The sequence below is a fragment of the Eptesicus fuscus genome, chromosome 1 (assembly GCF_027574615.1).
Source record: "Eptesicus fuscus isolate TK198812 chromosome 1, DD_ASM_mEF_20220401, whole genome shotgun sequence".
In the NCBI taxonomy this organism is placed as follows: domain Eukaryota; kingdom Metazoa; phylum Chordata; class Mammalia; order Chiroptera; family Vespertilionidae; genus Eptesicus; species Eptesicus fuscus.
The window spans coordinates 107,097,588-107,169,676 of NC_072473.1; the positions used below are offsets into that span (position 1 = coordinate 107,097,588).

The 72,089-nt window shown below is 40.6% G+C and overlaps 2 protein-coding genes across 4 annotated transcripts; both read right to left on the reverse strand.

Annotated features, from left to right (window-relative positions):
• Positions 1 to 1,874: 1,874 nt before the first annotated feature.
• Positions 1,875 to 19,486, reverse strand: HTATSF1 (HIV-1 Tat specific factor 1). 3 transcript variants are annotated; one of them, XM_028135990.2, is made up of 10 exons: positions 19,337 to 19,486; positions 18,924 to 19,165; positions 15,333 to 15,513; positions 12,891 to 12,938; positions 12,316 to 12,470; positions 10,778 to 10,941; positions 8,974 to 9,073; positions 6,087 to 6,176; positions 4,805 to 4,942; positions 1,875 to 4,008 (listed from the first exon to the last, which is right to left on the reverse strand). In XM_028135990.2, the coding sequence occupies exons 2-10, from the start codon at positions 19,107 to 19,109 to the stop codon at positions 2,887 to 2,889; spliced, it is 2,184 nt and encodes a 727-aa protein (XP_027991791.2). In that variant the 5' UTR covers positions 19,110 to 19,165; positions 19,337 to 19,486; the 3' UTR covers positions 1,875 to 2,886. The 3 variants fall into 3 exon arrangements, with proteins under 3 accessions (XP_027991791.2, XP_054584143.1, XP_027991793.2); XM_054728168.1 differs by lacking the exon at positions 12,891 to 12,938; XM_028135992.2 differs by lacking the exon at positions 19,337 to 19,486 and having other exon boundaries at positions 18,924 to 19,204.
• Positions 19,487 to 24,752: 5,266 nt separating this feature from the next.
• BRS3 (bombesin receptor subtype 3) lies at positions 24,753 to 30,237 on the reverse strand. Its single transcript, XM_008159140.3, has 3 exons — positions 29,804 to 30,237; positions 27,872 to 28,223; positions 24,753 to 25,166 (listed from the first exon to the last, which is right to left on the reverse strand). The coding sequence occupies exons 1-3, from the start codon at positions 30,235 to 30,237 to the stop codon at positions 24,753 to 24,755; spliced, it is 1,200 nt and encodes a 399-aa protein (XP_008157362.1).
• Between the last annotated feature and the right edge of the window lie 41,852 nt (positions 30,238 to 72,089).

The following is a 72,089-nucleotide window of genomic DNA, read 5'->3' on the forward strand; positions in this document are numbered from 1 at the left end:
TACAACATGATCCCCCCAATATTTCCAATATCCACCTGGCACCATAGTTATTACAATATTATTGACTATATTCCGTATGCTATACTTTACATCTCCGTGACTGTTTTAAAATTTATTTGTTGATTTTTAGAGAGAGAGAAACATAGATTTGTTGTTCCATTTATTTATGCATTCATTGGTTGCTTCTTGTATGTGCTGACTGGGGATCAAACCTGAAACCTTGGCATATTGGGATGAAACCATAATACCATGAACTACTCAGCCAGGGCCTCTGTGACTGTTTTTATAAGGGGCAATTCGTACTTCTTAATCCCTTTATCTTTTTCACCCAGTAACTTTTTTCTTACATCAGGTTAGTATTTTACATAGAGATATAAAGCCAGTCATGTAAATGACGTGTGATAAGAGGAAAATTAATTTGAGCAAACTGATTTTAAATGAAGTGACTGGAAAACAACAACCACTAGAAAGGCATGCAGTTTATATCTGAAAGAGGCCCAAAAAGGACAAAACAATGTATGGACAAATATTTACAAAGGGCAAGTTGATAAGCCTTCTACTGTTCTCCAAGCCATGGTTTTGTTCAAACAATTTAAGAGCGCTTCTGGGCATTACACTGAAAGGTTGGTTTACTTAATGGACACAGACAACAGGGGGGTGAGGGCATGAGGGGGGAATAGGGAGGGTAATGGGCGAATAAGGACACCTATATAACACCGTAATTAATAAAGAAATTTTAAAAAATTAGATTCATGTTATTTCAGAAAGGCGTATGCAGAAAATTAGCTAAATCCTCCCTTTTCCAAGCCTCAGAAACACCAGATAATTTACATCAGGAAAAGAGGTTCCACTCCAAAAAGGAAGAGGCAGTGTGGCCCAAATGGATCAGATTTGGCAACTCAGGGCTTCAGGATGAGTCCAGGGCTATCATTACTTGAGAAGGAAAACAGAGATCCTTGGAATAAATTAGTCTAATTTTGCCATCAGATTCTTTTGTAGAAAGCAGTAATGATTTCAAATATTTCATTACTACTGGCAAGACCAATATTTTTATCTTCTAAAATCAAGTTTCAAGTTTGTTTCTATGAAGGTACTTTTTAGACTCAGCAGGGCATAAAAGCCTTTCAAAGGCATCCCTGAAGACACTTTTGGTTCACACATTCAGAGCTGAATACATTATTTGATATTTATATAGTTTATATATACTCTTAAGGAGCTTTACATTTAGAAAATGCTGGGTTAATTGTTGAACATTGCTGTGTTTAATATCCAACCCTCTATTTTTCTTTTCTTTTGATAAGAGGATGTATTGTTGCCTCACAATAAACTTTATTTTCAGGAAAAAGAAAACCTGATTACTTAGACAACAGGTGACTGTGTGTGCTTCTTGACACTTAATTTATCATTAACACCTCATAAATTATTAACCAATTTACAGGTGTTTGCAACTTTAATTTCCAGGTGTCTATGTGAAAAGAGCATGAGTATTTTGATACCAACCAAATTAGTGAGCAGGGAAGTCAGAATGAAAACAGCCCCTTTCTAATGGTCTTCAAGAGCTCATTTACAAGTTGTAGTTATATGTCCCACTAATTGTATACATGGAAGATAAAGCTTATTTTCCTTTCACTTAGAAAACCAATTTTCCAATAAATTGTGTTTTGGTGCTTCTGGCTTATCTTTAAAGGGAATCCTATTTTGGTTTGCAAACTTTCAATTTAACTCTTTACCTCTTTTACTGACTTACCCCCGGTGAAAATCCTGCAGATCTTAATAAATTCCAGACATCAACTAAAATCTTCTCTGAAAGCTGGCTTTAAGTACAAGAATTCTTTTCGATCTGAAGGGGGTAATGATTACACTTATAGGCAGTATAATGAAAAAGCATCAATGCAGTTTATTTCAATACTTCTAATTTATGAGAACAACTTTGTAATGCTACATCAGAAGTCAATTAATCAGTACTTAACTTGGAAAGCATAAGCAAGAAAGACCCAACATTTTATTGGGACTACACAATTTAGCACAGTACTAGGCACCATATTAGAACAAAAACACACACAAAATTGAAGTATGAATGATGACAGACATTCTTAAACTCCAGGGGAATCAATGAACCTCCCAAAACTGTATACAAAAAGTTGTGTAGTGCATGCACTTTTCTGGGGAGAGGTTCCACAACTCCAACTTCTAAAGGGGCCAAACAGTACAGAGCAGAATTCTAATGCCCTTCCCTATATTTTCAGTAAAGAAAGCTGTGGATGGACCTCAGGAAGTTCACTCTTGCACATCTAAGAGTCAATTTTCATGGAAAGAGGGTAGAAAAGAAAACAAATAAAAGTAACTTGCTAGGACTGGGTAGGAGAAAACTCCGAAGTGCTGTTTACATTATTAGTTTAGTAACATGTTCTGGTTTAGAGAGGAGAAATGGGGACCTAAGTGGTAATATAAGCTGGAAGCAAGGAGACTCCTATAGGATTTTTCAAATCCTTAAACAACTAAAACCTTAAGTATGAATAAAGCAATAGCAAGAACTTAATATGCAAATTTAATGTAAGTCAAATTTTCAGTTTCTGCATATTAACAACATATTTCTGAGTATCACAAACTTCAATCAGAATACTTTAAAAAATATTCTGCATGCATTTAACAAATGTGACAAAGGACGAGTAACCAGTTTAACTTATATTATACTATGAAGTTTTAACTGAATAGCCAATTAACATACATTTGAGATCATTAAGTACAGGTAACAATGCAAAAGTAAATGCATTAATCTGATGGCATCCTATCACTATGCAAAGTTTATGAACACTAGTAGTAATTACCCTGGAGAATAGGCAAAATGTAGATGGAGGAATTTCCCTCAAAAGCAAGTTTAAGGGATTAAATATCATCATCATCATCACCATCATCATCATCATCATCATCACCATCATCATCATCATCATCACTACTGAGGATAAAGCTGCTGCATGTGGACAGGGCCCTTTCTTCCCGAACATTCCCCATACGACACACAGTCCCTTTCTCATCAGAATCATCAGACTTCTCAGAGGAATCCTCATCATCTTCGAACATGTTTTCATCTATACCTTCTTCATCCTCCTTTGCATCTACTTCACCTTCTTTTTCATCTGAATATTCAAACATCTTCTCATCTGCATCTTCTTTGCTCTCTTTTCCATCAGACTCATCATCAAAAACTTTTTCATAAGTATCTTCTTCTCCGTTTTCATCTGATTCTTCATCGTCAAACTCTTTCTCAGAGCCTTCCTCATCAATAACTTTTTCAGAGCTGTCATCATCAAATTGTGATCTTTCAGAGTCATTTTCTTCTAATTCTTTTTCGAGAAAGCTTCCACTAAAATCATCAGAGCCATTCTCATCAAATTCTTTTCTGAGGCCATTTTCTTCAAATTCTTTTTCAGAGCCATCTTCAAACAGCTTTTCAGAGTAGTCTTCTTCAGCTTCTCTTTCTGACTCATCTTCTTCAGACTCCTTGTTGGGACCATCTTCTTTAGACTCCTTTTTAAGGCCATTCTCTTCAAAATCACTTTTGAGTAGCTTCTTTTTGGATTCTCTTCCGGGGCCATTCACTTTGGACTCATTTTTAGGACCACCCTCTTCAAACTCTTTTTGGGGGCAGCCTTCCTCAGACTTTCTTTCAAGGCAGCCTTCTTCATATTCTTTCTGGGGGTAGCGTTTCTCAGCCTCGTTTTTGAGGCTACTTTCTTCAGTATCTTCTTCAAATTCTCCCTCATCTTCTGACTTTTCAAAATTCTTTTCATCTACAGGCTCTTCAAATTCCATTTGAGTATCAGCTTCTTCATCATTCATTTTAGATGTGCTAGGGCACTCTGAAAAATGCCTTACTCTAGAAGGCCCTGCCCTTTCTGAAGCACAGATGGAATTTGAACGCCGAAGGCCTTTATTGGCCTCGGGAGACTCGAGGAAAGCCTCCCATCCTTTTAGCCTTTCCTCCCTTTCTCTTGTGGTCTCCTCCACCTGTGCATAAATGGAAATTGCCATTAAAATAAGTTTTAGGCTAAAAGTAACAACATCTCCAAGCATTACTAATATTGACAAAAGTATCCTGATTTTATAAGGCATTGCTTCTTAGGAAATCAAAGCAATTCCCTATCTTCAGTTTCAAAACTTTACATCTTGATTTACTAGAGTTGACCTTAAGATCATTTAAATAAATTCACAACACCACAGTACTGCAGAAATGTCTCATCAATTAAAAAGTTAATATATTAACTCTGCCTTTACAACACAGAAAGGAAGAGGAACGTTTTGATTAATATGTTCTTTTCTTATCATTATTCTGAGCAAGCCTCAAATTTCAGACTTGTAAAGTGAAAAGTTGAACATTTTTCTTTCTATGCTCTGAATACAAAATAGTATTTAAAAGTACTACTATTAGCCCTAGCCGGTTTGCCTCAGTGGATAGAGCATCAGCCTGAGGACCAAAGGGTTCCAGGTTCGATTCCCATCAAAGGCACATACTTTGGTTTCAGGCTCCTCCCCAGCCTGGGCCCTGTTCAGGGCTTGTACATGAGGCAACCAGTCGATGTGTCTCTCTCACATCAATATTCCTCTCTGTCTTTCCCTCTCTCTTCCACTCTCTCTAAAAATCAATGGAAAAATATCCTCAGATGAGGATTTAAAGTAAATGAATGAATGAATGAACTACTATTACAATACACAGATTAAACCAAATCCAAAACTTATCTGAAGGACTGCTAGTTCAGTGTTTGTTGGTAACAAATTATGTTCCCTTGATAGTTGCAGAATTTACCTGGTAATCTGTAGTTCCATCCCATACTTGGGCAGTGATTTGACGACCTCCAAACCACCGTCCATCCAGAGTTTGAATACAATAATCAGCTTCCTCTGGTTCCCTGAAGGACACAGAGGCCACACCATCTGGGTGTCTCTAGAAAAAATAAGGAAGAAAACAAGAGAGTAAGTGTGAAAATTCAAAATAAAACATACACATTTGACTAGGTAAGTGGGAGTTGTGTTTTTCTGATAAACTGAGTAAAAGATACTATGTATGAAGCCTTTCTTCCCTTTTACCCCAGCCAGTAACACACAGCTAGCTGCCTCTTCAGCTTAATCTTTTCTAGCAAGAACCAAGCATGATGTCATTGGAAATGTTTCTGCTAATAACATTGTCTAGGATAGGCGAGACAGTATAGTTGTTAAATGTGGACTCTGAAGTTGAATAGCCCTGGGATTCAATCCTGGCTCTGCCATTTAGCAGCTGAATGATCTTGGGAAAGGTGCTCAATCTCTAAACTTTCAACATCCTCATCTGTAAAATGGGTATACTAGCACCTACCTACCTCAAAGGATTGAAGATTAAATGAGATAACATGTAAAGTAGCTTGAAGTACGTAATCAATAAATAGCGACTATTTTATTATAAATGTGTCAAATAAATAGTGACTATTTTATTATAAATGTGTCAATTTTGGAAGTAAAAAATGGCTGAGAAGGGGAAACATATAAGAGAATATTTTCCTTGATTGTTTTTCTACAAATATAGAGGAGAATCATTCAAGAGGGGAAAATATGGGCAAATAGGGAATCATACATTTTTCTTGTACTTTCTTTACCTGATCATATACTCTAGAGCCATGGTTGGCAAACTGCGGCTCGCGAGCCACATGCGGCTCTTTGGCCCCTTGAGTGTGGCTCTTCCACAAAATACCACGGCCTGGGCGAGTCTATTTTGAAGAAGTGGCATTAGAAGAAGTTTAAGTTTAAAAAATTTGGCTCTCAAAAGAAATTTCAATCGTTGTACTGTTGATATTTGGCTCTGTTGACTAATGAGTTTGCCGACCACTGCTCTAGAGTGATGATAAAGGGAAATAATCACAGCATACCAAATCTATCAAAGCCTTGACTTATAATCCATGTTCATCTAATTATTGCTAACAGATGCCTACCACTAGATGGAAGACCTACTAGGTAAGAACATTAATGTAAAACTTAGGGCATACTGACAACTGGTAATAACTTTTAACTGGAAGAATGATTTTTTCAGAAATCATTTGTCCAAGCCATGAACTTACATCAAACAGAAGGAGCTTCCTAATTTGTCCAAACTTCGAACACTCTACTCGAAGATCTTCTCTGATCTCATTTAGCACCAATGGATCATCCTGCAAAAATACAAATTCCGATAATTACATGTCCTGCTTTGACATACCAACAAATAAAAAAGGCTTTAAGTTATTTATATTTGTCTGTAGTCTACAAAATTAAAAAAAAAAAAACCATGAGCCTAGATTCTACTATATTGGACAGGTCTATACTATATACTTTGAGGTTCAGGCCCACAGAGACACTGAACAAAAAACAAGATTGTCTGTAGTCCCTCTGACTGACAGGCTCTCATTAAGTTCAGCAGATCAAACCAGACCAAGGCAGGTGGGCAAACAAGGACAGCACCAAAGGTTTCTCTACAAGTCTACTATTGCCCTTCCAGCTAGGTGGCATAAGCATATGAAAAGAAAACTTTCCTTTATGTGCAAAGATGCTAAAGAGAAAATGTTTTTATCCATTCAGGAATGAAAAGATTGTCTTGTGATTAAAAGGGGTTTCATTCAATCATTCTTGTACGTTTTCTTCATATAAATACCAAGGACCTATTAATATATTGAGAGTCTATTGTGGTGCCAGGCACAATTCTAAACATGGGGAATATTAATAGCAAACAAACAAGGTAGACAGAGTCCTGGCTCTCATGGAGCACACATTGAAGCAGAGGAGATCCAATTATTTCCAATAATACGAAATGCAATGAAGGAAACAAAGGGTATAATATAAAGCTCTATAACTCTAAAGTAAAATTTACACTAAACCAATAAGGGTGTTGTTTTTTTTTTTTTTTTTTTTTTTTTAAATATATTTTATTGATTTTTTTACAGAGAGGAAGAGAGAGGGATAGAGAGTTAGAAACATCGATGATAGAGAGACATCGATCAGCTGCCTCTTGCACAACCCCTACTGGGGATGTGCCCGCAACCAAGGTACATGCCCCTGACCAGAATCGAACCTGGGACCCTTCAGTCCGCAGGCCGACGCTCTATCCACTGAGCCAAACTGGTTTCGGCAAGGTGTTGTTGTTTTTTAAAACAATCAAAAATTTATAAGCATGAAACTTCTATCCTTAAAAAATATCCACTGGAGGGAATTTCTAGGAGTCAAGGTAGAATAAATGTGGCTTTTGGAGGAAAGAATATTTAAGGTAGGAAAAGCTAAGTATGGCCAGGGTGATAGCTAGACTCAAATGAGGTGTCTCAATGAGCAAGACAGGAGGCAGAAGCAGGAACAAAAACAATGTAATTACACAACAGACTCCTTACTTGCAGACTTTCCAGATACTTTGAGTTAGGTTTGCATTCATATTCACATTCAAGTGTTAGGAGTATGCAATGTGTGTGAATGTATCATTAAACTGTAAAGCATAAAAAAAAAAAAGGACCTTAAGTCAGATACTAATAGGTCTCCTAATTTAAAAAATCAATTATTACCAGGGGGTAAAATGTGATTTACTGTAGTCAATTCTGGACTTGTACCCAGTAGACTAGATATCATGATCCATCTATGCATTCCTTTTAAAGCCCCACCTGACAAGGACTACATTTCAAAAAGCATTTAGTGTGCATGTGTACACGTGTACTTTTTAAACATACTTCATTATCACTGCAAGTCTAAAGCAGCTCTGCTATATTTCAAGATTCTTCAGAATTTCAGTCAGAAGAGACATAAAAAGTCTTAAATAGACCACATGTATCTTACCAATGATCTCAAAAGATACACAGACTCCATAGGTGCATAGTAAACCCTATCATATCACGATTCACCCAGATAGAGCTCAAAGACTAGTCTGGGGCCCTAGTATCTAAGGAGAATAAAACGGTATTTCCATTCTGACTCTGTTTAAATGCACAAAAGGAACAAGAGTGGGCTTTGGTTGCAACTGGATCATTCGTAAACCTGGAATTCTCATTATGAACATTTTCTCTTATGTGTAAGTTATCATTATTTCAGATCCCAGAAAGATAGTAAAGACTTGTTCTTCCACAAATAATTCCATTGGTCTCTGCCAAAAGACAGAGATAAGAACAAGAGGCAGAATGCAATATGAAGGTACCCTGATGGCAATTAACATTCCTTAAAACTCTAGGCCCTAGCTGATTTGGCTCAGTGGATAGAGCATCAGCCTGCGGGCTGAAGGGTCCTGGTTCAATTCGGGTCAAGGGCACATGCCCAGGTTGCAGGCTCGATACCCAGTAGGGGGTGTGCAGGAGGCAGTCAATCGATGATTCTCTCTCATCATTGATGTTTCTGTCTCTCTCTCCCTCACTTCCTCTCTAAAATCAGTAAAAATACATTAAAAAAAAAAAAACTCTCTAGTAGCCCTTCCTTTATTTTCTGTTCCTGGAATTTTACCTGGGCATTAATATTATAAAGTCCTCCTAACAGCCACCAAAGACTTGTGTAAAAATCAGGTCCTGAAAAACAACCTTCAATATTAAAACATCAGGGGTTTTATTTCATTAACCTAAGGAATTCTAAGACAAAACTTTTAATACTAAAATGAAGTTTTCACTTCAAGTGTGAAACTGGTCCTCCCCACCAAAATCAACCCGTACTTGCAGCTCCCATAAATCTTTTAATGATTATATTTTTTATAATTTCCCATACCAAGTAGCTGTCATTTGGGGCCACAGTATAGGTATTAAACAGTCTTACTTAAGATACAATTAAAGAAACACTGAGCTAAACATGGGAAAATCTGAAAAGTTTGACTGATTCTTGGCTACGTTTTCCTATCTTGAAGACTACATAAATGTGCAGGATGTGACATGAGAAAGATGCGGGGAGGCAAGCTTGGGCTCCCTTAAAAGAAGGCATATCAACGTTTTAATCAGTAAGAATATTGTACCCTACCTCAAAATCCATAGGATGAAACATATTTTTGATGATGACAACTCGTTCATGGCGCATTCGGATTGACCCATCCTTTCTCTCAGGTCTCCAATCCAACTGCCTAATGCCATAAAGTAGAAATAATCCTTTATTGATTATTTAAAAATGATGATTATTTGATTCCAAAACAACAATGTATATTTTAGTCACAGTTCTATTCAGAGAACTTTCTGGAATAAAAATAACAGGCAGGTGAAAGATGGACCCAATATCTGAAATCCCCAGAATATACAGGGTGGGGTAAAAGTAGATTTACAGTTGTTCATATGGAAAATACAATAATTAATAAATAATAATACAAAAATAAACTATGTTTTGAATACTCACAACTGGAAACCTATTTTTGCCCCACCCTGCTTTTTTTTCAGAGCTGCTGTCTGGTTACAAATATTCCAATGACATTCCTGAAAAACTGCTAATTATTCACTGTTTGATTATCTAGGAAGATATACTCAAGCCAAAAAATATGTTCAAATTGTACTGGTTTTTAGGCACTTTATGATTATGACAAACCATACTGAAATATGTAAAACTACTCATTCTTTGTTATAATCTTAAATTTTACTGTTTATAAAAATTGTAGGTATCTGTTTTAACTATTCCTGTAAAAAACTATAGGATATCACCTAAATGCTATCATAATCATATTATCAATAGTTTAAACAGTGTTAAAAATGTTATCAGAACTCTCTGTGATAAAGGTACTTATCACTTTGGCTAATTTCTTAAAACTAGCATACTTCAAAACACATATTAAACAAATGGGTTAACAGAAACTTGATAGCATTATGCATATACTACTAGTATATGTAATCCTATATAATAAAGAGGTAATATGCAAATTGACCCTCACACCCTCACACAAGATGGCCGCCCCATGTGGTCAAAGATGGCTGCCAGAAGAAGGCCACCAGGGGAGGGTAGTTGTGGGCCATCAGGGGATGGCAGTTAGGGGCAACCAGGCTGGCAGGGGAGGGCAGTTGGGGGCGACCAGGCTGGCAGGGGAGGGCAGTTGGGGGCGACCAGGCCAGCAGGGGAGGGCAGTTAGGGGTGACCGGGCCTGCAGGGGCGGGCAGTTGGGGGTGACCAGGCCTGCAGGGGAGGGCAGTTGGGGGCAATCGAGCTGGCAGGGGAGCAGTTAGGCGTCGATCAGGCTGGCAGGTAGGCAAACGGTTGGGAGCCAGGAGTCCCAGATTGTGAGAGGGATGTCCAACAGTCGGGGGAATCAGGCCTAAACTGGCAGTCGGACATCCCCCGAGGGGTCCCAGATTGGAGAGGGTGCAGGCTGGGCTGAGGGACAGGCCCCCACCAGTGCACCAATTTCATGCACCGGGCCTCTAGTACGTTATAAATAGAATGATAAAACCTATCATTTCAAATTTCTAATACAAACCTCTATGTAAAAATTTAGCTCCTGGTGTAGCTGATTTCAATGCACATTGAAAATGAACTCATGACTCTGATATACAAGCCTAAACTATCTTATTTAATCTGATGTTCAACAACTTCCGAAGAGATAGTTTTGTTATCTCATTTAAGTCCCTGTTGTATTACAAATGAACACCCCAGAAAATGAAAAACACCACTGCTGAAAAATCATCCTGTGGTACAGATTACTGAGGGTTCCAGATGACCTAAAGTTCTTTAAAAATAATTTGTAGGTATATTTATATGATGTCCTATATGAACAAAACTAGGTGGCTATTACCAAAAGCATACTCTAGGATATTTATAAAAACCTTTCAAAGAAGAAAAGAACACAAACTTTTGTTGCTGAGTCAGCTTTTTCTTGTAATCCTTGCACTTCTTCTTCTTCTTAGAGGCATCATATTCTCCCTTCAGTTGAAACTTTGCCACCTCGACATGTAATCTGTAGCCTCTAATTTCATCTTCATCCAAAAGTTTTAATGCAAGATCCACAGATTCCCTCTTTATTAAGGGAAAACAAGACAGTCAGAAGGTACACACTGAAATAAAACTTCACGAGGTGTTTTTTTTTAGATGAATGATGACTATATATGCAATAATAATTTAAGCATAAATACCCAGTTTGGGATAAAGAACTCTAGAATGCATATCAGGAAACCTGCATTCAAGATATAGCTACCTCCAACCAGCCATGTGAACTTGGGCAAGTTATTCAAGATTCCTGAACCCGTTTTTTTCATTTGTAAAATGGGAATAGTAATGCCTTCATCATAAGTTCTTGACAAAATTAAATGGAATACACATAAAAGCTAGTGATTGGCATATAGTTGCTCAATAAATTATCATTATTAAAGTAGTTTTGTTTCTTGGCATCTCCATTTCTCAACTAGAGAATAAGGCAAATGAACTTGTGTGATTTCTAAGGTGCATGCCAGTTTTAAAATTATAAGGTATTCCCAAAAAGCTGTCAGCTTAATCCTACCACCTTCTAATTTCATTGATATGCTGTATAATCACAACACACCCATGGTGTTGGTACTGTTGTTTTATCACTATGATTTTACTTTGTAATTATTTCCAGGTTTTATGACATATGAGTATGTCATCATCGTACCCATTTCTTTTATACCCTGCAATAACGGGTAGCACCTGCTAAGATGATAGGTGTTCTAGAAATGATGAATGTCTTTAACATGAAGTTTTCCCTGTGCAATTTATGACACCATGAATAGAGTTCTACCAATTTATGTTAATATCATACTCTCCCATTAAAAATATTTTGAAGTAGTAAGCATAAGCTATCATTCTCCTTTATGGTCTAACTCAGGGGTCAGAAAACTTATTTTGTAAAAAGCCAGTTAAAAAATATTTTAGACTTTGTGGGCCATGTGGTTTGTGCTGCAACCACTCGACTCTGCTGTTCAAATATGTAAGTAGACATACCAAATGTGTAAATGAATGAATGCAGCCATTTTAATAATAAAAAATTTATTAACAACATCAGGCAGTGGGCTGGAGTTTGCTGATCCTTGGTCTAATTCGTTCAAATAGGAAAATAAAATATTACTGGCTTTCTTTTCCTTGTGGATTTTGAAAATGTGTTCTGAATTGATTATATGCATACACTCTGAAAGAGCTCTTTGCAGTGAGAATTCTTTTTAAGACAAAAGCACTCTGGTCATATAACTTACATAATACTTTGACCTGACAAACAAGTAAATAATCTTACCAATTACCCACAGGCACAATCTGAAATTTCAGTCTTCTTCATGTCCTGTTTTGAATAGTTCTCCTCTTAGTAATCATCAATATAAAAATTATAGCCATTTCCTGATTTAAAAATGGAAGAGAAACTTATCTGACCACATAACTAACCTTCAAATAACAGCAAAGCCCATCTCCTTTGAGATTTCCTTGATTATCTTTGTAAAGTTTGACCTTAAATTCTTCTGTTTGAGGATCTCTCATAATAATGCCAAACTTGGACATGAGCTGTATAAATTCATCCAGTGTAATGTCTGGAGGCAAACCTATCAATAATAGGAAAATTTTATTAATTTATAAAGGCATCTAAATAAAGGTGAAGGTTATTTAGCATTCTACTAATTAGAAAGCTACAATTTAGATGAGCACAATTTTGAATTTCTAAATGTATGTAAAAATTTCACATATATAGAATTGAGGAAATTTCTTTTTTCAATGAAACTGAAGGGACAAACTGCCACAAGTAACCCAAAGCACACAAAAAGGATGGCATGCATGCAAAGTTACATACACTTAATTTTTCTTAGTTTTGTAATAAACAACAAACATATTCCTCACTAATGCAAACAACTGAACAAAAATGGCACAATAATAACAGGCTTCAGAGAAACTGAAAACTAAAAATGACTTTGTGAAAAATATAAAAATATTTTCTACTCTAAATCTGTTTAAAAAGGTATACATACCAGACACATATACATTTGTATTTCTGTCTTCTTCAACATGAAACCACCCTAAAAATCAAAATGAATAAATAAAACGCATGCAAGAAAAGGTAAAAGTCACATTATAAAATCTTGGCAGTGTGGCAGTCTCTCAACACTTCCAGGAACTTTTTCTTACCCTGAGAACAAGAAATATTCAAACTACTGTCCAACTTTCAATGTATTTGGTTCTTTTGACAGATAATCAGTTTCAGAACTCTGTCTAAAAAAAAAGAGAGCTATTTATATTTTTTAAAAATTGTATTGTATTGGAGTGACATCTATACTAATAAAAGGATAACATGCTAATTACACCGGGTTGACCGGCCATCTTCCGGATGTCCAACTTCCTTCTGGACAAAGCGTTGGTGGTGGGGGCCAAGGCAGAGGCAGTTAGGGGTGATCAGGTTGGCAGGGGAGGGCAGTTGGGGCAAGATCAGGCCGGCAGGGGAGGGCAGTTGGGGGCGAGACCTGGCTGGCAGGGGAGAACAGTTGGGGGTGAGATCAGGCCGGCAGGGGAGGGCAGTTGGGGCAACCAGGCCTGCAGGGGAGGGTAGGTGTGGGTGATTAGGCCAGCAGGGGAAGGCTGTTGGGGGCAAACTGGCCAGCAGGGGAGGGCAGTTGGGGAAACCAGGCCTGCAGGAGAGGGCTGTTGGGGGTTACCAGGCCGGCAGGGGAGGGCCATTAGGGGCGACCAGGTCGGCAGGCAGAAGTGGTTAGGGGCAATTAGGCAGGCAGGCAGAGGCAGTTAGGGGCGATCAGGCAGGCAGAGGTTAGGGGCAATCAGGCAGGCAGGCAGAGTGGTTAGGGGTGATCAGGCAGACAGGCAGGCAGGCAAGCAGTTAGGGGCGAGGTGAGTGGTTAGGGGCAATCAGGCAGGCAGGTGAATGGTTAGGGCAATCAGGCAGGCAGGCAGGTAGGTGAGTGGTTAGAAGCCAGTGGTCCCAGATTGCAAGAGGGATGTCCGACTGCTCAGACATTCCCCAAGGGGTTCCCGATTGGAAAGGGTGCAGGCTAGGCTGAGGGGAACCACCCCCCTCCCCAACGTGCAAATTTCATGCACTGCACCTCTAGTTGGTTAATAAAATTATATGGGTTTCAGGTGTACAATTCTATAATGCATCATCTCTATACTGTATTGTGTGTTCACCTCCCAAACTCAAGTCTCCTTCTGTCAACAATTATCTCTTTTACCTTCTTCTCTGTCCCCTCATCCCCCTTTCCCTCTGGTAATCACCTGTTGTCTGTGTCTATGAGGTATTTTTTAAAATTGATTTTAGAGAGAGAGGAAAGGAGAGGGAGAGAGAGAAAACACAATCAGTTGCCTCCAATATGCACCCTGACAGGGACCAAACCCACAACCTGGGCCTGCCCTGACTGGGAATTGAATCAGTGATCTTTTGGTGCAAGGGACAATACTCAATCAACTAAGCCACACCAGCCAGGTTTTTTTTCTAAATCCCTTCACTTTTTCACCCAGCCCCCAAATGCCCCTCCACTCTGGCAGCTGTCAATCTGTTCTCTGTATCTATGAGTCTGTTTCTATTTTGCTTTGCTGGTTAATTTTCTTTCACATATAATGAAATGATATGGTATTTGTCTTTCTCTGACTGGCTTATTTCACTCAGCATAATACTCTCTAGGTCCATCCATGCTGTCTCAAAAGATAAGATTTCCTTCATTTTTTTTTTTTTTACAGCGAGTAGTATTTCACTGTGTAAATGTACCACAGCTTTTATATCCACTCACCTACTAAAGGGCACTTGGGCTGCTTCCAAATCTTTGCTATGATTCTGATGCTTCCTTAACCTTTTGCACTCGGATGTCAAGTGTGACTTGACACGGTTAGCATCGGTAGCAGCTCTTTTTATACTCTTTGAATGTATCAATAATTTGAAATATAAAAAAATCCAAATAAATAAGTTTGCATGAAAAGAAACTCCAGTTTTTTATTCTACTGCCACGCTTTGTAAAATCTGGGGTATTTAAAAAATTAAATCCCAAGTAGAATAAAGGAATCGAGAAAAAAGCAAGCGAGTGCAAAGGGTTAAAAAAAATCATCCTGGCACTGACTTTAGACCTTCTCATTAAGTTGCTTCTGACTCCAATCTACTGTGTTAGACATGGCTAAGCTGAAGCAAAACTGGCTTAAGTTCCATTTAATTAAACTCAAAAACTGTAAAATATAACCTTACAAACAGAACTTTGATAATCCCTCAATAATAGCTCTATTTTTGCAAAGGAAGCAACTGAGGCATAGAATTGAAACAACCCACTCCATGCCCATAAGTTAGTGTGAGAACCAACATATGAACCCAAATAATTTTTAAATACCCATCTCAATGATTCCTTCAGAGCCATTATAATTCTCCAAAAACACACATTTTTTTCACACTCATGTTTTGCAAGCTAAATTCCACTTGCCTGATTCAGCCTTCCTCTTTTCTCCTCTCTTTTTGGGATCAGTGGGTTCAGGGTTTTTTCTTTGTGGAGGTTCTTCTGCAGGCCTAGCATTAACATCTTGTACATTTGCAGTAGAGCTAGACGCACCATCATTAGAAAAGCCATAATTGGCCTGATATGTAGCAATGAAATCTTCAGTGATCTGAACAAGAAATTCAACACACACACACACACACAGAAATTAAATTATTTTATCCTGTAAAAAGTTTACAGTGTTAAATTACAGCACATTCAGTTATACAACTTAACATAGAAGTGTTGTGGCAATAAAGTGTAAATGCAAGAACAGTCACCTTAGGGGTGGGGCAAATGTAGGTTTACAATTGCTTGTATGGAAAATAATACATCAATTAAATATCATTTTTAAAATATGTTTTTATTGATTCCAGAGAGAGGAAGAGGGAGAAACATCGACTGGCTGCCTCCTACACGGATCGAGCTAACAACCTGGGCATGTGCCCTGCTTGGGAATGGAACCAGCGACCTCCTGGTGCATGAAATGACGCTCAACCAACTGAGCCACACCAGCCAGGCGATAATACATTAATTAATAAATAATAATACAAGAATAAACTCTCTGTTGCATGCTCACAACTGTAAACCTGCTTTTGCCCCACCCTGTATATAGAAAACTGTGTATGATAAAAAATAAGACATGGGTACTTGGATTACCAACACAAAAGTCTGAGATATTACTGTTATTTTAAAAGATAGTGACACCTTTCTAGTTGTTTCATTTATAAATTACTACCGCTCCACAGTCTACTTGAGCAAGGCTATGAGAACATATAAAAAAGGAAGTACCAGATAACAATAAAATAGAATAAAAACCAATAGCCAACTAGTAATCTAACAACAGAATTCTTTAATGTTTTATTTATTTCAAAGAGAAGAAGGGAGAGGGAGAATTAGAAACATCAATGATCCGCTGCCTCCTGCATGCCCAGTGGGGGATCGAGCCTGAAACCTGGGCATGTTCCCTGAGTGGGAATCTAACCAGCAACCTCCTGGTTCATGATCGATGCTCAAACACTGAGCCACACTGGCCAGGCCAGAATTAATTTTTCTTTAACTATTAGATAGATGTACAAAGTATATGTACACTAAATATTTATATATGCAAAAAGAGCAGAACAGAATTTTTATTTGGTGTTTTTAAAAAAGGGCTAACAACAGTAAATCTAAATGCTTGTTTTAACTTTATAATGAATTAAATCACTTTATTATTTACTGTAAAAAAAAACTAAGAACTAATCCAACTTACATCTATCCTGGCTTTTAGGGGGAAAAAAGCACAATTTCACAATGCAAGAAATGTAGTTATGTCTTCATACCAATTGAGGTTAGGCACACATAGGAATGGGAAACAATTTAACTCAAAGTTTGAAGAGATATGGGCTTCTGTGGCATAAAATGACAGAGTAACAAGTTAATCTAATTATCAGACTATTGTAAAAAGAACTCAGAAGGCTGAAGAAACCAAATCTGCGCTAGGGCTAGCACTACCAGTACACAAGTGAAATATAGTTGACCCTTGAACACAGGAGTTAGGGACGTCAACACCTCACTCAGTCGAAAATCTGTATATAACGTTTGACTCCCCAAGAACTTTACAACTAATAGCTGACTGTAGATCAGAAGCCTTACTGATAGCATAAAGTCAATTTACACATACTTTGTATGTTATACATAGGATATCCCCAAAAAATGTATACACACTCTTTTTTTTTTTTTTTTTTACAGAGAGGAAGGGAGAGGGAGAGAGAGTTAGAAACATTGATGAGAGAGAAACATCAATTAGCTGCCTCCTGCACACCCCCTACTGGGGATGTGCCCGCAACCAAGGTACATGCCCTTGACCGGAATCGAACCTGGGACCCTTGAGTCCGCAGGCCGACACTCTATCCACTGAGCCAAACCGGTTAGGGCTGTATACACACTCTTAACAGCTGGTACCTTATTTACTTTTCACTCCTTTTCAGGTTTAACTAATTTGAAATAATGGGTGAAGCCAGACCAATCTTTGAATACAGAAAGTTTATCCTAAAGCGCCACTAGACTTTTATTAATATAAAAGATAATGCTTACAGTACAAAACTGGCATCAGTCAACGAATTGAGGGCATACAAATACCAAACGAAATGATTCTTGTTTGTAATTCCATTGCTTGGCATTATAAGCAGTGCCTGGACCAGAACAGTCATTAGTTTGAAAACAGGCATTGATGAAAAAATTATTCAGTTCTGTTGATTCTTTTAAAATTTAAAAATGAACTATATGTTAATAAACACTGACTTTATAAGCATTCAAAGTATGTATACATTTTTGGGACACCCTGTATATTGTATACTGTATTCTTTTTTTAAATTGATTTTTAGAGAGAGAGGAAGAGAGAGGGAGAAAGAGAAACATCGATTTGAGAGCGAGACATCGATTGGCTGCCCACGGCACATCCCCTACCCAGGATTAAGCCCACAACCTAGGCATGTGCCCTGACTGGGAATGGAATTGGCAACCCTTCAGTGCATGGGATAATGCCCAACCATCTGAGCCACACTGGCCAGGGTGTATGCTGTATTCTTAAAGCTACAGAAAAGGTGATTAAGAAAATCATAAGAAAGAGAAAATACATTTACAGTACTGAACTACATTTACTGATACCATATGTTTATGTGATCTGTTTACAAGATGAAAAAAAATTTGTGTTTAAGTGGATCCAGTTCAAACCCTGGTTGTTCAAGAATCAACTAGTACATTTAACAATTTGGAAGGATTGGAACATACACAAACACAAAATGGTAAAGAAAGAAGTTGAATAATTTTTAAAGTTATGCAATGGAGACATGGTTTATTTCAGGCTTCCAAGTCAATTAGTGTGCTATTGGTATCCTTTTTTTTCCCCAACCATATGAGATTCTGGTTAACAGGATACTTTTACAGAAAAGTTTATAGAACCAAGTCTAACAGCAGTTATTTTACTGAAATTAAGCTGAAGTAAAATGCTTAACCATTTCCAAATACTCTAAATAAATATACACATGTATTTCCCATTCATATTTTGTGCACCTCTAGTCATATTCCTGTGGTTATATGGTTCAAACATGTGTCTAGGGACAAAACTTAATAGGAAAATAGAGGTGCAAAATTCAATCAGTAATGCTATATAAATGGCTAAATTTTAAAAAATCAAGAAGCTGCATTTTGCACATAGTATATAAGCTAAACACCTGAATTCCCAGGATAAGTGAGGTTGGCTTCCTGAGAGTAGCAGCTACCAAGTTTGTTCTTGGTGTTTTTCCTCTTTGCAATAAAAAGCAGTCACCAATGTAAGACCCAACTATGACCTTCACAGATAAAATTAATAAGGCATAGAAAAAAGACGAGAATTAAATTACATTTACGACATCTCCCTAAAGATTTCCGTTCCTTTACACACGGGTTCTGCAACAACAGAACAAAAAGAAAAGCCACTACTAATGGGGGCTCTACCCCAAGACCTCGAAAAGAAAATGAGCGGCCTGCTCTGCAGGGGCACTGGCGACACACACTTACCTTGGGGAACCAAGCCTTCTTGTCCAGGTCCCACTCGTAGGGAGTGTCATCTAGCTGCTGCCCGAAAGAATTGTTTTCTCTACCGGGACCTTTCTGGGAGTCTCTGTCCTGGGTGTCTCCATACAATTTTTGCATTCGCAACTGCTCATCAAAGTCGTCTTTCCCATCCAAGTTGCTGCGGCTCATGTTGCCGACTTAGCCCAGGGGGAACAGTCCAGGGGAGCTCAAAAGCCGAGATGAGACTAGGGGGGAATAGAGAAAATGAGGTCTGCCAAGCTCGGCCCGGCCCGGCCCTCCCCTCCCGGCGCGCCTCCCCGCAGCCCCCAGGAGGTCTGGCCACGCAGCGGCCACCCCGCTCCTCCGCCCCCGCCCCCGCCCGTCCGCCGCGCGGGCCCGGCTGTGCAGCCGCCCACCTGGCTCGCTTCCCGGGGTCTCTGAGCAACTACTACCCGCAGGGCGCGGGCCACCGCCTACTGAGTCTGAGAAGATTGCAAATCCCCAGGCAATGTCGGGAATTAACTTGAGAACCGTGGCCCGCTCACACTGACGCAGTCGCCATTGTTGGCGCGTCGAGACGTTGCGGGTCGCGCCGACACGCCCACGTTGGCGTCACGGAGCGCGGACGCAGGCCTGGGGGCGGGGCCCAAGGGGCGGGACGCTAGGGGGCGTGCGCGGCTGCCACGCGCAGGTGCCCACGCGGACCGCCTTGGGAGGGCGAGGGGCACGGGGTTTTGGGTCCCGCGACAGGTAGAGCTGGGCCAGGCCGGGGCGGCAGCCTGAAAGCACTGGAATATTCGCACCCGGCGGACGGATGTCGGAGCGCCGCCATTTTGGGGGCGGTGCTTGGGACGGACTGAAATGGATTGTGTTGCTGAGAAACAGCCGCGCCTCATTCGCCCAAAGGCCCCTCCTCCGCGTGGGAAACGTCTTTTACTAGTTTCTTTCTGATTCCCTAGGATAGGCATTGGTTCTGATGCATCTTGGTAGCCTAAGCTCCTAGCATGGATTCTGATGTCTAATGCGTTGTGAATGAGGGAATGAACGAAGGAGCGACAGGTGGAAGCATCAACCTTCTCCAAGCCTCAGCCCCCTGCTTTATTTCTTTGGTACTTTCCTCAGGCTGACGTTAGACTCTGGGGAAAGGGAGGGCGGGCAGCTTGCCTCTTGCACTCCATGATTCAGAGGTGCGCAAACTCCAATCCTGAAACATAAACACCAGCTATACTGGCCAACTAACTTCATGGTTCTTGTCTTTGAGAAAGACACAGAATGTTTCTCCCCCGAACAACTTGTTTTTCCTAGAAATTACACATGTCGCTGAAAATGAAGTGTATAACTTTTAATTGGGCAGATATTTATTGAGTTCGTGCTAAGTGCCAGGCACTGCTCTGGTGACTCAACTGTCAACCACACAGGTACAGCTCAGGGGACACACATTCATGGTGATTGGGAAATGATAGGGTGGAAGTACTGGATGCTGGCCAACAGCAGTTCTCAAATTTTTAAATCTCAGAACCCCTTAACATGCAAAAATCATTGAAGACCTCTAAGAGTTTTTGTTTATGTGGATCATACTTATCAATATTTGTCACACCAAAATTAAAACAACCATTTAAAATTATTTATTAATTCCTTTAAATATAATGAACCCATTATGTGTAAACATAAAGTTGGAGGTGGGGAAAAGTGTCCCAAAAGAAATAATTTCTACTATTTCTTTGCTTCTAAACTTCCTGACTCCCCAGTTACTAGCTGTGTGAATATGGTTTCCACCATAACAAAAATTTTTAAATCGTATCTTGGGTTTTTGGTGTGTTGTTTCAATTGCATTTTTTAATGAAGTTCTTGTGTTAGGAACTATTGGAGAACTGAACTTGCATGCATTTTTATAATATAGATGACATGAGTTGTGTTAGGCTCATTTAAGCATCGCTAAATATTTGTTCCTGGATCCAAAAATAGTATACAGCTGTTTTCAGCAATGTGTTATGGAATACTTTTCATTCCTGGGTGAGTTGATAGCATAGGTGATAATATGCTACATAGCCCTACTGCATGTAACACTCTGAGTGCCTGCTGTATCCACAGGCTCCTCTGAGTAGGTGGTCACAAAGGTTCCTTATGCCTATGTCCCATGTGACCCAGCCACCCTAGCCCAAAGGCTATCCAGAGGCCTGTGAAGTGACTTGGCAGGGTAGCCCTGCATTCTAGACAATTTGATGAATTGAGCCAATAAGAGCCTCTCAATGAGAGGAATGAGTCTGGAACAGACAGGGACATGGTCCAAGTAGCACAGAAGCAGGGAGGCTCATATAGGAATTGTAATAAGCAGAACAGTGGCCTGCTGTGAAGTTTCCCAGAGATGAGAGGAGTAGCTGACACAGTGACAGAGGGTCACTGAGTCACTGTAATAGTGGAGTTGGAAGCTAAGCACACTTGTACCTAAATGGTATTCTATTTGACCATGAGACCTGACAGTTATTTTTTAAACAATGCTATTGTCTATATGAGGCCTGGCTTCTCTTTGTTCTTATTTCCCTATGTATTCATAGAATTAACTAGCTAGTAACCAAGGTAATCTGGAAGCATCTCTGTCTTGGTAACCTGTCTTTTTCAAGATTTTTTACAAGTCACAGAAATACTCAAGATAACAAGCAAAAAGGGGACTCATTATTATAAAGATAGAGAATAGCTCCTGAAACTCCAGGACCAGAATGTAGATGGGCCACATGAGTGGCTGCCGAACCCAGGAAGCTAAACCTATCTTGGAACCCAGACAGGTGGCTTATTTCTGAACATCTTCATTCTTCTTCTTTGACTTCTGTAAGTGGTGATCTGTGCTATACTCCCTGGTCTGACAGACCACAACCTTCTTGGTAGATAAAAATACATTAACCTACAAAAGCAGAAACTGCTTGGCCAGAGAAGTCACCTACCTGGCCTAGGGACTTTTTCTGGAGAATTACTGAACTACACCAAATGAGATTTATTTTAATGGCCTTTTCAAGCTAACTCTATTTGGAGATTTTTCTGTCCCCACTTCCTATAATCTCAAAACTTAGTGAAAATAAGTAACTCTTTTTGACAAATGATTGATGGATTCCCTGACCTAAAGTGGTTATAACTATGGAAATTCTTAAACCCAAATTTGCTATTTTCAGTAGATATACCATGTTTAATGTTTTGTGGCACTTTCAACTTCATTGACAATTACTCACTGAACATTTTGGTTATACCTAAGTCTGTGCCTTTGTTTTCCTGCATTAGAGCATATTCTTATGGTCCATTATTCTTAGTCGTGGTCAGGGCAGACCCTGAGCAAAACTGAGAAGTATATAAAATTTGTTTTTCTTTTTTAAAAAATATATTTTATTGATACTTTTACAGAGAGGAAGGGAGAGGGATAGAGAGTTAGAAACATCGATGAGAGAGAAACATTGATCAGCTGCCTCCTGCACACTCCCTACTGGACATGTGCCTACAGCCAAGGTACATGCCCTTGACCAGAATCGAACCTGGGACCCTTGAGTCCGCAGGTCGACGCTCTATCCACTGAGCCAAACTGGTTAGGGCTAAAATTTGTTTTTCATGTGTCCCATCTCTCCCTCCATTTAGGACCCTCTCCAAAGAAATGAAATCTTCCATCATAACACTTATAGCACCACAATAGACAATGACAATGTGAAAGACAATGTAGATATTGGAGCCTACTTGTAAGGTTAGCCCTGACAAGAATAATATGTTTTTAAAAAAAGATCACCCCCTAAAAAACAAACAAACAAACAAACAAACAAAAAACACACCACAAAGCCACAAAGTTTAATCCCAATTCTTTAACTCTGGAAGGGAGACTGATGCCCTATTAAACGAGGGAATTATTTTATATCAGATCCATAAGTCACCTTGGGATTACTTAGAATGAAGAAAACGAAAGTTCTTTGAGCTCTAGTTTTATCAACTGCTAAAAGGCACTCTCTCAGCTTTTATAATCTGGTACCTATATCAAGTTATTTCTAAAATGTTGTACTTAGGAGAGTAAAGATGTAATTTTTACCCAAAATGAGGAAAACAGTAAAATATTTGGGAGCTTTGTGACTTTAAAAAACTTAAATTTGGGGATTAAAGTGTGTTCCCAGTTATATTCTGTCAGAAGTATTGTTTTAGAACATAAAGTTACACAAAGTTATTTGAAACTTTAATATTTATTTTTTTTGCCCCACTTATTACAATGTCCAACTTAAAACAATACTAATACAATATTGGCACCCTCACTTAAGTAAACCAATTTTACAGAAATGAAAAGTCTAGTGGTAATATATATCCACTTTTGAACCACATTATCCAAAACTTTACAATACACAGCCATTTAAAGAAAGCTCAAAAGCACACCAGAAAATCAAGTTTTTGAAAATGCAAATGTAGCTATTCTCTAGTGTCAAACATATGCTTTAAATTACTCCAAGAAAACATTCTCTGAAATCACAAATCTAAATCTGATGTCTACTGACAACAGTTGTTTGAAATAAAAATGATTAACAAGTTTATAGCGATAGCAAGTAGGAGCAGAGGGTAGGAAACCAGAACCTTACATGTGACTTCCAAGGGCAGAGATTAAGTAGGTCATACTCTTACAGGACTTAAGCACCCCATCAGCTTTAATGAAATCAAGCAGGAATATGATCTGATAGATAACAACTGCACACCCCGGTGTTAGGGATTTCATGTGTACTTCTGCATTTTTTAGAAAGAGGGCACTGCTTATCAGAAAGAAATGAATTTCCTTAAAGGAAGCTTTCAGACAGGCAGGCTGGCAGATTTTTTAACAGGGGTTTGTCCTTCTCTGGGGCTCTCAAATGACACCATAAATGTGTCCACTTATTCTGCCTGTAAAGGCAAGTTCTTCAGTATTTGTGAAAGAAAACGCTGCCCAATTATCAACCAATGGTAGTTTTAAATAGAACTACATTAGGTCAGTAAGTGTTGACCCAGTAAGGCAAGCTCCTTGTCCCAGATCCTTACTCATTACCTTATACTCACTGACCCCAAAACATTTTCATTGCAAATGCTCAGGTTTAGTTACATTGGACTAGAGATTAATAGAAAAGGGCAGTCAAAAAAACCTGTTAAGGTTTATTTTTTAGGACTTTTTAAAAAAATGTATTTTTATTGATTTTAGAGAGGAAGGGAGGAGGAGAGAGAGATATAAACATCAATGATGAGAGAAAATCATTGATTAGCTGCCTTCTTCATGACCCCCACCCCACTGGGGATCGAGCCCACAACGCCTGCATGTGCCCTGACCAGAAATCAAACCATGACCTGGTTTAACACTCAACCACTGAGCCACGCCAGTTGGGCAAGGACTTTGCTTTTTAAGAAAAGTGCAGAAGAGATGTTTTTTATCCCCTTTTCATATGCAAGACATAATGTCTAGATTTACAGCACATAATAAACACAAACACAGTTTATGAAAATCACGGGAATATATGAGTAATTAAAAGCATTATAGATGGGATGGAAACAAATTAGATTTTTAAATGTTATCTTGTTTGTTTTACCTTCCCTTCTATGCAAGCTCCCTTAGGACACACCGACATATATAAATGTATCTTTCTAACCTAGGGGGCTTCATTTTATTTAGAAAGCCCAAATAACGTTAATACTTGTACATTTTAAAAATCATGGTTTGTCTTTTACTTATAAGGGACCTTCACTCCTAAGATTTCAACACAATTTACAAACAACAAAAATCCTGATAACATACACCTACGCACAGCTCAGAATCAGATACACATGCTGGGAAGAAAAAATACCAATTTAATTTAAAAGCTAGACTTTGTCATCTTCCTCTTTCACACTACACCCAGTGAACAAAGTCACACTAATTTCAGACACCTGCGTGCTCCCAGCACAGGGGACCCTTCCCATCACAGACAGGTTGTCAAGCAGGGTATCTGCAGGAGGAGGGTCAGGCAGCTCTGCCTTGCAACAGAATAACTGAGCTTTAAAATGCTTCTGGAAGGTTTTGCTCAGCCAGTAAAGAGCAAAGGGGTTTACACAAGAATTGCTGAAAGCCAGAACCTGAGAGAAAATGGTGATTATAAAGTGAATGGCAGAGGGGTCCACGTAGGTTTGATAAGTGAAGGAGCGATAAAGATATAAGAGGTGATTCGGCAACCAGCAGAGAGCAAACAGAGCCACCAGCACCAACACCGTTTTGGCAATTCTCTTCCGGGATTCAATCTATAAGAGGGAAGAAAAATGGCAAAAGAAAAAAAATCATTTAGCTTGAAGATTTAAAAAAGCCATTCTCTAGATTTACCTAGAAATTTGTAGTCAACAAGCTCATGTCCCTTTAAACATGCGTTTATGAGATAACTGCCTGGGATGTGTGGGAAGGCAGCCTGTGGCTATAGAATACATATGGTAACCCATGATCTTGGTTTCATTACCTCCAATTCAGAGACTCCAACCCCTGGTTTTGAGGTATTCTAGGATGTCTCCAATGATCTCAAGGAGTGTTATGGAATTTTGGAAATTTTAATTAAATTAATAATAGAGAGAGATACTATACAAGACTGCTTTCACCATATCAGCAGAGGCTGAATAGGTTAGAATATTATTCTGGGGTTTATGAAAGTTGCCAAGTTGGTATCAAAAACTGCTTTTAATCTGTAGGAATTATAAATATATAGTCAAAAAAATAAATATCAATGTTCTTCCTTCATATGTGAAAATAATCTTACACCTATTTAATATATTGACTTTGAGAAAGAGAAAAAGAGAAAGAGAGAAACATTGATTTGTTGACTATGCTCTAACCAACTGAGTTAGCTAGTCAGGGCCAGTCCTACACTTATTTATTTTAATAATACATTGTACTATTTAGGCACTAAGATTTGTCCATCAACATTCATCATGAGATAAATGAGTGATGAGAAATCTGTGGTGATTTGAATCCATAAACAATTCTATACTTATTTCTGACTCTGCATTTTATGATATAACTAGAGGCCCGATGCACAAAATTCATGCAAGAGTAGGCCCTCGCAGCCATGGCTGCCACGGCCCTCACAGCCCCTGCTGCCTTGCAGCCCCACCCCCTGCCACTGGTCTTTCCGGAAGGTTCTCTGGAAGGTCGTTCCAGAAGTTCGTTCCACCGTCCGGTCTAATTAGCATATTAGCTCTTTATTATATAGGATGGCAGAAAGAACATGACTAAATTATCTAGACAAATATAAGGTAACCTATCTTTATTTTTCCTTTCCAGTGAAGAAGTTATTTTTATTTCCATCTAGGAAAATTACTGTAGAGTAGTAGTGTTCAACAGAATATAATGTAAGCCACAAAATAATTTTAAATTTTCTATAAGTCCCACTTAAAAAAGGTTGAAAGAAATAAGTGAGGCTAACTTTAATATTATGTTTTATGTAACTCAATATATTTGAAATATTACCTGATAAATGCATTAAACAAATTAATATACTAAGTAGTGAAGTTTTTTAATGTTATAAACTTCCAGTCTTTCGCAAAAGTTTTTTCTCTGATCCCAAAAGAGTTCTTCTTAGCTGTCTTTTCTCCTGGTTCTCTTTGGTCAACTTCAAGGTGGTTTACACTTCTCTTAACTATCCGATCTAATAAAGAGGGAATATGCTAATTGACTGCCACACCCTCAAAGATGGTGGCACCCACAGCCACAAGATGGCAGCGCCCAATCCCCTCAGCCCCACTGGGGACTGGGGACTGGGGACTGAGTCCCCCAGTCCCCTCAACTCCCCAGCTGCCCAGGGCCAGCCTAAGGCACAGGCAAGCCTCAGATGGCAGCTGCCCAGCCACCCAGGGCCACCCAAGGCTCAGGTAACCAGGTTCGGCCAAGGTTTGCACTGCTGGCAGTGGCAGCAGCAGAGGTGTGATGGGGGTGTCACCTTCCCCTGATCACCGGGTCGCCTCCTGCCCCTGAGGGCTCCTGGACTGTGAGAGGGGGCAGGCCGGGCTGAGGGACCCCTGCTCCAGTGCATGAATTTTCATGCACCGGACCTCTAGTTAATAAGAAAAATGAACCAGATGAAATAAAGACATTGCGTGTAGTCACAGATAGAGCAAAGAAACTGTTCACATGGGCATTAAATATGCAACTTTAGTCTTATGAGCACCACTGTTTAACTATCCAAATGAACCAGCTCCAAAAAAGGCACTGAGCTCTCTGCAAACATGTCAAGACATAAATGGAATCTTCCCTCTCCCCCAAGAAATATAGAAATCCTGTTGCATTTTTAAAAATGGAACAATGTTTTGGCAACACTTTTTATTTATGGGAGGAGAGCACACCTGGGTCTTGCAATAGTCTTTTAAACTTGCTTGCTATAGTCTTAAACAAGTGTCTGTGAATCACTGTGTTCTCTTACCACTGACCCTTCATACCTGCAGACCTCAGTTTACTCATCTGTGTGTATGTGTTTTGCATTGAATAATGTTATGGCTTCTTGCCAGTTCTATAATCCTGTGTTTTTCTTTCATTCTGTTACACTTTTTAAAACAAAATATACTTCTATTTATAGAACTACCTTGTACAATGTTCCTCATTATTCCATTATGTAAATAATTTTGACTGTTCCTAAACTTCAGCTATCCCTTTTCTAATAATAGTAGTTCTACCATTTATTGAATTCTTACTATGCACCAAGAACTATGCTAAGCATTTAATATAGAACATCCACTCCCCATGTTCATTTTACAGACCAAGAAACTGAGGCTCAGGGAGGTTAAGTAAGTTGCTCAAGATCGCTCAGCTAGTATGTGATAGAGCTGGAATTAAATTCTGGGTCTGACAGACTCCAGAGGCCATGACTGTAACAAAATACCATACTGCTATTGTATTTATTGCTCACAGGTGCTAAACTAGGACCTTTGACTTATAAATTCATGCATGAGTCCTGATTAATACACACCTGCTTGCGGACATGGCTTTGTTCTTCAGTAGGTATGTTCAAGGTGCTTTTGTAAAGAGTCTTAGCAATCAAAGAATAATAGACAGAAATAATAGAGAGTGGAATAATGTAGAACACTAAAAAGCACAGCAGAGAATGTATCTCTTGCAGGAGCCTCTCTGAAACAGGATAAGAGGCACATGATTCAAATGTCATATTTTTGCTGGGATCTTGAAAAGTATATACATTTGAAAATATAGCCTCTGGTAGAGCAATTATCATAGACATGATCCAGATGCAGCCAGCTTTGGCACAGGTCTTCAGGATGGCATTGGAGGGCTGTCGCTCCAGAGGCTTCACAACTGCCTTGTATCTAGGAACACATAAGCAGAGGCAAAGATCAAATAAATATCAAAATTACAGACTCTGAGGGTTAAAAGTGGTCATCCAGTTCCACTCCTATCTGAATGTATATAACTAAGCCAACATTAACCACCTGGAATTAGTTATGGTTTCAAATACACATAATACATCCCAGTATTTTTTATTTGTGCCAATCACCTTTTCCCTTATTCACCAGTATGAGATATTGCAGGTTTGCAATTTTATAATTTTATGTGTAGATCTTTTATTTAGTACAAATAAGTTTTTTTCCAGCATAATTTTATGTGTGATTGAGAGTAATTCATTACCTGTGTATTACTGTAAGTATTCTAAAATACTTTTTATATCAGTGACTGATGTTAAACCTAATTCTCCTTTCTTCATGAGTGAGCAGTCATGGAATTACTAGGAAAGTAATTCCACGAATTTATGCAGTAAAGAGGAGATGGTTAATTTCTCCCCTGTTGAAAAGTGCTAATTTGTTGCCCAAGCCTGTTGTAGGTAGATTTGGGGCAAAGCGAGGGTGAAATCAGAAGCCCTGTCTGTACCCATGCAAAGATGCCTCTTTATTCTGACATATCCACCTTAAAAATCTACAGCCTTTCAATAAATCTGTCCTCTGATAGAATATTAAAAATCAGGATCAAGAAAAGGCATCAGGAAAGCCTTTCCTCCGCTCAGATTCCAGAATCTGAAGAAACTATTCCTTCTGGTATTTCCAGGCATTGATTACTTATTGGTTTCTTGCCGCCTTTCTTAAGCATCACTTTGAACATTTAGAGCCTCAATTTTGTTCATGTTTTCAGTTACCATTCTACAATAGGAATACAGAAAAACAGTACTTAGACTGAAAATATCCTAACAGAGCCTGAACACTATAGCTGCCAGAGGTTCTCACATGCTTTATACGTAGAGATCTAAAAGTTAAACAAGATTAATTTATTTCTCTGGAAACGACAATGTTGTTCAATGCCTAAAGAGAAAACAAATACAATTAAGTGATGATATTACACTGAGTTATCAGGAAGCTGAAAACCTCACTGCTTTTCTGTCACTAATTAATTTGATGAATTTAAAATAAATTAGATACATTTTGTTTGTTTGTTTCTTTTGGTTTTTTTACTGGTCTTCTGGTAGTCAGTAATGCATATGTGGTCAATTTCACACTTAGGCTGATTTTTAAATGTTGACAATATTGCACCACTAGGCTGCACTAACGTATAAAGCATGAATTGTTTTTCTTTTACACCTGAAACAATTTTCTGTTATAAACTGGGGGGGGGGGGGGGACGACGACGACATCGTTCACATATTCTTTCAAGCAAACAAATTTCACTTCAAAGAGAAAACATTATCCCTAAAACATACAATTTCAACCTCTCCTCTGATGCTAACACAGGAATTTTAACATTCTTACACCAACTTTTATTTAAAATGCCCCCAGTTTTCTATCTTACATCCAGCTTACAATATGAGAAAAGCAGAGTAGCCAGTGAATGCTAAGTACAAGCTTTCCTTTTTTCATCTCATTTCACACTCTGGCAAATATAACTGAGAAAAGAAACCCACCTGTCAGCGCTGAGAATTGTTAAGGTGAACACTGATACACCAACAGAAGTGAGCCGAATGAAAGAGAGCACCTTACATCCAATTCTTCCGAACAGCCATCCTTCTGCAAGGTAATGGGTTGCATCCACCGGCACACAAGTTAGCAGAAGTAAAAGGTCTCCAAAAGCCAGGCTAGTGATGAAAATATTTGGAACAGTTTGCATGGATTTAGTCTTGAAAAATACTTTGATGAGAATAGAATTTCCAAGGATGCCCACTGAAATGATCACAGCATACATTATATAGATGGCACACAATGCTTCTATTCCTGGAGAGTTGTCTCCGGTCCATCCTTTATTTTTGTTATCATTAGGAACAACAGAGCTGGATGATTCTGTGTCATTTGTGATTGAAATGAAAGTCTGATTAGGTGACTGAGGCTGTCTTTGAGGCATTTCTTCTGAAGATTATGCTTTTAATATTTCTTCTGTTCAGTTCAAGTGTGGTTGACTGTCACGTCTAATGCCCATGTCTAGTTATGAGATGGTAGAGGAACACAGCAGAATGGCAAGCAAATTCAAGACATCCGGATACTGCTTTACTTCAGTTGCTCTGTGTCTCCCAGCATGCTTGGCTAAGTGCTTACGAATCTGGCACTGAAGAGTCAGAGGTGGAGGAGTTTTATTGGTGTTTCTGTGACAGAATGAGGGGGGGTGGGAAATGCTCTGCAGTTGCTTGTTCTTCCCTGTTGGGGAATCTTATGAATAACAAGATAGTTTAGAATAATACCTATTGTTTATTAGAATCACTCTGTTTCCATATTGAACCACAAAAACCTATATAGATCTTGTCACTTTTCTACTGGGGCTCATCATTCACTTTTCTGCAATCAGAGGATGGTTTAATGCATTCTTTTAGATGATAAATAAGTATGTATGTTCCCTGAAGCACAAACTCGAATCCACTTCTCCAAATTTCATATCAGTGAGGTGCTGAAGCAAACAGCACTCACATTTTGATAGGGCTGATGTCACCTCCAAGGAGGGATAATTCAGGTGACCTGAGCTTGTCACTTTGTTCTGACACATGGTAATTCCCAACTTTGTGCGTATTACTTGGGCTGCACTGCACAATTGCAAAGCAACCTTTATGAGATGAAAATGCAGGCAAACCACCAGTTTCTTTGTCCATAAATATCCTAATAAAACAGTTTTTACTGTTTGATTGTCTGTTTTAAAGATATTTATTTTTAAATGCTTTTTAGCATTTTTCTCTTTATAAATGGTTATAATGAATCTGCCTTGTTACAAAACAAAATAACACAGAACACAGCTTAAGGTTCTGACACAGAAAGACTTGTAAGAATGAAAATCATTCTTTTCAAGTGAGGGAATATCATAGGTTACTCCAGAGGTGACGAGCATATAGATGATATCAATGGAAAGAGGCAGAAAAATGAAGACAATTTACCTTAGTACCTGCAAGAAAAGACCTTTGTTACAGAAAATGTGACTATGTGATTTATGTGTGTATGTGGGGTGGGGGGTTGTTTGGGAGTGTGCAGCCAACAGTTTGAAGGCATTTAATAATATAACCTGCTAAAAAATATTTTTTGAAATGATCAATTTCAAAGGATAATCTCTCAGCTAGGAGAAACTTTTTGTAGTAAGGTGTTTATAAATATATCTATATAAGAACTAACCTGGGGAGTAAAATGAAAAGCTAGCTAGTGAACAGGAGGGACAAAGAAAGGTTGCTCTTTATACTGACAGAATAGTTGTAATAAATTCTACAGGGAAAATGAATTGGACGAATTGAATCAATTATCTGGTTAATTTGAACCACCTAAACCACACCTATCCTCTACCCTTCATGAAATTATCTCCAAAGCTTGAATTACTCAGCTAAATAACTGTTTTAATGGGAATGGGGAAGGGAAATGTTTGGGTAAAACCAAATCCCTTAGCTTTTAGTATATACACTTAAGTAATTTCATAGTTCATATCTTGTTTCAACAAAGCTAATGATAAAATCTCTCTGGGATTCCTACATATCATTTAGCAAAGACCAAACAGTATCTCCCAATTCACACCTCAACTGATAGCCACACAGCAAGAAACAAAGCCTGCCAGTGATTTCCAAAATCATCTGGATTCCAAAGATCTAGGGCATGGTTTTCATCAGCCTGTAGCCACCAGCCTGTCTTTCCTCCTCCTTCCTTTTAGTCAGGAGAGGTCAGGAGAGAGCAGTGATATTGGGGTGCTGTTGGTGCAATGGAGTTCTTATCTCTAGAATCCTAGAATCCCAGAATATCAGAGATTGAAGTGACCTAAAAGGTGATAATATCCAATCCTCTATTTTTTCAGAGGCAGAAATGAGGTTCAGAAGGGGAAAGTATCTCATGCAAGGTCACACAAGTATTTTGTAGCTGAGATGAAATAGGTTATCTCTTTATTCCAAAAGATTAAAAATCAGTGACAAGAGCTGAAAATCATGGTTCCTGACCATAAGTCATATTTCCTCATTTGGCATTGCGGACTTAGGTTTTCTGTATGTTTTATTAACCAAATAACAAGAGATTTCCTGCCTAAGAAGCAAATCATGATAGTTTAAATGCATCTGCTTTAATATCTACTTCTTTTACCTTATAATTCACCCATAAAACACAATCATGTCTTTTGTAGTTAAAGTTACAGGGCACTTAGTCTATACAAAATGATGAAATATTTTTGTTTGTTTGTTTTTAGTGCTTAATTGGTCAATATCATCATCCAAGGTTTTCAAAACCAACTACTTGGCTATAGATTAAGCAGCGGTAATACAATTTAATGTAGCCTTTTAATTTGAAGGAAGTAGTGGATATTGAAAAAACAAATTAGCATTTTTCTGAAGTTGGGTTTCCTGATTCAGTCCAATTCACTTAGTGTCAGCAAAATCTTTTTTTAAATCTCCAAGGAGCTGGAGATCTAAGGATGCTGAAGAACTCTTCTCTGCCTCTTAAGAGTTAGGGAGAGGGATTAGAAAACGGTTGCTAGAGAGACTGAAAATTTAGCCCCAAGGGTTTCAGCCATCAGTTACACAGAAGTGTGGTTCTCTCAAATTATGGCTTGCATCAGAATCACCAGGAATGCTCATCAAAATACAGATTGCGGGGTTTCACCTCCAGAGTTTCTAATTTGTTAGTTTTGGGTGAAGCCTGAGAATTTGCATTTCTAACAAGTTCCCAGGGGATACAGATAATGCTAGTTGGGAACCACAATCTGAGAACTACTTATGTAGGATAAAAATAATTCAGTTGTTTAAGAGAAGCCCGGCTTTTCCTGATATTGAGGTCGAAGAGATATTTCTGTTGGTCCTTTTTTTTTTTTTTTAAAAAAAATGTATTTGTATTGATTTCAGAGAGGAAGGAGAGGGAGAGAGAAAGACATCAATGATGAGAGAGAATCATCAATCGGCTGCCTCCTGCACGCCCCCTACTGGGGCTCAAGCTCACAACCCAGGCATGTGCCCTTGACCAGAATCAAACCCAGGACCCTTCAGTCCACAGGCCGACACTCTATCCACTGAGCCAAACCAGCTAGGGCTTTGTTGGCCTTCATTAAAGAAAAAGGAATTTCCCCAGCTGGTGTGACTCAGTGATTGAGCATCAACCTATGAACCAAAAGGTCAGGATTTGATTCCTGGTCAGGGCACTTGCCCAGGTTTTGGTCTTGATCCTCAGTGTGGGGCGTGCAGGTGTGCAGGAGGCAGCTGATCAATGATTCTCTCTCTCTCTCTCTCTCTCTCTCTCTCTCTCTCTCTCTCTCTCTCTCCCCAAAATAAATCTTTATTGATTTCAGAGAGGAAGGGAGAGGGAAAGAGAGATCAAAACATCAATATGAGAGAGAATCATCAGGCATGTGTCCTTGAGCAGAATCAAACCTGGGACCCTTCAGTCTGCAGGCTGATCTCTATCCACTGACCCAAACCAGCTAGGGCCAATGATTCTCTCTAATCATTGATGTTTCTATTTTTCTCTCCCTTTCCCTTCCTCTTTGAAATAAATAAAAATTATATTTTAAAAAATGAATTCTGTATATTGATGAATACTTCAAAAATGTTCTCTATATTTTTCAGTCCCTGATAAGCCAGATCTGCTGAACTCTTGGGTACCTATGCTCAAATTACCCAATATGTTTGGGGTGATCTTTTCATTGGGAGAAAGATAAAGTGGATAAACTTTTTGCCTATAACTCAAGTGCTAATTCTGGTTGTATATTTGAGAACTGAAAAATAAATAACTAGATTTCTCAACCCATAAGTCTCTAATTACAGAAGCCTCTTCTTTTTCTGTTAATCCTCAACTGAGGATATCGCTTTATTGATTTTTATAGAGATAGAGATAGAGAAGAGAGAGAGAGAGAAAGAGAGAGAGAGAGAGAGAGAGAGAGAGAGAGAGAGAGAGAGAGAAACATCAGTCAGTTGCCTCCTTTACATGCCTAAACTGGGGATTGAACCTACAACCTAGGTATGTGCCTTGACCGGGAATTGAAACCACAACCCACACTCCAACCAAGGCAGATATATATATACACTCTTTTGCTGGGAAATAAGATGGATTTCTTTGTTATTAATTAACTGGATTAGATCAATTTTAAGAGGACACAATTTGACTTGTGGGTGTATTTTGATCTATATAATAGTGATTTCTGTTGTCAGAATTCTCTGTTCTCCCTCATAATTTCTAGTACAGTTTCATATTTCAAGGGGAGACTATTCAGAATGGCCTCTGCAGAAACCAGCTAGAATAAATACAAACTGTGTAATAGTAGGCTCTATAAATAGTACAAATTCCAACTGAAATTTTTAAGTGCAATTTTTTGTTAAAGCAAATTCTTGTCGTGATTAAACTAATGGCTCCCTAAAAGTGGACAACCATGGGCTGTTCAGATTTAGATGTCTTTATATGCCCGAATCACTGTACTTGTCCACCCACACATGCCTAATATTGTGTGCTGGGGTCAATGTGAAGTTCTATAATTATAATAGAGTGAGGCAATTTTGCAGCAGTAAAATGTTTAGGCTTCCTGAATACTGAGGTACAAATTATGAAGTAGATGAATTTATCTCTTAATGCATTTCTACCTCTCTTCTCAGTAATCTCCCTTTTCTTAGAATTATCTCATGTCCCTGATCATGTGTTCCATTCCCACAGGGCTTACTTTCAGCATCCTGCAGGTTAATTCATGCTAAAGCACTTTAACTCAATAAAGACTATACACTAGTCATATGGCCCCATAATTCCACTCCTATGTATCTACCGAAGATAATTTAAAGCATATGTTTACATGAAGATTTGTATATGAATGTATATGGAAGCATTATTCATAAAATAAACTGGAAACAACCTAAATACCCAGCAGTTAGTGATTGGGTAAACAAAATGTGGCTTATACAATGGAATATGACTCAGCAATAAAAAAGAATAAACTAGTTTTTAATGCAGTTCATTGGTTATCAATTTTACTTTTTTATGAGACATAAATATTAACACTCTGTGGCTATTTAGTTAGTGATATGAAACCCTTTCATGATTTAGAATTTGTAGTGGGAATTGTCCCAAATCAAAATAGTGACACTTGCAAATTGGAAATTGCACATTATCAAAGACACAAATGGTTAAGTGCATTTTTATTATTCTCATCTCACCTTCACTGTAGGATGAGAATATCAAGAGATTTGGTTTCCTTACATGTTAGCAGTAAACTCTTGTGAGTTCAGACTTGTAACTAATCCCAAATAAGAACAAAATATTGGTACATGTTACAAAAGGATGAATATAAAACATACTCAATGAAAGACACTAGGTTCAACATATGATTCTTAAAACGAGAAAAGTCAAAACTAGGAAGGCACATCAGTGATTGCCTGAGTCTGGAGGTTGGGGCAAGGATGACTGCTAAGGAACACAAGGGAAAATTTGGGGATGTTCTGTAATGATGGTTGCATGATTGCATACATTTATTAAAACTCAAACTGTACATGTAAAACAAGGTGGATTCATGTTATGCAAACTATACCTAAATAAAGATGAAAAAATAGTAAGCCCTGGGCTAGATACCCTTAGAGGATAGAAATGAGTAACATGTTTCTTCTACAGGGATGGTGGGGCAGGAGAATGTCACCTGTGCTCAGAAACAAGTCTGCTCTTCCTGGAACCGCTGCTTCTCTACTGGGCATCAGACTCCACCCTATAGCATTTTATCCAGACTAGAGATCATACTTTTGGGAGATACAGAGATGAGTAGAACTCAGAACCTGTCCTCAAAGAACTTAATGAGAGAGATAAGATAAGGATACAAATAACCAGAAAACCTGAATTTCTCTGGCTCCTACACACACTTGCTCACACAAGATATTTAGCTTCTTGCAAAGTCCTCCACCTCCAGCACCTCTGGTAGCCCCTAGGGATGGGAGTATTACATGTTGTTTGGTACTAAGGTTGTGGGAGAGATTATGGCAATAGTTTAACCCTTTAAGGTCTTTCCTGGGGCCTTCCCAGTGCTTACAAACAAGTAAATTCCCACCAACATGGTTGCTGCTCCTCTGGGTGCTCCACACTCTCCCCCCTGCCCCAGTTCCATGTCACTCTGCTGGACTTTGTAGTCTTCTCCATTACACCAAGCACAGGAGTCACTCTCTTGTGATCACCACTGGTCTTCTGGGAGCTGCTATTATAATAGGATATGATAAGCCTGCAAATTAAAAATAAGGTCTCCTTAAATCTTAAAAGTTCTTATCATAAGAAAAACACCCTATCTAATAAAAGAGTAATATGCAAATTGACCATCACTCCAACACAAGATGGCTGCCCCCATGTGGTCAAAGATGGCTGCCCCCATGTGGACACAAGATGGCCACCACAAGATGGCCAGCAGGGGAGGGCAGTTGAGAGGGATCAGGCCTGCAAGGGAGGGCAGTTGGGGGGGACCAGCCTGCAGGGGAGGGCAGTTAGGGGTGACCAGTCCTGCACAGGAGGGCAGTTAGGGGCAAACAGGCTGACAGGGGAGCAGTTAGTCATCAATCAGGCTGGCAGGAGAGTGGTTAGGGGGTGATCAGGCTGGCAGGCAGAAGCGGTTAGGGGCAATCAGGAAGGCAGGCAGGTGAGCAGTTGGGAACCAGCAGTCCTGGATTGTGAGAGGGATCCCAGATTGGAGAGGGTGCAGGCTGGGCTGAGGGATTACCACCCCCACCCCGTGCACAAATTTCATGCACCGGGCCTCTAGTTTTTTAAATAATGTAACAATGATGTTAACTAGACTTATTATGGTGATTATTTCACAATATATACAAATATCAAATCATTATGTTGTACACCTGAAACTAACATAATATTATATGTCAATTATACCTCAATTTAAAAATAAGGTCTCTTATTTTTCAGTATTCAAATTACAATGGCATTGGCATTGAGGCCCCCATACAAACAAATTTTATTTTCTTAAAAGAATTTTAATGGTCTCCACCTTAAATAGGCCCAAAATTCTGTATGGTTGTGTCTATCTATGCACAAATCAGTCCTCTACTTTATTTGTTCAATCTAGTTCTCTGGGTTACTGACAATTTAAAGTTGCCTCTTGAAGTGTACTTCAGCACTGCTAATATCAAGGTGGTCCCGCTTGCTGCTCTGTTAACTGATTCAATTATCCCCACTTACATATGAGGAAATTATTGAACTCAGGTAGCTGGTTCCAGAGTCCATGCTCCAAAGCACTATCCCTATCAAACAGAGGTGGCTCCAATCAAGCCACCAGTTTAACTGGTTCCAGCACAGAATGCTGACTAGAACCACTCTCATCAAGATGGTTTCTCAAGGTGTCATCTTTACTCTCAGTATCAGGTCAGAAGTGTCCTAAAGAAAGACCGCCTGGGTTCCTAAGGATTCTAACTCTTTAGTGGATTAGATGCAGCTATTTCCTTTGAGGAACATCCACGGGATGTTCAGAATGACTGCCTTTCCCAAACAAGACCCCTCCAGTGACCGGGACTCTGATTCTCAGTGTGGATCATCTGTGAAGTGACTCACGTCCCATGTCCCGCATGGTTCAGGGTTCAGGCTCTGGAAGAGGGGCTGCATGCAAATGAAAGAGATGAGACAAGAAATAATAATTTGGAAATATTGGGGAACCAGACGGGAGCCCAACTCAAGAGGAAGGACTCTGGTTGGGCTCAGGCTTTGCCATCCTTTTATTCAATTTGGGATACACCTATAGCCCTTAGGCAGGAAATTTCCAGATTTACATGACTGTCTGGTGGGGAAGTTGCTTCAGCTACCATTGTCTCGACTAAACAGTGGGTGCATAGCCCTGACCTTTGCCAGGGATCAGGGTTACCAGCATTCCGGGATCCTTGTCCACACCTCTCTGCTAGTGAAGACAATAGGCGGTTTCCCACATCATCCACTTTCTCTTTCCATAGGAAGGCTCTCAGAGCACTTCCCTCTTGTTCCTTCTCTGCATTTTTACCTCATTCAGGACCATCCAGGACATTAGACATCATTTATGCCTTTGAACATCAATGGGCTGTGTCAGAAAGAGAGATTCAGGATCTCATTCCCTTTGTTGCCAAGATAATCCTTTCTGGATGCAAATAAGTCCTTGGATAGGATGGAGGCAAGCATCCAGGTAGGCTGGGCTATGGCAGATTCAGCCATCATATTGTACTCCAATTCATTGCTTTCTACTGCAGACTTGAGATTTGTGCTTGAGTCAGCTCTGACATGCCTTGTTCTTTTATCCTCTCAGGAGGACTTATCTCTTTAGAGGCCACCAGCTCCACTCCATTCCCCCACTTTACCAGACTGTCCAGTATGTCTTAACCCCCAACAAGGGCCACAACCTAGACTCAAGCTAGAATCTATGCCACAAGCAAGGTCTAAAGTAAATTCTATTATGGTTCAGGAAAGTAAATTCTATTATGAAGGGTCAAGAAAGCATTTATGGGAGATATTCCCTTTTTTTTTATTTCAGAGGAACTCTAAAGAATTTCAGTAGGTAGAGTTGAGGGATAAGGAAGAAGTCATAAATAAAAATAAACAGCAAAGACATAGGGGTGGGAGTGTTTGGGGCCATGTTCAGGAAATAAACAGTGCAATTTGGCTGAAGTATTGGTGTAAATGGGGAAGCAAGGTGAAATGAGCCTGGCAAGATAGGTTTACGTTAACTTGTGAAAAACATTTGAATGTTGTGGGCTGAGATTACACTTAATTCAATGGACAATAAGAAGTTATTTCAGCCATAACCAGTTTGGCTCAGTGGATAGAGCATCCGCCTGTGGACTGAAAGGTCCCAGGTTTGATTCCGGTCAAGGGCATGTACCTTGGTTTCGAGCATATCCCCAGTAGGAGGTGTGCAGGAGGCAGCTGATCGATGTTCCTCTCTCATCGATGTTTCTAACTCTCTATCCCTCTCCCTTCCTCTCTGTAAAAAATCAATAAAATATATTTTTTAAAAAGTTATTTCAAATTTGAGCAGAAGAGTGATATGTACAGACACCCTCTTACAATCTCAGACCAGAAGCCCAGGGGGAATTCTCATATATTTTGGTTGACAACTTAGGGATACAGCAGCCACACTATACTTGTAGTTGGGCTGTGTACTTGAGTGAATTAAAGTTGGTGTCTGGATTAGCTTGGCTCCTTTAAAACCATACAAGGCACATTTGTTTTTTCAAGAAGTGTACTGAACCATATCTAAGAGGTATACTATGGGTGCTGACCTATGTTCCTGGAATCATTTCTGAACATCACCTTGACCTGCCAAAAAGCTCATCTTATTTTTGACTACATTGTCTCCAAGTAGTCTTATTTGACTTTAATATCCGGTCTTGTTTTGCTTTTCTAGTTCCCATTTTCTGAATCCACCCCGTACAAGCACTGCTTATTGAATTATAGTGAGGGGCTGGAAATGAGGAGGGGCTTAAAAAAAGAGGTTTTTAGGGCCACACCAATTTTTTAAAAGCCTGTTTGTTAGAGCTTCGCTGGTGGAGAGAACTCACATGGTTGTGGAGGGAAGTGCTCTAGCTAAAATATATATATATATATATATATATATATATATATATATATATATATATATATATATTTAAATCCAGCCACTATATATATATATATATATATATATATATATATATATATATATAGTGGCTGGATTTAAATATTAATTGCAGAATGTGCATTTTGTTCATCCTCTCATTTGACCACAACTAGGCTTACAGTAAGTGGAATAGGTGCTGCCTCAATAGCTTGATTTGAAGTGGAATAACAGCCAAGATGCACTGAGCACCGACTGTGCATTGGGTGCTGTAATGTATCTTCACAGGTGTTATGGCACTTATTACAAAGACAGGTCTGAGAGGTAGATGATATGCTTTTACATTTTAGAAATCAATAAAGGCTTAGAAGATAAATAAATTTGCTTAAGGTTACAAGCATTTGCCAGTGGAAGAGTAGAATTCAAATACCAAGGTCTATTTCTCTCTTTTTCTTTTTCTTCTATTTATAAGGCCAGACAAAAAGGGAAAAAGCATAAAATAAGATGGAAGCAAAGCAAAATCAGATGCAAGCAATGAAGGCTGTTAACAGCTGAGTCTGTACTGGAGCACGCCTTTTCTGGGCAGTTCCCTGGTGCACAGTATAGGGGCCAGTGTGGCTACTTAAAAGATCTACTCTCTAGGAGCCTGGCCTTTCTGGTTAATGGCCTGGATGATCTTTAGTGTAGATTCCTTTGGCACTATCTTGGTACCCCTAGGCCCTTGTGAGCAGCTCTGACTAGCTGAATCTGGCCTGGTTTCTGTAAGTTGGGCTCATATACGGGAGGGGGACGTGTGGACAATAAAGTTAAGCAGCTAGACTCTAGGAGGAAGATGAGGTATGTAAATCAGAGAAGATGGGATACGTGGAATGGGGAGGTTAAGGATTGATGATTCTGAGCTATTTCAAAGATTATTCTAGAACCTCACAATTACATTCCAAACTATGATTCACCCACCTCTACCTCCTACCAAGAAACAAGAGAACTCCCCATCTGGGGAATAAAAATGAAGGGTACTTTGTAAATTATCAAGATAAGGACTTAGGCAGGTCCAAGTTTAGAAAAGGTAGGAAAAAGGTAGGGTTGAAGTCATCTAAATTAAATGCAAAGGCAGAGCCACAAAAGTAAGAAAGGTAGCTTAAAGCTGAGACCAGAATGCTGGTCTGGAGTTCTTTATATACCCCTTTGCCTCAAAGCCACGATTTGACATATGAACAGGGTACTGAGACTGAATGCACAAGTGGGAGTCTTACTGTCCCAGGAATGGGGACAGGAGGACATCAGAGTCTCAGAGTATGACAGGATCTGCACTGCCCCTCTCACAAGCCATATAAAGTACTTTAGAGTCTGGTGCAAGAGAAGAGTGACTCTCCTGGCAGTGCTTCCTCCTGAACTCCCAGGCTCTAGAGACCATGCCTGTGGCATCTTTACTACTGAGTGTTATTTGGGTGTCTAAAACACATTTCTAGTAGATGTGCAGAGGACCTGAATAATAAAACATCAGTTACCATGACACAATCTAAATATCGTAGCTAAGAAAATAAACATGTAGATGAATTGAGATAATAGTTGTGAGTAATAAAGATAGTTTGAAACTCTGCACACAGATAATAAATGGACCAGACTCCTGACAAGCAAAACAAATTGCTATGGCATTGTGAATTGGTAAGCACGCTCCAAATCACATTTTCTCTCTTTTGTTACACTGAGACGCTATTCCCTCAGTTTTCACACTATGCACTTACTTTCCAGTAAAGTGCTGGGAGAAATAACAATCTACATTATCTAGCTTACAAAAGCAAGGGGCCCCCTTTTCCCTCCCCAGGAGAAGGCATAGTGCCTCAGCATCAGCAAGGGGAAGTTACTAGGGGTCACAAGCTCTTCACAATTTTTGTAAGAATGGCTTGGACTTGGCTGGGATTCCTCCTCACAACTGGCCTTTCCTTCAGCTTCCTAGGGCAGGCATTTGTTAAACCAAAAGTTTTCATTCTTTCTTCACATTTAGGATTTGAGCCTGACAGACCCTCAAAGAAACTGGTCAGGCCTGTTCCGTGAAGTGGGATAAAGTTGTGTTCCCAGTTACTTAATTGGGATGGTTATGTGGACTTAAATGCCAGTCTGAGTCTCACAGCCCTTAGCTAACTAGTGGTCCATAGTGGACATGAGGTTGGGGAATGGACAACCCCAGATTAACCTGAGGTTGGCTAACAGAGGCAGGATGAGAAAAAGGCTGCCAAAGGAAGACTCCCCACACCTCCAATTTTCCTGTGTTTTAGAGTATATAACAAGCCTGCCTTAGCAATTTTTGTACAAGGGTAATGAACTGTTTTGTAGTTCTCTTTCACACACACTACATGTTCAAGTGCACATCAATATGCAAAGTTACTTACATAATCTCAAAAATGATCTTTTAGAAGACATTGAAAAGGTTATATGATTACCACAATCATGAGTATGGAAGGGAGATAAATTGGTGAGCATGGAACAATTTGCTAACATAGCAGTTCTAGAGTCCTTTAGAACTGAGATTCTACTTCTCACAGGTCTGGGCACTTGGAGCCATCTGCCTTGCTCCATTCTTTAACTCCCTTGTAAATAAAAGCAACTGTGGCCCTGGCCAAGTAGCTCAGTTGGTTAGAGCATCCTCCCAATATGCCAGGGTTATGGGTTCGATCCCTGGTTGGGGCACATACAGGAAGTATCCAATGAATGCATGGATGAGTAGAGCAATGGATCTCTCTCTCTCTCTCTCTCTCTCTCTCTCTCTCTCTCTTTCTTACTCTCTCAAATCAATCAATCAAAAATGTTTTAAAGAAACTGTGTTAGGGCTTTTACAGGGCTAGAGTAAGGAATTTAGGTAATGTTTTACACTTTCTGCTGAATCTATTATGGACAAGGGGTCACAAGCTCTTCGGGTTTCTAAAATGAATAAATCAAGACTAATCTTTTAATCTTTGGAAAGTCAAACTTTTTCCAAACTGAGTGATCCTCTTTACCAAAGGATCAATACACTTTTTTTTCTATACAAGCTCCTCCACTCCATTTTATTCTCTCTATCATGTGAAGTCTATACTGTGGGCTCTCTAGACCTCACCCACCTCTTGGATAGACTGAGATTGAGCAGTTATATTTGTGCCTTTACAGAGTCTTGGGACAGAAAACACCATCAGCTTTTCCATTTTACTAGAGCTTGATCTATTTCCAGTAGAAACAGTTGGGGCACTGATTATTACGGGGATGGATCGAGAGTCATCCCCCCTTGCTTGACGGGTGGGTAGGCAGCCCAAAGGGAGAATTAGAGGGAGCTTTAGTCCAGAGAAAGTAAGTAGCAGTGGAGAAAATGTTGCTGTCCTGTGAGGTCCAGAACCACATCCACAAGCCTCTGAAGACCTCTCCTCTAAGAGAGACTAAGATTTAACAGTTGTCATAGGATCTATACCGAGGCTGGGACTGGAGATATCATCGCCTTTACTGTTTTTCCAGAGTCTGACTTGTTACCAATAGAAAAAATGATGCACTAACAGAGTGGGATGGATCAAAAGACATCCTACTCTTGCTAGGTGGTCAAGAAGAAGCCCAGAGGGACACTCAGGTAGATTGTCCCAACAAGGAGATTTGGTATTAGTTAAGAAAATGATGAGAACAACAGAGACACATTTTTTGCCCTGTCCACATTAGCTCCTCCTTTATAGGTGTTACCCCAGGGGAGGAGATTTAGTGTGAAGTCTCAGACAGGGAACTCTGATATTGTTCCTCCAGAGTATGGTAGAAATAGTGGATAACACGTTTTAGCTCTGGACCAGGGGGTGTGGAGGATCTCTTTTCTGGGATACAGCAACTGTGTTCCTGCCTGTACAGAGGCAGGTGCCTGGAATTACTCATGGCATTTCTGTCATCTTTGAGCTTTAACTATGTGGAAGGGATGTGTGGGTGGTGATTTGTAGTAGAACAATTTGCATCAATAGTGATCATTGTCTTGTGAGGTAAGTAGGCTGGAAGACAGCTCAAAGACTGGTTTACTAGAGGCCAACACTGTTTAGGGACCTCTGAAAGTATTTTGCGAAACGGTAGGAACAGTAATGGAAATGTTGTTGCCTTGTACCTCCTTTATGAGACATTTATAATGTGCCAATAGACCCACTCACTCCATACCTCCCTGCTTTCTCCTTTCGCAAGCATTTCTAGGTTTTTGCCCTATTGATGCAGGGGCCTAGAGTACCTAATGCCTTTTATGTACATTGGTTCTTAAGGGAAATAGACCAATTAGTAGATTATTTCTTTTAGGGCTTTAACAAGGGCCTAAAGGAGGATAGCTCTCAGGAGTAATTGAGTATTCACCTTTGGACTAAATTAGCAGTGGTGGAATTAAAGGCTGAACAGGTAGAAAAAGTTTAATTTGTGGTGCACACAAGTCTTTTCAAAGTGTACCTCCAATTAAACAGCATAGACTACAACTATTTCTGATGCTATCCATCAGATAGAATCTGGGGAAAGCCTCTGGCCTAGCCTCCACTCCCCTCCCACTGCCATTCCCTCTAATGCCCCACCTCTGCCCTTTCTGCTTGGTGGCTTCCACTATTTTGCCACTCCTATTGGAAGGAGGTGTGGCCTTGGGGATAAGGGGAAGGCCTCCTTTCCCTAACCCTACCTCATACCCACTCCTCCCTTCTTCCTTGCTAAGGCATTCAGAAGCAGGAAAGGGAGCATTCGCTGAGGCACTACAGGATTAGGCTTAGGTACTAGCCTTGTGGAGGGGAAGGAGGGCCTCTTATTCCCAGGTTTACTTCACAGTGCCATTGTCTGTGAGAGGTATTTAGCCTCTTCTCAGCCCCTCAGCCCCTATTGACTATACCCAATGGAAGAGTTGGCACCTTTCATCTCACTGGCTGACCTCTCCCTCCCCCTGCCTCTAAGGCCCCCATCTTCCCTCCCTCCAGTAGTCTTTCCTTGCTTCCTCTCCCTCCCCCTTCTCTCCTCCCTCCTGTCACTCTAATTCCCTCTTTGCCTTCCTCCCCTTGTCTTCAGGTTTGTTAGGTTGACTCTTCTAAAACAAGATTGTAGCTCAGGAATAGGTGTTCTGACACTTTGTCAGGGGACTAACAACATACCTCCAGGAGAGAAGCGCACTTTGAGTGGCATATGCAATCTGCTTTAGTTCCTGTTGGCTGTGACTAGTGGTCTGGTCACATCACCCAGAGCTGGACCACCTGCACTTAGGTGGAGCCTCTGTCCTTTAAAGGATACCTTCCCTGACTGGCTTCTTCTGGAACATTTTCTGTTCCTAGACTTCGTGCAAAAGTGTGTGTGGGGGGAGAGTCTTGGAAAGCCTGGTATGTGCTGCCTTCATGGGTCTGCTTTAGCTGCCCTGAGCTATGAGGTTCTGAGGAGCACCACGAGAGACACAGGGGGATCAGGTAGGGCCAGAGACAATCAAGTGTAGGTGATACTTGTAAGTGTTTGGTGCAAATACCTGTGCTTTTTATTTTTTTTAAATATATTTTATTGATTTTTTACAGAGAGAAAGAGAGAGGGATAGAGAGTTAGAAACATTGATGATAGAGAAACATTGATCAGCTGCCTCTTGCACAACCCCTACTGGGGATGTGCTCACAACCAAGGTACATGCCCTTGACCGGAATCGAACCTGGGACCTTTCAGTCCGCAGGCCGACGCTCTATCCACTGAGCCAAACCGGTTTCGGCTACCTGTGCATTTTAAAACTTCAGGTCTGACATGAAGGCCAGACCAGGAGGCAAAGAATGACCATAACAGGCAAATGGCATGGGCGATGTAGTCAATATCTGTGCCAAAAGAAATGAGGGGGAGGTCTGACAGATAGGGGAGGAGTGCACTACAGCAATGAAGAATCTGAGATACAAGAGAAATCCAAATAGACTGACAGGAAACTATTAGCAGGTATCAAAGTCTAGAAGTCAGATTATGGTTCCTAGAAGAGAATCCAGCAAGAGCAAGGCCAGTGTTGTGACATCACAAACAGGATATCCAGACCATGACACAAAGTTCAGGCTGGTCACAGTTTATTTCTTGCTCTTGGCTTACTAGTTAGATAAGCACAATTTCCCAAAAAGTTTAGAACAGTTCCCTTGACTACTGGTGAATGCTTGCCCTTATTTGTACCACACTCTATGACTTGCATAGGATTTTACCTAGCCCTAATTGTAGGATTGCAGAGCATGAAGGCATGATTAATCTGATAGACACCCTTGTTTAGAGTGAGGTAGCATTGTTATATCTAAGTTGGTCCCCTCCTGATAGTCAGTCGTTTCCACAGAGGGCTCCCCCAAGCAAATCACCCTTGGAAAAGGCTACTGGACTGTGGCATACTGAAGTCCATATTTCCTTATAGGTTTGGCGACAGAAAAAATTTCAAAGCCTTTAGGGTTTATGCTGTTGTTTCTGTCTCTGCCTCTAACACAAAGAAGCAGAACCTCCAAGGTCTAGTGAGACCCATCCATGGTGCCCCATGGCAAAATCTTTGATGTCATCCAGCCCTGAATGTTTAAATCCCTGAGATCCTGTTAAGAGAGTGAAAAGACCAAGAAGAGACTAGGAAAAAACATTTACAACAATTAGTTTCTTTTTTTTTTCTTAAATATATTTTATTGATTTTTTACAGAGAAGGAGATAGTTAGAAACATCGATCAGCGGCCTCCTGCACGCCCCCTACTGGGGATATGCCCGCAACCAACGTACGTGCCCTTGACTGAAATCAAACCTGGGACCTTTCAGTCCGAAGGCTGATGCTCTATCCACTGAGCCAAACCGGTTTCGGCACAATTAGTTTCCTAGGGCTGCCATAACAAATTCCCATTAACTTGGTGGTTTTAAACAATGGAAATTTATTATCTCACAGACTGGAAGCCAGAACTCAAATATCAAAATGTCAGTAGCTTTCTATGAAGGCTGTAAGCAAAGGATTCTTCCTTGCCTCTTCCTAGCTTCTGGTGGTTGCTAGCAATCCTTGGTGTTTCTTGGCTTATATCTGCATAACTCCAAGTTTTGCCTTTGTCTTTTTGTTTCTTTTTTTTAAAAACATTTTTAAAAATATATATTTTATTGATTTTTACAGGGAGGAAGGGAGAGGGATAGAGAGCTAGAAACGTCGATGAGAGAGAAACATCGACCAGCTGCCTCCTGCACAACCCCCTAGTGGGGATGTGCCCACAACCAAGGTATATGCCCTTGACTGGAATCGAACCTGGTACCTTCCAGTCCGCAGGCCGATGCTCTATCCACTGAGCCAAACCAGTTTCGGCTTGCCTCTGTCTTTACATGGCACTCTCCCTTATGTGTGTCTGTGACTCTGTGTTTTCCATAAGGATACCAGTCATTGAATTAGGGCCCACCCTAATCCAGTATGACCTAATCTTAACTAATGACATCCGCAAAGAATATATCTATATGTATAAAAGGCTAATATGCTAAGTGTCCCTCCAACCATCCAACTGGTTGCTATGATGTGCATTGACCACCAGGGGGCAGACGCTCAACACAGGAGGTGCCATAAAGCACACTGGCCATTTACAAAGAAATGGCACCATGGACCTGGCACCAACAAAGCAACACTCAGCTTCCCCCAAGTGGGACACAAGCCGTGCCACGCCCCCCCCCCCCCCGGAGTGACAGCCCACCAAATTGCAGCCAACACTTCCAAGACCCCATGGTGCAAAATGCAGCCCACAGCCCAGCCCAGCCTTACCCAGACATGGTTGCTCTGGGCGCCGGGTAATGACATCATGTAGCAATGCCCGACTTCCTCTCCCTAGTGACTGGCCTCCTTGGAGTTTCTTCAGCCCAGAAATATGACTTTCTTTATAGCCAGGTGTGAACATTTTACACTTTAACCAAATATCTGTGTAGTGCTTTCCTGTGTCTCATCTCATTTCATCCTCACAGAAGTCCTGGAGTAGGTAGATAGGAGACTCGGTAGAATCCTATTGTCTTTTCATTAGCTGGAAAACAGAGATTTAGAAAGTTTAGAAACTTGACCCAACTGAAAAGAAGTAAGAAATGGTGGATCTTGAAAATGACTTCAAGTTTTCTCACTGCGCAGAATATAGTCAAACACTGCTGCAGTTAAATATTTTACCCTTTGTTCTCCCTGCATGATCTATAATAATAATCTGCTTTGTGTTGATATTTACTGCTGTGTTGCTGACAATTACCTGAAAGAGAAGGTGGGTGCTTCACTGGGCTGGAAAAAAGTTTAGCTAAATCAGAAAGCAGGTTTAATTAAGCAAGTTTATTCTCTATATATAAAAGGCTAAGTTGACTCACGCATGCATGATACATACAAAGCTCTTGCTGACACCAATCGCACGCATGTGTTTTGATCTGTCATTGTCAATCATGAATTTGGTTGACACTTCTATTGTAGATAAAGGGCATATAGCGATATTAAAATATTTTTTCTAATTAATTTCCTTTCAATGTGCACGAATATGTGCACTGGGCCACTAGTTTTCAAATAAGGTCACATTCAAAGGTCTCAGAATTTGAGACTTATATGATTTCACTCATATGTGGAATCTAATGAACAAACTGAACTAGCAAGCAAAATAGAGACAAGCTCATAGAAAGGCTGACAGCTGTTGTGGGAAAGGAGTTGGGGTTGGGTTGGGGGTGGAGGGATTGAGCAAAAAAGAAAAAAAAGAAAAACTCATGGGCACGAACAACAGTGGTGATTGGGAGGCATGGGGTGGAGGGAGGTGAAAGAGGGTATAGGGGAGATAAATGATGATGGATGGAAATTTAACTTGGGATGGTGAACACACAATACAGTCTACAGATGATGTGCTGTGTAATTGAGCACCTGAAACCTGTATAATTTTGTTAACCAGTGTCACACAAATAAATTCAATAAAAAGGAAAAAGAATTTAAGACTTGAATATATCTTTTGGGGGGGGGACACAATTTAGATCACAGCATATACCATGTATTTAATAAAGGCCTTATAGTCATAATATATAAAGAACTGCCAAACTCAACAGTAAAAACACAATCTATCCGGTTATAAAATGGGTGAAATACATCAGCAGATATTTCACCAAAGAAGAGACATGGCAAATAAGCACAGAAAAAAAAAGTTCAAAATCAATAGCCACTAGGAAAATGCAAATTAAAATCACACAAGGAGTTATCACTATATACCTATTAGAACAGCTGAAATAAAAAAATAGTGATGCCCTAGCCAGTTTTGCTCAGTGGATAGAGTGTTGGCCTGTGGACCAAAGGATCCCAGGTTCGATTCTGGTCAAGGGCATGTACTTCAGTTGGAGGCTTCTCCCTGGCCTGGGCCCTGGTTGGGGCATGTGCAGGAAGCAATCAATCAATGTGTTTCTCTCACATCGATGTTTCTCTCTGTCTCTCCCTCTTTCTTCCACTCTCCCTAAAAAGCAATGGGAGAGAGACAAAATGGTGGCAGAATAGATGAACGTGTCCTAAGCCTTGTCCTGGAGCAGATAGAACAAGCAACTAAATCAAATAAAATCCACCACAAAGTGGCAAAGTAGAAATAAATTGCAGTCAGAAAGGGCACAGGACACTTGGAGAACGGAGCAGCAGCTGTGCGAGTGGACCACCCCCTGTCCAAGGAGAAGCAGCCTTGCACAACTTTGTGTGCAGCCCACCCCCATCCTAGGAGCAGCAGCCTCACAAGCAGCCCATCCCCGTAGAGGAGCAGCAGCTGCATGAGCAGTGCCCCCCCCCCCCTGGTCTGAGGAGCAGCCCACCCCTGCACAAGGAGCAGCAGCCGCGTGAGCAGCCCACCCCCATCTGAGGAGCAACAGTCCTGCAAGCAGCCCTCCCCCATTTGAGGAGCAGCAGCTGTGTGAGCGCCCCCCCCCCCGTCTGAGGAGCAGCAGCCTCACGAGCAGCCTGCCCCCATCCAAGGAGCAGCAGCTGCACGAGCAGCTCGCCGTGGTCCAAGGACCTGCAGCCACATGAGCAGCCCACCCTGGTCTGAGGAGCAGCAGCTCTGCAAGCAGCACACTCCTACCCAAAGGAGCAGCAGCCTCATGCAGCCCGCACCCATCCAAGGAGCAGTAGCTGCATGAGCAGCCCGCCCCCATATGAGGAGCAGGAGCCTCGCACGCAGCCCACCCCCATCTGAGGAGCAGCAGTCGCGTGAGCAGCCCGCCCCCATCCAAGGAGCACCAGTCACGCAAGCAGCCCACCCCATCCGAGGAGCAGCAGATCTGCGAGCGGCCCACGCCCATTTGAAGAGCAGCAGCCATGCGAGCAGCCGGCCCCTGTCCTAGAAGCAGCATCCCCATGAGAAGCTTGCCACCATCCAAAGAGCAGCCTGCCCCCATTTGAGGAGCAGAAACTGTGTGAGCAGCCTGCTTCAGTCCAAGGAGCAGCAGCTCTGAAAGCAGCCTGCCCCCATTTGAGGACCAGCAGCTGCATGACCAGCCCATCCTGGTCTGAGGATCAGCCTGCCCCAACCCGAGGAGCAGCAGCTACACACAGCCTGCACCCATCCAAGGAGCAGCAGCCGCACAAGCAGCCCACCCCTGTCTGAGGAGCAGCAGCCCTGAGAGCAGCCCGCCCAGATCTGAGGAGTGGCAACTGTGCGAGCAGCGCCCCCCTGTCTGAGGAGCAGCAGCCTCACAAGCAGCCTGCCCCCATCCAAGGAGCAGCAGTTCTGCGAGTGGCCCACACCCATTCGAGGAGCAGCAGCCGTGCAAACAGCTGGCCCCCAACCTAGGAGCCGCAATAGTGTGAGCAGCCCACCCCTGTTTGAGGAGGAGCAGCTATGCAAGTGGCCCCCACCATTCGAGGAGCAGAAGCCTCACGTGCAGCTCACCACCATCCGAGGAGCAGCAGCCTCACAAACAGCCTGCTCCCATCCGAGGACAACAGCTCGTGAGCAACCTGCCCCCGTCCCAAGAGCAGCTCCCACATACAGTCCACCCCCTTAAGAGGAGCAACAGCCTCATGAGCAACCCACCCTCATCCAAGGAGTAGCAGCTGTGTGAGCAGCCTGCCCAGGCCAGCCAGAGGAGCCAACATTGCTGTAAACAGTGCCCACCAGAGGAGCTGCTGCCAACTGAGGAGAAGCTGCTTCCACGACTGCCTGAGGAGCAGCCACTGCTCGAGGAGCCACTGCCACTCAAAGAGCAGCCACTCCATGACTCGACACCTAGATCCTTCAGTGAGAGCAAAAATAGATAGACAAAGAAACCCCCAAAGGAAAGAAAAGAAGCAATCGCCAGAAAAGGAAATAAATGAAATGGAGGCATGTAGTATGTCAGAAAAATAATTCACAATAAGGTTCATACAGTTCAAAAACCAGATGGATGAGAAAATTAACAACTTACGTAAGAATCAAGAAGAAATAAAGAGTGATATAGCTGCAATAAAAAATACCATGGAAAGTTTCATCAGTAGACTAGGAGAAGCGGGGGACTGAATTAGCGAATTAGAAGACAGGGAAGCAAAACACAACCAAACTGAACTGCAATTGGAAAAAAAATGAAAAGACAGGCAGAGAGCCCAAGGGAGCTTTGGGACAACATGAAATGAAGAAACATATGAAAATAGGGGTGCCAGAATGACAGGAAGAGGAACAAGGGTTAAAAAACCTATTTGAAAGCTTCCCTGATGTGGGGAAGAAAAAAAGTCACACAAGCACAGAGTCCCAAACAAGATGAACCCAAAAAGAGCCACACCAAAACACGTCATAATTATGATGGCAAACGTTCAGGACAAAGAGAGAATCTTAAAGACTGCAAGAGAGAGACAGAAATTTATGTACAAGGGATCTCCCATTAGATTATCAAATGATTTTTCAACAGAAACACATCAGGCCAGAAAGGAATGGAAGAAAACTTGCAAAGTGATGCAAAGCAAGGGACTGAATCCAAGAATACTCTATCCAGCAAGGCTATCATTCAAAATTGAAGGGGAAATAAGGAGCTTCACAGACAAAAAAAAGCTAAGGGAGTTTATCACTACCAAGCCAGCAATGCAAGAAATGCTAAAGGGAATGATGTAAAAAGAAGAAATAAAAAGGGAAGAAGGAACACAGGCACAACAAAGAAAAATGGCTACAAACAAGTAACCTATCAATAATAACTTTAAACGTAAAAGAAATAAATTATCCAATCAAAAGACACTGAGTGGCTGAATGGATAAAAAAAACATGACCCATATACATGCTGTCTACAAGAGACCCACTTCAGAACAAGGGACTCACACAGACTGAAAGTGAAGGGATGGAAAATATCTTACAGGCAAATGGAAAAAAAAAAGAAAAAGCTGGGGTAGCAATACTTATATCTGAAAAAATAGAACTCAAAGTGAAGGCCATAACAAGTGATAAGGAAGGCCACTTCATAATACTGAAGGGATTGATACAAAAAGAGGATATAACCCTGATAAACATATATGCACCCAATGCAGGAGCACCCAAATACTGTACTTTCTGGCATCTAAGACGACTGGGCATATAAGATTTTCCTGGGTTAAAAAGTCATTTTATACGCCAGAAAATATGGTATATTGGACTATATTGATGGGATTAGATGTAATGGATTAGATATATTGGACTACTGTATTTTCCAGCGTATAAGACGACTTTTTAACCCAGGAAAATCTTATACACCCAGTCGTCTTATACGCCGGAAAATACGGTACATTAAAAAAAAAAAAAACTCCTGGAAGATATCAAGGGAGAGATCGACAACAGTACAATCACAGTAGGTAACTTTAATACCCCACTGACATCACTGGATAAAACATCTAGACAAAAAAATCAGCAAAGAAACAGTAATACTAAATGACCCATTAGATCAGATGGACTTAATTGACATCTTCAGAACATTTCACTCCAAAGCCATGGAATATACGTTCTTCTCAAGAGCACATGGGACATTTTTAAAAATAGACCACATATTGGGTCATAGGCAAAGTCTTTCCAAATTCAAGAAGATTGAAATCATATCAAGCATATTCTAAGACCACAATGGCATAATATAAACTAATAGTAGGGTAATATGCAAATTGGTCAGGACTACATCACGTAACGACCAATCAGCAGGCTGCATGCACAGCAGGCACAGGTAGGCAGGGACTTGCAGCATTGGGGACGGGTGTGGGGCGGCAGTGGAGTCTTTCTGTCCACCTGCACCAGGGATACTGAGGCGCATGGATTCTAGCAAATCGAATCCAGCAGTACATCAGAAAGATCATACACCGTGACCAAGTAGGATTTATCCCAGGGATACAAGGATGGTACAATATTCGCAAATCAATAAACATGATAAATCACATAAACAAATTGAGAGATTAAAATCACACAGTCATATCAATTGATGCAGAAAAAGCATTTGACAAAATCCAACACCCTTTCTTGATAAAAACTCTCAGAAAGGTGGGAATAGAAGGATCATATCTCAACATAATAAAAGCCATATATGACAAACCCACAGCCAACATCATACTCAATGGGCAAAAAATAAAACCATTTCACCTAAGAACAGGAACAAGACAGGGATGCCCACTTTCCCCACTGCTGTTTGACATAGTCCTGGAAGTGCTAGCCATAGCAATTAGACAAGAAAAAGAAATAAAAGGTATCCAAATTAGAAAAGAAGATGTAAAACTGTCATTATTTGCAGATGACATGATACTATACATAGAAAACCCTAAAGAATTCATAAAAAATTATTAGACTTAATAAATTAATTTGGCAATGTAGCAGGATACAAAATTAATGCCAAGAAATCTTTGGCATTTTTATACACCAATAGTGAACTTACAGAAATAGAGACAAAAAAAACAATTCCATTTACCATTGCACCAAAAAAATTAAGATACCTAGGAATATAGGTATTAGACCTAAGGAGGTAAAAGACCTCTATTCAGAAAACCACAGGACACTGAGAAAAGAGATAGAGGAAGACATAAACAGATGGAAGAACATACCGTGTTCATAGATTGGTAAAATCAACATCATTAAAATGTCCATACTATCCAAAGCAATCTATATATTCAATGCAATCCCCATTAAAATACCAACGGCATATTTCACAGACCTAGAATGAACTCCCCCAAAATTCATCTGGAATAACAAAGACCCTGAATAGCCACAGCAATCCTGAGAAAGAAGAACAAAGTAGGAGGCATCTCAATACCAGATAACAAGCTGTATTACAAAGCCACTGTTCTCAAAACAGCCTGGTACTGGCACAAGAACAGACATATAGACCAATGGAATAGAATAGAGAACCCAGAAATTGACCCAAACCACTATGCTCAATTAATATTTGACAAAGGAGGCAAGAACATATAGTGGAGTCAAGACAGTTATCTCTGATAAGGGTTTAATCTCCAACATTTACAGGTACCTCATACAACTTAACAAAAGGAAAATAAACAACCCAATCAAAAAATGGGCAAAGGATCTAAATAGATACTTTTAGAAAGAAGACATAAGTCAGGCCAAAAGGCATATGAAAACATGCTCAAAGTCACTAATCATCAGAGAGATGCAAATCAAAACGACAATGCGGTACCATCTCACACCTGTCAGATGGCTATTATCAACAAATCAACAAAGGACAAGTGCTGCCGAGGATGCAGAGAAAAAGGAACCCTCATGCACTGCTGCTGGGAATGCAGACTGGTGCAGCCACTGTGGAGAACAGTATGGAGTTTTCTCAAAAAACTAAAAATGGAACTCCCATTTGACCCAGTAATCACACTTCTAGAAATATATCCCAAGGTACTAGAAACACCATTCAGAAAGGATATATGCACTCCTATGTTCATAATGGCACAATTCACCATAGCTAAGATTTGGAAACAGCCTAAATTCCCATTAGCAGATGAGTGGATTAAAAAACTGTGGTACATCCACACAATGGAATACTATGCCGTGGTAAAAAAGAAGGAATTGGTGTTTGTTTTTTAAAATTATTTTATTGCTTAAAGTATTACAAAGATTAGTACATGTGTCTCCTTTTTTTACACGTTGACCTTCCCCCAGCCTCCCCTAACCTCCAGGTATCTTGCATCCATTGGTTATGCTTATATGCATGCATACAAGTCCTTCGGTTGATCTCTTACCTTCCCCCGCACCCAACCCTCCCCAGACTTCCCGCTGTAGATTGACAGTCTGTTCAATGCTGCTCTGCCTCTGTATCTATTTTTGTTCATCAGTTTATAATGTTCTTTATTATCTATAAATGAGTGAGATCATGTAGTATTTTTCTCTCATAGACTGGCTTATTTCACTTAGCACAATGCTCTCCAGTTCCATCCATACTTTTGCAAATGAAAAAGAAGGAATTCTTATTATTTGCAACAGCATGGATGGAACTGGAGAGCATTATGCTCAGTGAAATAGGCCAGTCAGGGAAAGATAAATATCACATGATTGCACTCATTTGTGGAATATAATGAACAACGTAAACTGATGAACAAAAACAAATCCAGAGACAGAGAAGCATTTATCAGACCATCAAACCTCAGAGGGAAGGTAAGGGAGGGTGGAGGTAAGGGGGAGAGATCAACCAAAGGACTTGTATGCATGCATATAAGCCTAACCAATGGACACAGACAACAAGGGGGTGAGGGCATGAGTGGGGGCGTTGGCGGGACAATGGGGCGATGAGGACACATATGTAATACCTTAATCCAGTGATAGGCAACATTTTGAGCTTGGTGTGTCAAACTTCGCCAAAAAACTGAGCATAACTCGGGTAGTGTGTCACTTTGAGGAAAAAACATTATTTTGCAAATGTTTCATCCTCAGGAGCAGCGAATGTTTCATCCTCGGCACGTGGCCGCCTATGCGGCCGTGTGTCATCAGAAATGGCTACGCGTGTCAGTGCTGACATGCGTGTCATAGGTTCCCCATCACTGCCTTAATCAATAAAGAAAAAAAATTTAAAAAGCAATGGGAAAATATCCTCAGGTAAGGATTAACAACAATAACAAAAAATAGTGATAATAGTAAATGCTGATGAGGATGTGGAGAAGTTGAATCACTCATGCACTACGGGGGTCAGTGAGATGTAAAATGGTACAGACACTCTGGAAATTAGTTTGACAATTTCTCATAAATTTAAACATACACTTATCATATGATCCAACAATCACACTCCTGAGCATAAAGAAATGGAAACTTATGTCCACACAAAAAAGTATACACTATAATTTATAGCAGCTTTACTTGTAATAGAACATATTGGCATGTTCTTCAATGGGTGATGGTTGCTTAAACGCTGATATATCCATACAGTGTAATCCTATATAATAAAGAGGCAATATGCAAATTGACTATCACTCCAACACACAAGATGGCCACCCCCATGTGGACACAAGATGGCCACCACAAGATGGCCAGCAGGGGAGGGCAGTTGGGAGGGACCAGGCCTGCAAGGGAGGGTAGTTAGGGGTGACCAGGCCTGCACGGGAGGGCAGTTGGGGGCAACCAGGCCGGCAAGGGAGGGCAGTTAGGGTAGACCAGGCTGGTAAGGGAGGGCAGTTGGGGGTGACCAGGCTGGCAAGGGAGGGCAGTTGGGGAGGACCAGGCCTGCAGGGGAGGGAAGTTAGGGGCAACCAGGCTGGCAAGGGAGGGAAGTTAGGGCTGACCAGGCCATCAGGGGAGGGCAGTTGGAGGCAACCAGGCCTGCAAGGGAGGACAGTTAGGGGCAACCAGGTCAGTAGGGGAGGGCAGTTAGAGGCAACCAGGCAGGCAAGGGAGGGCAGTTACAGGTGACCGGTCCAGCAGGGGAGGGCAGTTAGGGGCAATTGGGCCAACAGGGGAGCAGTTAGGTGTCAATCAGGCTGGCATGGGAGTGGTTAGGGGATGATCAGGATGGCAGGCAGAAGCAGTTAGGGGCAATCATGCAGGCAGGCGAGCGGTTGAGAGCCAGCAGTTCTGGATTGTGAGAGGGGTCCTAGATTGGAGAGGGTGCAGGCTGGGCTGAGGGACACACACCCCCATGCACGAATTTCATGCACCAGGCCTCTAGTACAACAATAAAAAGTAATGAACTACTGATGCATACAACAATATGAATAGACCTCAATGGCATTATGCTAAGTGAAAAAATAAATCTCAAAATATTATGTAATGTATGATCCATTTATATAATATTTTAAAATGACAAAATTTCTGAGATGGTGAACAAATAAGTGATTGCTGTGGGACAGGGATGCAAATTTAAAGTTATTTTGTGGTAATGGAAACAGTTCTCCATTTGATTGTGGTGGTGGTTACATGAATCTATACTTGGGACAAAATTGCATACACATGAGTTAATGCAGGTTTAAAAATTGTGAAAACTTAATAAGGTCTTTCATCTAGTTAATGGCATAATATCAATGTTAATTTTCTGATTTTAATATTGTACTGCAACTATATAAGATGACACCCTTGGGGAATGGGGTGTGCAGGGGGTGCGGATCTTTCCACTGTGTCTGCAACTTTCTGTGAATATATAATTATTTTTAAAAGGTTTGAATGCCAGAAGTGTGGATTCTAGTAAATTGTCTTAATCATCTTTGGCAGCGTTAACAGAGGTATTTATTATAAGCTCTGTGTAGTACTAATGTAGATTTCTTGAGCACTTAGGATGTGTGAACCATTGTACTAAGCACTTTACACTCATTATCCCCTTTGACCTATGCTATAGCTAGAAGAAGTAGGTAGTATTATGACACCTGCCTTATATAGGTCAGTAAACTGAAAATCAGAGTTTAGTAACTTGCCCAGTTCACAGAGCTATAAGTGGCAGAACTAAGGCTTGAATCTAGATCAATCTGACTCCAAAGCTTGTGATAAAAAACAAATATGTCATAATGACTACCACACGTTTACTGTCATCATCTTTATTATTATTATTTAGTAACTGTGGCCTTAACCTTAGCATTGAGGAGCACCTTGTCCTTACACCTAGGACAGTGTGAATAGTGTCAGAAAAAAATGAGTCAGATCCTTATCTATAAAATCATAAAAATCTCTACCACACAGGGTTATTATTTATGAGTTTTGAGTAAAATTAAAGGTAACAATGTAGGTGGAAAGTGCTCGGTAAACAGGAAAGCTCCCTGCATGCTAGCCGCATTGCATTTTATTCTATTACTTCACCTCTAGATTGCAGCTAAAAAGCTTTTGCCTGTTAGCCATGCCAACATCCCCAAGCTCATCACCCTACTTGCTCGCAGTGTGTTTCTATGGAATCAGTCACCATAGTTTCTAGATTCTCTGACAGAAATATTAGGTGAAAGGCAGTTTAACAGAAGGAATCAGTGAATTTGATTCAAAGAATTGTATCCTTTCCACCTCAAAGCAGTGTGTAGCTGAGCAGCAGCAGGTCACATATTCTTGCCTTCCCATTCATTGCTTCCAGATTCCTTTTGCAAAACTTAAAATGATGAATTTAGAGTTACTTTTTTGAGACTTTCAATAGTTGATAGCCTTCAAAAATCATCTTTGTTCCTGGAATTAAATTTCACAGACATTCCTGTACACAAGGGGTTGGCAAACCATGACCCATGGTCCAAATCTGGCATGTTATTGGTTTTTGTATGGCCCTCAAGCTAAATGGTTTTTCTTTTTTACATTTTTTAATGTTTGAAAAAAGTAAAAAAGAGAAACAAATATTTGACAACACATGAAAATTAGATGAAATTCACATTTCAGTGTCCATAAAATAAAGTTTCATTGGAACATAGAAACTCTCATTGTTCAGGCAGAATTGAGTAGTTGTAAAGCTGAAAATATTTACTATCTGGCCCTTTACAGATAAAGCTTGCCAATCTCTGCTCTACATAAGAAAATCAGTGATCCAATATGGAGGCCAATAAAAGCTAGCTAGGTCTGTACTCCATCTACATTTAGCCCCACCACCTATCCCTACATACCACTGTCCTCTTCACTGCCCGCACCCCATTTTTAAAACATATCTATTTCCCACACTGTATTTCAAGCTCTTTGGAGGAAAGAATTCATTTTTCCCCTCTTTCATATTTGTTTCCCACAAAGTGCCTAGCACAGTAGTTTACTCATAATAGACAAGTGAGGAGTGTTTTTTTAAACAACAGAACTGGATCATGTTTCCATAGCAACTGAGTTTCTGAAGTGTTGCCATGTAGAATCCTTTATACCCAGTCCATTCCATTCAGTGCTGGAGATCAGATGTAGAGATCCCACAGGTAAAATAGTATTTACACTCTATAAACAGTAAGATTTGTGAATCACGATTTTATTTAAATGTCTGTTGTTTTTACTCTTGGAGTAAAGAAGACCTTTCTAAATATATCAAAACTGTAAAAGAAAAGATTGATACATTTGACTACACAATAATAAATAATTTCTTTTCTGATGGTTGCCCAAAAGATGGGTAAAAAGGGTGAAGGGAAATAAGAGGTACAAACTTCCAGGTATAAAATAAATAAGCCATGGGGATGCAATATACAAGACAGGGGATATAGTTAATAATATTGTAATAAATTTGCAGTGTGACAGCTACTAGACCTTTTGTGGTGACCATATTGTAAGGTATATAAATGTTGAATCACTATGTTGTACAACTGAAACTAATATAATATTGTATACCAACAATACTTAAATTAAAAATTTTAAAAAGAATTTCTGCATGGTAAAAATCACCTAAATGAACTAAAAAGAAAAATGAACTGAGGGGAAGTGGGATTAACATCAGATAAAGAGCAAATTTCCCTAAAAAACAGCTTTTACAAATCAATAGGAAAAAGAGCAATAAGCCTTATAGAAAAATAGGTGAAGATGAACAAGCTGTTCATAGAAGAGCAAATACAAATGATTATTGACATATGAGAATATGTTCAGCTTCAGTAATAATAGGAGAAATGTCTACATTTCATAGTGATATCTTTTTTTTTTTACCTATAACACTGACAAAGTTAATGACACATTTCACTGACAAAAGTTTGGGCAAACAAGCACTCTCATGCATTGCTGGTAGAAGTATAAATTTTCTTTGTATAAAAATATACAAGCCTACCACGTGTCTAAAGTTATCATCTTTGTGTCCCTGTATGAATTCTAATAGTGCATGGGGCACAGGGTGTGGAGATCTGGACTCAACTGTGGGCCTGACTGCGACAGACATCTCTCCTCTCTACCCACCTGCCCACCTACCCATTCACCCAGGTGTCCAGGGCAGTGCTGCACAGAAGGGCAGCCACAAAACCCAAACTCCTGCCATCACTTTTGTTTCCTGATTTAAGACACTTCCCTTCAAATATGCACTAACTTTCTGAAGTTTCTTTTCCAGGTAAATGGGCAGCTTTTGTAAATGCTGTGTGAATGGCACTGCGAGTTTGAGCTAGGTGGGAGGGAAAACTTATGGTGTGTGTCTGAGATAGTTATTACTCCTATCATGCTGAGTGTCAAACCGTGTCCTGCACCTGGCATGCAGGTAGGTCCTCACAGCATTCTGCTACTGTCTGAATACCCTCTGTGACATGCCTGCCAGTGTTCTCACCAAAGAGGGATGCAGGGCCTAGGATCCCCACACAAGTTCTTCTAGATCAAGAGGCCAACATTAAAGATTAGATTCTCCCTGAATTAATTCCTTTTGAGAAATTGTATCTCAAAATATAATCTGGTATTCTAACTGAATAAAGCTTATTGCTTCTCCTTGCCCACCTGGCCTGTCCCTAAATATGAGCTGGCTCTGTTCCTTGTAGAAGGGGACACCTAGCTCTCTTCCTGCATAGGCTGGACCCACTAGGATAAATGACTAAGAAAGAACACACAGGTGAATGTAGAATTGCTTCCCCAGTGGAAATCTGGCTTGGCCAAATGGGAGATTGGTAAGACACCTGGACATAGGAAGTTTAAGAAGATGCTTGACAGAGAGAACCAAGAAGGCAGCATAGGTAAACACCTGTACTTTCTGCCTCCCACAACCACATCAAAATTACAACTAAAATACAGAACAACTATCATCAGAACCATGGGAAAACTGGCTGAGTGGAAGTACTACAACTAGAGACGTAAAAAAGAAAGTGCATTGAGACTGGTAGGAGGTGCGGAGGCACGGAACAGGCTGGCACCCAGGTGAGCTGCTTTTTTAATCAGGAGGAAGATACAAGCTCCCACTTTCTCTGAGCTCCAGTTCTGGGTGAGACTATGGGGGACCCAGACACATATGGGGAGAAACTGGACTGTCTGGCATCAGAGCAGGAATGCGGGGTTGGCTTTCTTCCAGACAAAGGTGCTCGCAGCAGTCATTGTTCCTGTGCTGGGACCTCTCCAGTGCAGGGCTGACTGGCAGCCGCTGCTGTTTGCTTCACCCTGGAGATTCCCTGAGAACCTGCCCCACCCAGTTTACAACCCTACCCAAGCTGTGTGCAGTGGCTTTTGCGAATAAATGGCCTGTCCTTTCTCAGTCTAAAACCTGTCAAACAAGCTGCAGCTGGATCAGGGAGCCCTAAAGCTATCAAAAGAAGGCCCAAACCAGCACCAGCAGCAGCCTGCCTTGCTACACAGCTGGGCCTCATCTGGGCACTTCCAAACCCGATACAAAGAGGATGAATTTGCAGATCTCTCTGTAGCTCCTGTTGGGTGGCCCCAGGAGTGGCTGACTTTGCACCTCCTCGGATATCCAAGAGCCAGTGTACCCAGTGGTCAGTGTGAGACCATACCAGATTAGAAGTCTTTACATCCATAACTGACATACTTAAGGGGCAGATTCAGTGAGCACCAAAGCCCCACTGAAGCAAATCCTGCCCTATAAGGGTGTCTCCTGCACAGCAGCTCTTCCATTGTAGACACAGCTGGTCCTCACAGCCAATTGGCCTGGGGGTCAATTCCTCCCAGTGACAACAACAACAATCAAGGCTCAACTACAACAAGACTGTCCACACAGCCCACAAACGGGTGCACCAAGCGTGTACACCTCAGATGACTGGGGAGGCTGAGCCACTGGACCCTATAGAACACCTACTACACAAGGCCACTCTATCAACTCGAGACTTAGCAGCTACCCAACACATAGAAACAAACACAGGGAAGCAGCCAAAATGCAGAGACAAAGAAACATGTCACAAATGAAAGAAATGGAAGAAAGCAAACTACCGTATTTTCCGGTGTATAAGACGACTTTTTAACCCAGGAAAATCTTATATGCCCAGTTGTCTTATATGCTGGAAAATATGGTACATAGTATATTATTCAGTTTATATGATGTTGTAGAACAAGCAAAACTATTACCGTATTTTCCAGCTTATAAGATGACTGGGTGTATAAGATTTTCCTGGGTTAAAAAGTCGTCTTATACACTGGAAAATATGGTACTGGATATACCACAGTTATAAGGTTACTCAACAATCTTCTAGAAACCTCCGAATGAACTTAGTGAGACCTTTATGGATCTTAGTGAGAATGCCAAAAAATGGAAAAGGACCAGTCAGAAATTAAGCATACACTGACTGAAATAAAGAATAATATACAGAGATTTAACAGTAGACTAGAGGATCCCAAAAATCAAGTCAAAGATTTGAAATATGAAGAAGCAAAAAACACCCAACCAGAAGAGCAAAAAGAAAAAACAATCCAAAAATATGATGATAGTGTAAGGTGCCTCTGGGACAACTTGAAGCATACCAACATCTGAATTATGGGGGCGCCAGAAGAAGAAAGAGAGCAAGATATTGAAAACCTATTTGAAGAAATAATGACAGAAAACTTCCCCCACCTGGTGAAAGAAATAGACTTACAAGTTCAGGAAGCACAGCAAACCCCAAATAACAGGAACCCGAAGAGGACCACACCAAGACACATCAGAATTAAAATGCTAAGGGCAAAAGACAGAGAGAGAATCTTAAAAGCAGCAAGAGAAAAGCAGTTAGTTACCTACAAAGGAGTACCCATATGACCGTCAGCTGATTTCTCAACAGAAACTATGCAGGCCAGAAGGGAGTGGCAAGAAATATTCAAGAAGATGGCAGCATAGGTAAATACCTAAACTGCTGCCTCACACAACAATTTCAAAACTACAACTAAAAGACAGAATGGACATCATCCAGAACCACAGGAAGGCTGGCTGAGTGGAAATTCTACAACTAGAAGGAAAGAGGAAAGCACACAGAGAATCAGAGGAGCTGCAAAGGACTAAGGTACGGAGACACGCACGCAGAAAGGAAGGGTGGCTGAGTGCCTGGCTGGCGTTCTCTGGTGGGAGAGGGAAGGAAGCCCCCAACTGCACTGAACCCCAGTTCTGACTGCACTGAACCCCAGTTCTGGGTGAAACGCCATGGACCCAGGCTCATACGGGGGGAGTCTGGACTGTCAGGTAAAGAGAAAGACACATGGAGACTCGGAGACTCAGGGAAGCTGCGGCGGGCAGGGGTCTGGAGGCACACGCTCAAATGCACACAGAGAAGACTGACTGCTGAGGTTGCTGCTAGCTCTCCCTAGCAGAAGGGAGTTGGAAGCTCCTGACTGCACTGAACCCGAGTTCTGACTGCACTGAACCCCAGTTCTGGGCGAGCCTGGGGGAATCTGGACTGTCAGGCGGAAACTCAGGGGAGCCATGGAAGGCAGAGGTCTGGAGGTGCACGTGCAAAAGCAGGGCTGACAGGAAGCCAAGACTGTCTGCTCAGCCCTGAGACTCCGCCCCATCCAAGCTGAGCACAGATGCTTTTGCAATTTTGCAAGTCTGGTCCTATAAGGCTATCTCTGGCACAGGTCTCCCAGTGTAGACACAGCTGATACACATAGCCAATTGGCCTGGAGGTCAATTCTTCCCAGTGATACCAACAACAATCAAAACTTAACTACAAGGCTGTACACAGAGTCCACAAAGGGGTGCACCAAGAGTGTCCACCTCAGGTGACTGGGGAGGCTGACCCACCAGGCCATATAGGAAACCTAGCACACAAAGCTACCCTACCAACTCAGGGAAGTAGCAAAAATGTGGAGACAAAGTAACAGATCACAAACAAAAGAAATGAAGGAAAATAAACGACTGGATATAGAATTCAAAACCACGGTTATAAGGTTTTTCAAGAATTTCCTTGAAAAGGCCAATAAATTTAGCCAGACCCTGGAGGATATAAAAAAGGACCAACTAGAAATTAAACATACACTGACTGAAATAAAAAATATTATACAGAGACCCAACAGCAGACTAGAGGAACGCAAGAATCAAGTCAAAAATTTGAAATACAAAGAAGCAAAACAGGGAACCAAGATGGCGGCATAGTTAAACAACTAATCTGCTGCCTCACACAACAATTTCAAAAATACAACTAAAAGACAAAAACGTCTACCACCCAGAACCACGGGAAAGCTGGCTGAGTGGAAGATTTACAACTAAGAAGAGAAAGGAGCACAATCGCTGAAAAGCTGAGGTACGGAGGCACGCGAATCGGGCCGGCGGCGGGCGGCTGGGTGCGCGGCTTTTCTTCAACCCGCAGGGAGACAAGCTCCCGATCACTCTGAAATCCAGTTTCTGGGGACACTCGGGGGACCCAGGCACCTACGGGGAGAAGCTGGACTCTCGGCCATCGGGTCGGAAAGTGAGAGTGACTTTTTTGCAGAGGTGCGCCCAGCAATCATTGTGTACTGCGCTGGAGCGCGGGGCGCAGGGACTTGGAAAAGTGGAATGGCAGAGACAGCTGACGGCAGCCATCGCCGTTGGCCACGCCCCAGCCTAGTGATGCCCTGAGACCCCGCCCCGCACATTCTACAAACCTGCCCAGGCTCCACACAGCGGCTTTTGCATATAAATGGCCTGTTCTGGGGCAGCGCAACCAAATTAACTGCAGCTCCAGTCAGACTGCTCCAAAATCGCCCAAGCAAAGGAGGAGAAAACTAGCCCTTGCTGTAGCTCCTGCTGGGGGACACACAGTACACAAGGGTACACCAAGAGTGTCCACCTCAAGTAACTGGGAGGCTGACCCGTTGAACCAATAGGACACCTAGTACACAAAACTACCCTACCAACTTAGGGAAGCAGAGAATATGAGAAGGAAAGGAAACAGATCACAAACCAAACAAATGGAGGAGAATAAGCGACTGGACATAGAGTTCAAAACCACGGTTATAAGGTTTTTCAAGAATTTCATGGAAAAGGCCGATAAATTCAATGAGGACCAACTAGAAATTAAACATACACTGACTGAGATAAAAAAATATTATACAGAGACCCAAAAGCAGACTAGAGGATTGCAAGAATCAACTCAAAGATTTGGAATACAAAGAGGCCAAGGACACTCCTCCAGAGAAGCATGAAGAGAAGAGAATTCAGAAAGTTGAAGATAGTGTAAGAAGCCTCTGGGACAACTTCAAGCGAACCAACATCAGAATTATGGGGGTACCAGAAGAAGAGAGAGAGCAAGATGCTGAAAACCTATTTGAAGAAATAATGAACGAAAACTTCCCCCACCTGATGAAAGAAATAGACTTACAAGTCCAGGAAGCGCACAGAACCCCAAACAAAAGGAATCCAAAGAGGACCACACCAAGACACATCATAATTAAAATGCCAAGAGCAAAAGACAAAGAGAGAATCTTACAAGCAGCAAGAGAAAAACAGTTAGTTACCTACAAGGGAGCTCCCATACGATTATCAGCTAATTTCTCAACAGAAACCATGCAGGCCAGACGAGAGTGGCAAGAAATATTCAAAGTGATGAATAGCAGGAACCTACAACCAAGACTACTCTATCCAGCAAAGTTATCATTCAGAATTGAAGGGCAGATAAAGAGCTTCACAGATAAGAAAAAGCTAAAGGAGTTCATCACCACCAAACCAGCATTATATGAAATGCTGAAAGGTATTCTTTAAAAAGAGGAAAAAGAAGAAGAAAGATAAAAATTATGAACAACAAATACATATCTATCAACAAGTGAATCTAAAAGTCAAGTGAATTAAAAATCTGAGGAACAGAATAAACTGGTGAACTTAATAGAATCAGGCATAGAATGGGAGTGGATTGATAATTCTCAGGGGGAAAGGGGTGTCTGTGTGGGGAGTATGGGAAGAGACTGGACAAAAATCATACACCTATGGATAAGGACAGCGGGGGGGGGGAGGTAAGGGAAGAGGGGGGGAAGGAACTGGGTGGTGGGGAGATATGTGGGGAAAAAGGAGAAACAATTGTAATCTGAACAATAAAGATTCATTTAAAAAAAAAAGAAGAAGAAGCAAAACACTCAGCCAGAAAAGCAAAAAGAAAAAAGAATCCAAAAAGTTGAAGATAGTGTAAGAAGCCTCTGGGACAACTTCAAGCATACCAACATCAGAATTATGGGGGTGCCAGAAGAAGAGAGAGAGCAAGATACTGAAAATCTATTTGAAGAAATAATGACAGAAAACTTCCCCCACCTGGTGAAAGAAATAGACTTACAAGTCCAGGAAGCACACAGAACCCCAAACAAAAGGAATCCAAAGAGGACCACACCAAGACACATCATAATTAAAATGCCAAGAGCAAAAGACAAAGAGAGAATATTAAAAGCAGCAAGAGAAAAACAGTTAATTACCTACAAGGGAGTACCCATACGACTGTCAGCTGATTTCTCAACAGAAACTATGCAGGCCAGATGGGAGTGGCAAGAAATATTCAAAGTGATGAATAGCAAGAACCTACAACCAAGATTACTCTACCCAGCAAAGTTATCATTCAGAATGGAAGGTCAGATAAAGAGCTTCACAGATAAGAAAAAGCTAAAGGAGTTCATCACCACCAAACCAGTATTATATGAAATGATGAAAGGTATTCTTTAAGAAGAGGAAGAAGGAGAAAAAAGTAAAGATAAAAATTATGAACAACAAATACATATCTATCACAAGTGAACCCCAAAATCAAGTGAATTAAAAATCTGAGGAACAGAATAAACTGGTGAATATAATAGAATCAGGGGCATAGAAAGGGAGTGAACTGATAATTCTCAGGGGGAAAGTGATTTAGGGGGTGCAGGAAGAGACTGGACAAAAATTGTACACCTATGGATGAGTACAGTGTGGGGGAGATAAGGGCAGAAGGTGGGGTGGGAACCGGGTGGAGGGGAACTATGGGGGGGGAAAGGAGAAACTATTGTAATAATCTGAACAATAAAGATTTATTAAATTTAAAAAAAAAGAAATATTCAAGGTGATGAATAGCAAGAACCTACAACCAAGATTACTCTACCCAGCAAAGCTATCATTTAGAATTGAAGGTCATATAAAGAGCTTCACAGACAAGAAAAAGCTAAAGGAGTTCATCACCACCAAACCAGTATTATATGAAATGCTAAAGGTTATTCTTTAAGAAGAGGAAGAAGAAGAAAAAGGTAAAGATAAAAATATTACGAACAACAAAGTGACAACAAGTACTAGTACATATTTATCAACAAGTGAATCTAAAAATCAAATGAATAAAAAATCTGATGAACCGAACAAACTGGTGAATGTAATAGAATCAGGGGCATGGAAAGGGAGCGGACTGACAATTCGGGGGGGAAAGGGGATGTGGGGGGTGCAGGAAGAGATTGGACAAAGAGCTTACACCTATGGATGAGGACAGTGGGGAGCAAGGTCCTAGGGTGGGTTGGGAACCTGGTAGAGGGAAGCTATTGGGGGGAAAGAGGAACATCTATAATAATCTGAACAATAAAGATAAAAAAGGAAGATGCTTGAATTGCCATTCTACTTAGAATGGAAGAACCAGGGAGAGATGCCCTCCGCTGCCTAACTGGGATTGGATGTGGGGTGGGGTGAGGTGGCAGATACCATTCAAGTTAAAATTTAGTAGTTGGCTCAACTGTGAGGTTTCAATATCCAAATACATGTTAATTTACATGATATTTCATTAGAGACATGTTATTTAAAAAATCTGTGTATTTATCTTAGTATGAGATGGAACCTGAGAATGTGTGTTGCCAGGTCAAGCCCATGTGAAGACGTTTCTGGGACACTATCCTTGTCTTATTTTGTCAAAGAGTGAATTGCAATCAAGAGTTGCCTTTGATGTTTTTCTCCTCTTCCCATGGTCTCAGCTGCCATCTTTCCAACAGAACCAGGACCTGCAAATCTGTTTTTCCAGGTTGTTACAAGACTGTTTCCTATAACCTTGTGTTTCCAAATGGCACTGTGACAAGTCAGAAGCCTGTAGGCCATCCAGTCCCCTCTGCAGAATGTGAGATGGGAAAGTCCAAGGGCCTGGCCAGGTTCCTGAAAGTAAAATATCATAGTGGTGTGCTCCTCCTTCTTGCTGGGGGCAGGGGTGGCTCTAAGGATCAAGCCTCTCACCTCCCAGGTTAAGTGTGTAGACCTCTGCAGAACACATGCCCCACCTGCACTGATGTATGATGATAGATTGGATACCACACAAACCCAGTCTAAAGCATTAGTTTGCATCACTCAGACTGCCATCCTAGGACCACATAGAATGGCAGGCTGCTTGGGCCCCTCCTGTGGATTATTCCTGGGCCTTATGTTCACTCTTTTCTCTCACCTCATTTTCCCTGTGGAAACCAATTTTCCTTTGTCCTTTTACAGCTCCAATCTGTCCCAGGTCAGAGTAGCTAGTAGTTATAGGTATTAATTAATTAATTGGAGCTGTAAAAGGACGTCTCGATCTAATCAGCATATTACCCTTTTATTAGTATAGATTATATAGGATAGGATTGCTTAAATGGGTGGGGGGAGCCTTTTTCAGCAGGAGGAGATGCTCTTGGCAGACAAAAATACATAATCCCTATATTTGGACTGATAGCCAGCCATATGCACTATACTGCCAAACTAGTCATTAAAAAATTGAACCGCTTTCTTACACCTTACACCAAACAGCTGTTGCCCTTAAAACCCCTTCTCAGCCCCCACCTTAGGTTCTGCCTTCGCAATTCACCAAGATTAGGTTCTGATTGGTCGGTTTCTATGCCAGTCAGTGTTAGAAACTCCTCATCCTGGACATCCATTGGCTCCTTGCACTTCACCCAGATTTGGTTCTGATTGGTTGGTTTCCATGCCAGTCAGCATCTCTGGGCCTATCTCCGGGCCTGATCAGAGAGGTGGGGCTGATCAGCAGCCCCCGCAGAGGCAGGCAGGCTGAGGCAGTTAGGGGCAATCAGGCAGGCAGGTAAGTGGTTAGGGGTGATCAGGCAGGCAGAGAAAAAGAGGTGCGGCTGGTGGCGAAGCCTGGAGAGAAAAAGAGAGGCAAGGGCTGATGAACAGCTGCCATGGAGGATGCGGATCAGACCCTGCCTCTCTCTCTGCGCCAGATCAGCAGCCCCCTTGGCAGTCAGTGCTGGGTCGCCACAGCAACCTAGCACTGACTGCAGGACTGACTTCCAGTGTTCAGTCGAGCCTTCGGTCGTTTTGAACCCTGGGTTTATATATATATATATTTGGATAGTTATATCTAGAGATTTAATCAGGGTCTAGTTAGGTTTAATTTTGCAAGACTACTTTCTTGGTAGCAATAGGTACTAGTACCTCCAATTGGAGCTAAATAATCTCTTGTTGACTGTCTTTTCTGATGTTAGCAGTCATTGCTGTTTATTCATAAACCCATGACTCCTTTAAGGGTTGCAAATAGCATTCTAATGCTGTTGTTTCTTTTTTTGTTTGTTAGTTTGCATATTTTAGACAGAGAAACCTTTTATCAATTATTTGGTTACCCTAAGGTTTGGTCTGTACAGGAAAGGCAAGATAAATTATTGACTTTATCTCCTTTGTCAGTTTCCAGAGTGGATACAATGACAGTTCTTTTGTTCACTGAGTACACAATGAACTCATAGTTTAAACATAGTTGATGTATGTTTCAATTCATTTAGTTACTATCCTTACCGTTTCTCAAATTGTACTGATTTTGTCTCTTTGTAAGGGCTTCAAGTTGGATTCTTTTTGTCCTGACCCTGTAGTATCACAATTTATCTCTTTACAGACATTTCAAGATCATTTTGTTTATTCCATGCCCCAGCCCTGAATTCATCCATTTCCCCATGGACTCCTGGCTCCTTTCAGTGGGGAATAATTTTAGATCAAAATCTGGGTGCTAGAGGTTCTCAATGGTAGTGGTTTGGTCATTGTTTCTTGATTTTAGTGGACAAAGCTATGAAATACATACTCTTAGTTTCTTTTTTTAAGGAAAAATCTACATGAGTTTTTATTGGTACTTCCAATTCAACTCAGGACTATAGGGTTTTTAATGTAACCTCATTGACCTTACACATGCTCTTCTTTCTTTCTGAAAACCTCCTAAAAATCACCAAAATAATTACACATTGTCTTAAATTCTCAGAATAACAAATTTATAACAGAAATATTTACTGAAAAAAGTTTTCTTTTGCAATTCTTTTTGTCCTTAGGGCTTATGCCATTAAGGATGTACAGTCAGATTACTGTTCTAACAACCTTGGAACAGTTCCTCTGTGTGTGATTATATCCAAAACTTGAACTTATGGTTATTCTGATTTCCATAATGGCTGCACCAGTCTGCATTCCTACCAGCAGCGAATTTTGCTTAAATTTTTAGAGACTGCATTCTTTTTATCTTTTTTATAATTAAGTAAATTATTTATATCATTCCAAAATTAAATTCAAAAAATGAGCTGTACTCAGAGAAGCCTGTATGCTATATCCCCTACATCCTATTACCTTTTTCTGCAATAGATAATTTTTTTCCTTCTTACCCTTCCATTTAAAAAAAAATTTAGCAAATGGTAAATTTATCTCTTTACAGACGTTTCAAGATCATTTTGCATACTATTTTACACTTCCCTCGATCTTGCTTTTCTTCTTAACAATATATTGGACATATAGAACCAGACAGAACATTTCCCTATAAAGTGTTCCATTGTGAGGACATACCATTGTTTATCCAACCAGGCATGCTTGATTAACATTTGCGTTGCTTCCAGTCCTTTCATATTAAAAATATTGCAGCAATTTAAAAAAATACACATGCCTAAAATAAAAGAAAATATACATACATTCCTTTCGACTAAACAATTCCATTTCTAGGAATTTATTCTACAGATATACTTGTATATTTGGGGTGTCCCAAAAATGTATACATACACTTGAATAATTATAAAGGCAGTGTTTATTATAATACATTTAATTTTCAAAATTGAACTATCAGCTGTTGAAGTGTGTATACAATTTTTTTGGGATACCCTGAATGTTAGATGGTTTGCATACAAGGTTTGTCATTGCAGCATTTTTTGTAAGAGTAAAATATTAGCAATAACCAAAATATAGATCAGTAGGTTACTTGTTAAATAAATGATATTAAATCTATACAAAAATAATACTATATAGCCATAAAAATAATAAGAACATGCTTTACATACTAAGGACAGGAAAAATAGTAGAATTTTCCATGTATACCCTTTTATAAATTTTGAATTTGTACCATGTGATGCATTACTTATAAAAAACTAAATTTAATTTTTAAAATATGTGTTTATTTTTATTTTATTTTTTAAAATATATTTTTATTGATTTTAGAGAGGAAGGGAGAGGGATAGAGAGATAGAAACATCAATGATGAGAAAGAATCACTGATCAACTGCCTCCTGCACGCCCCCCTCTGGGGATCGAGCCCGCAACCCAGACATTTGCCCTTGGCCGGAATCAAACCTGGGACCCTTCAGTCCGCAGGCCAACACTCTATCCACTGAGCCAAACCGGCTAGGGCTTCTTTTCCTTTTTAAAATTTTATTTTTATTGTTTACACTATTATAGATGTTCCTCATTTCCCCCTGTCTTTTCCCACCTCTTCCCAGCCCCCGGGGCCCCTCCTCTGGCCTTCACCACACTGTTGTCTGTGATCATGAGCTATGTATATATGTTCTTTGGCTAATCGCTTCACCTTCTTTTATACAATCTGTCCTATAGCCCTGGCCTCTGATATCCCTCAGTCTGTTTGAATGTTCCATGCCTCTGGATCTATTTTGTTCCTCAGTTTATTTTGTCCATTAGATTCCACATATAAGTGGGATCATATGGTATTTGCATTTCTCTGACTGGCTTATTTCACTTAGCATAATACTCTCCAGGTCTCTCCATGCTGTCTCAAAGGATAAGTGTTTCTTCTTTTTCACAGCCGTGCAGTATTCCCTTGTATGAATGTATCACAGCTTTTTTATACTGATGGGCACTTGTGCTGTTTCCAGATCTTGACTATTGTAAAGTATGGACATTTTAATGTTAATTCTTTCAATCCATGAACATAGTATATGTTTCTAGTGGTTTGTGTCTTCCTCTCATTCTCT

Coding starts and splice junctions, on each gene's coding strand:
- HTATSF1 (XM_028135990.2), bottom strand. CDS start 19,109: ATGAGCCGCAGCAACTTGGATGGGAAAGACGACTTTGATGAGCAGTTG. Junction 12,471..12,890: donor TACAAATGTATATGTGTCTG/GTATGTATACCT, acceptor TATTATTGATAG/GTTTGCCTCCAGACATTACA. Junction 4,009..4,804: donor ATGGAACTACAGATTACCAG/GTAAATTCTGCA, acceptor ATTTATGCACAG/GTGGAGGAGACCACAAGAGA.
- BRS3 (XM_008159140.3), bottom strand. CDS start 30,237: ATGCCTCAAAGACAGCCTCAGTCACCTAATCAGACTTTCATTTCAATC. Junction 28,224..29,803: donor ACAATTCTCAGCGCTGACAG/GTGGGTTTCTTT, acceptor ATGTGTTCCTAG/ATACAAGGCAGTTGTGAAGC. Junction 25,167..27,871: donor AAAGCCATGTCCGCAAGCAG/GTGTGTATTAAT, acceptor TCCCTCTTATAG/ATTGAATCCCGGAAGAGAAT.